We start from the raw sequence: 53,199 nt of genomic DNA, 5'->3' as shown, positions 1-53,199 counted from the left end.
ACTACAATGGATGCTCAGGTTGCGAACGTGGTCCGTGCGGGAGGCACATTCACAACCTGCAGCGTTCGCAACCCACAGCGCCATGTCTGCACACGCGAGGGTCACAATTTGGCGTTTCTGCGCATGCGCAAAGCGCCGAAACCAGGAAGTAACCTGTTCTGGTATTTCCGGGTTTGGCATGGTGTACAACCTGAAAATGCGCAACCTGAAGCGTTTGTAACCTGAGGTATGACTTGACTGTATAGCAAATATAATGTTGCTGAACTAGGCCTTACATGAGAATAAGAAAAACAAAAACTGCAAACAGGATGTGGGTTGACTGAACCAATGAAGATCCCCCTAATTGCACTAGATATCTTTCAGCAAGATATGAATGCAAAACAAGAAATATTATATAACGATATTATACATTACTCAAAATTTCTGGTCTTCTGTTTTCATATAGCTTAGTGCGTTTTCAGGGCTTCTGACATGCTAGAACAGAGGTGAGGAATGTCTGGTCTGTAGCCTGATGTGGCCCCCCAGGGCTTTGAAACTGGCCCTCAGGAGTTTTTCCAGGCTACTACCCTCCTCCTGCATCATGCCAGTCACCAGTCCTGCCTTGCAAGGTCTTTTTGCCTGGCTGGAATGTGTCTCTGAACTTCGATAATGCCTCTTATTTTCCTGGTGGGAGAAGTGTGTGGTCCCATCAGAACTATGCACTTAAAGCAGTATCACAGCACTTCAAATAGTCATGGCTGCCCCTCAAGCACTGGTCTTCAGCTGATGGATTGGCACCCACAAGAACATCACAGTCTTATCCAAGTTGGTTTGCAACACGACCGGAGCACTACCACCATGTGAATATAGGGTAAAAGGTTAAGAATTGGGTCCCCAAGTGCATGTTTGGGTAGGATTGCCATATATCTGGGAAATCCCAGAGGAGCCCTGAATTTGGTTCCTTTTGGGGGTGGTTTTTTAAAAAAATAAAACTGTAGCTAATGTCTGGGTTGGGGTGCTGTGTTGGTGGCACAATTGGCGGTGGTGCGGGGGTTAGTCTGAACAACTTTTTGGGGTGAGCCTCCTAAGAAAAGCTCAACAAATTTGTGGTGGGATCTGGATTTTTACCATTTGAAATATGGGAAATCTATGTATGGGATGATCAGGGCAAAAACGTTACCATCATTGCCTTGTGTGGCAACCAATCGAGATCACATGACACCTCCCATTTCCCACAGTGTATTTCTCACCGGTACCCAGGCAGTGGCGCTGTTGCATCACAGATAGATTGTAGCTGGAACAAAATTTTAAAAATTCCTTCCAGCAGCACCTTGTTGTTGTTTAGTCATTTAGTCGTGTCCGACTCTTCGTGATCCCATGGACCAGAGCACGCGATTTCTGGTGTCATGCTGTGCTGACCCGGCCCACAGAGGATCTCTGCGGGAATGATCTGTCCCATGCCCAGTAAGCCTTGCCGACCCCTGTTGTAGGTGCTTCCATTCAGACTGTCACTATTTTGGGGTGGGATTCAATCACATAATGGCAAATGGAAGAAAAATATGGTATGTATTCGGCCACAGAATTAGCGTGTTAGGATATTTCCGTTCCACCTTAAGAGAGAGCAGGCTTGTGAGTCACAGAGTCTGCGCATGTCCTGTTTCTCAGGATGTTTAAGTTTGCTATTGCTTTCGTTTTTCTCTCTCTGCGCCAGAACACGCTAGCAGTCGGTCATGTTTTTCTTTGTTCTGACCAACGCTGAATAAACATTCTAAATGATACTCTCCTGAGTGCAACTTTTGCTGTGTGAACTCTGCTGAAAGAGTGTGCACCAGCCCAGGAATGTGGCAGGAATGTTTCTGAGGCTTGGTGCCGCTAATTTGTAGATACTGCGTGACTACAGAGATCAACAGATCGTCCGGAGACGACGTGAAGGCAGTGATGGCCTTTGTCTCCCTGGCAGTATCCCAACAACAGGTTTCGGGCCCAGATTCACGGCACTTACAGGAGAGTAAGAATGAAAATGCAACAGACTGCTGCTGAAGTATGTGAAAAGCGAGAACGGAGGCTTTTCTGTTGAGCTGCGCGGCAAGGCTTAATTGGTCTGGGAGCAGCGCCAGAGAATTCGTGATTAATGGGAGCCAAGATAAGGAGTCTTTGAAGTAAAGAAAGAGACTCGGGCTCACGTAAAGACCTGGAATGGAGTTTTTCCAAGTGTCTGAAGCTGCTGAATGCCCTAAGTTAAATGGGGGAAATTATCAGACCTGGGCAAAATGGTGTGAGAGCTTGCTGCGTCAGTACGGGGTGTGGCAAACCGTGTCTCAAGCCCCCCCAGTTCCTCTGACAGAGAAATGGGAGGCCCAGAATTCGAGGGCCATTGACATAATCGTCTTGTCCGTCTCTCTGGAGGAAATAAAAACGCTTGCTGGCAACGTGACGGCACGAAAGATGTGGAATGCTTTGAAAGCTGCCCATCTGCCAATCATCCCAGCCCAGAGTTTGACTGCATCGGAAGTCCTGGCTGTTTCCCAGAATGCGAATGAATGCAGGGATGCTGAGGGCACCGATTGCAAGCTGCAGGGGGAGCAGACTGTGATGTCAGCCCAGGCAGCATTCCAGCCTCCAGGGGGAGCCAAGGAGTCGGCAGCTGAGAGCTCTGTTTCTCGTGGGAGCCAAGGTCATCGTCTTTGCAGAGGCCGGAAGGCCAGAGGTAAACAAAGACAGATGCCTGCAGATGGCCCGAAGCAGAGGGAGGGTGAAGAGCCCACGCCAGTGGAAAACAAAGCGTTGTTAGCTGGCACAGCTTCACCAAAGGCTAAAGGCAAGCCTCATGGCCAGGAGCAGGGGGGCAAGCTGCAAAAGCCCACGCTGGTGGAAAACAAGGTTTTGCTTGCTGCAAAGACTACTCCAAGGGCTAAAGCCAAGTTTGTTGTGGACTCAGGGTGCACGCGCCATTTAACAAAGGATAGGCACCTGTTTATCTCCTTTACACCTCAAGAAGGAGAGATCCACCTGGCTGATGGAAGGACGTTGCAAATTGCAGGAGAAGGGACTGTTAAACTTGCAAGTTTGCATACAACCATAAGTAATGTGCTTTTTGTACCTGGAGCCAAGGACAATCTACTGAGCGTCCCACAGCTGACTGGGCGTGGTTTTGAGATTTCCTTCAAGAGGAGCGTCTGTGTCATCAGGAAAGGCAAAGAGGACTTTTTGCATGCAAAGTTTATGGATGGTTTATTCTGTATAACTTATGATGACAATGCTGTTGTGTCTAATGCTGATTCTTGTTGTGTTGCCCAAACTAACAAGGTTCTTCATGCAGGTTGTATTCATGAAGCACATCGAAGATTTTGTCACATGTCTTGGCAAGCGCTAGCCAAGATGCCAGGGTTCGTTGAAGGTTTGAGCATCAAACCTTGTAAGTACCACATGAAATGTATATCTTGTGCAGAGAACAAGGTGAAGGTTGCTCCAAAAGGCAAGGAGTCTAGCAGGCAGGCTTCCAAACCCTACCAGCTAGTGCATGCAGACCTGGTAGGGCCACTTGCGCCCTCTTTGGGAGGAGCAAGGTACTTCATGGTTCTAATTGATTCCTTTTCTAGGTACATTCATGTGTTTATGCTTGAGCAGAAATCGCAAGCATTCCCTAAGTTCAAGGCATTCTGTGCTTGGTTGCAGAATGTTCGTGGTGAAAGTATCGGTTGTCTTTTTACCGATCGGGGCGGGGAGTTCACTTCTCAGCAGTTTGAAGCTTTTCTGACTGAGAAGGGAATCCAGCATGATTTGTCAACGCCTAGATCGCCATGGATGAATGGACTTGCGGAGCGAGCAAATCAGACCTTGCTTCAAGGCCTAAAAACCTTGTTGCATGATGCCAACCTCCCTGAGAAGTTTTGGGGGGAAGCTCTGTCGACGGTAGTTTATACCGTTAATTGCAGACTGTCATCACCCATAGGTTGCACTCCGTACGAGAAGATGTTTGGTAAGAAACCGAACATCAAGCACATGAGAATCTTTGGTTCTGACATGTGGGTACACTCCCCACAAAACAACAAGCTTGGGAAGCGTGGGGCACATGGTTTGTTCATGGGGTACGAGAAAGGTGCATACAGGGTGTGGATGACTAACTCTAAGTCCATTAAGTTCACCAAGAGTGTTGAGTACAATCCTAAGTGGGGGGAAAATGTGGGAATTTTCCAGAGTTACCCAGAGGAGGATGAAGGTGATGGGAAAAAGACAGATGATGTTGAGAAAGCTGAGGATGAGGATGATGATGATGATGATGATCAGAGTTCGGATTCCAGTTCAGTTGGTGGCGCTGCTGCTGCTGTCAGTGACAGTGATGACACAGCAGACTACAAGAGTGCAAAGGCCTCAGTCAGACCATCTGATGTGTCTGACAATGAACTGGAAGAACCACTGTTCACCATTGGTCACTTTTCTCCTAAGAAGGAGGAGATGAGTCCAGAAGACTTACGTCTGGTTCGCAGATCTGAGAGGGCCACCAAAGGCAGACCTCCAAAGAGGTTTGCTGATGAGTTTGCTAAGACGGCAACTGCTGTTCTTAGTAGCTCAGAGAAGGTGTGGGAACCTTCAAGCTTCAAAGAGGTTCAGGAGTTAACCTCTAAAGATGCTGAGCCTTGGCTTAATGCCATGAAGGCTGAAGTTGATTCCTTGAACAGGAACCAAACTTGGGAATTGGTACCGGTAGTCCCAGGAATGAGACTGGTTGGCAGCAAATGGGTCTTCAAGGCCAAGACAGACCAGAATGGCAAGGTTGTCAGACACAAAGCCAGATTGGTTGCCAGAGGTTTTTCACAGGTACCAGGACAGGATTACCACGAGACCTACTCACCCACCGTCAAATATGAGAGCATTCGGCTAATGCTCAAGATAGCTGCAGAGGGGAAACTGCATGTTTCTCACCATGATATTAATACAGCTTTTTTGTACGGGATTTTGGGGGAGGAGCTGTATATGCTTCCACCTGATGGAATGCAGATACAGAAGGGAATGGTCTGTAAACTGCGGAAATCCTTATATGGTCTCAAGCAGAGTGCCAGGTGTTGGAACACAAAACTCACTGAGACATTGCTTTCTCTAGGTTTTCACCAGGGCAAAGCTGATCCATGTGTGTTTGTCAAGGAGGAGGGGCAAAACAAACTGTATTGTTTATGTTTTGTTGATGATCTTCTGATGTTTTGGAAGAATCAGGCTTTTTACCAAAGCACCCTAGCTCAGCTGAAGGAGCACTTTGACATGAAGGATCTTGGTGAGGTATCCAACTATCTTTCTCTGCAGGTGGAGAGGGACCAAGCAGGTAATTTTCTGGTACACCAAACACAGAAAATTGCTGATGTATTAACCAGGTTGAATTTGGTTGATGCAAACCCAGCAGACACACCGATGGTGACAGGTTACCAGGTAGATAGTACTGCTGAAGCGTTTTCTGACACTACGCTGTACAGATGCATTCTAGGCAAGTTGAATTTCATTGCTAGATGCTCAAGACCTGACATTGCTGTAAGCACTAACCTGCTTAGCAGACATGCTAACAATCCTACTGTTCAGGATTGGAAAGCTCTGAAGCGCATAGCCCGCTATCTGAAAGGGACTATGCACTACAGGCTGAGGTTCACCAGTCAGAAGACTGGAGGTCTTGAAATCTTTGCAGATGCAAGTTTTGGAAGTGACACCACGGATGGTACAAGCACTTCTGGAGTGTGCTACATGTACAACCACTGTCTGTTTGACTGGTTGTGCAAAAAGCAGACAACAGTGAGCCTAAGTTCCTGTGAAGCAGAACTCAATGCTCTGTCATTTTCACTCATGGATTGTGAATGGTTGATGCAACTGTTTAAGGACATTGGGGTTTCTGTGAAATGTCCTATACAGGTATATCAAGACAATAGATCCTGTTTGGCTTTGCTGAACTCAGAGAGTTGCAAGCAAAGAACCAAGTACTTGCAGATTAAGCTACATCGTGCAAGAGAGTGTATTCAGAAAGGACTGATTCAGGTGTCCTACATGCCAGGAAATGAAATTCCTGCTGATCTGTTGTCTAAGGTTGTTAACAGAGAACAACTTAAGGTTTACGTACAGAAGTTGCAATTGGGTGAACCACAGGTACTACAGGTTACACGGAAAGGGGGAGGATGTTAGGATATTTCCGTTCCACCTTAAGAGAGAGCAGGCTTGTGAGTCACAGAGTCTGCGCATGTCCTGTTTCTCAGGATGTTTAAGTTTGCTATTGCTTTCGTTTTTCTCTCTCTGCGCCAGAACACGCTAGCAGTCGGTCATGTTTTTCTTTGTTCTGACCAACGCTGAATAAACATTCTAAATGATACTCTCCTGAGTGCAACTTTTGCTGTGTGAACTCTGCTGAAAGAGTGTGCACCAGCCCAGGAATGTGGCAGGAATGTTTCTGAGGCTTGGTGCCGCTAATTTGTAGATACTGCGTGACTACAGAGATCAACAGATCGTCCGGAGACGACGTGAAGGCAGTGATGGCCTTTGTCTCCCTGGCAGTATCCCAACATAGCGTTGATGGGGAGGTCTTGTGCAACAAAGTGGTTCTCCAAAAGACTCTCTTTGCTAAGAAATAAGGATGAGTCACGGATCAGAGATGAGTGGAAGTGTTTTGAAGAGTATCTCAGAGGGTATTATAGTCACTTTAACCTACAAGTAGGAATGAACATGTGAGCAGCAGATAACATTAAATAGAGGAGGATTTGAGATGAAAATGGGTAGAATAATAGATTATGCAGCAGACAAAAGGCTACCCAGAATGCCACGGAGAGATGGATTGGAAAGTCTGAGGATAAGAGATAATGATGAATATTGTTTGGTGTTTCTTTAACTTGCAAAAATGCATTATTATTATTATTATTATTATTGACAACAACAACAACAACAGACTCTCTTTGCAGAGAACAGCAGCTGACAACATAATATCTGCCACTGGCTTTAAACATGTGAGGTGTGGCTCATTTTTTTATCTCATGCACCTCGTCTCTGGTCTTTGCACAGCGGTTGCACATCCTGCTTAATCTTTACATGCTCTGCAATGTAAATGTTAGCACACTGGTGACTTTAAAACACACACAGAGGCCACACATCCAATTCAACTGGAGCACAAAAATGATTTGAGTTTGCAGATGCTGGTGGGGCTGACTCAGCATCTGGAACCAGTTTTCGAAGCCAGAGTTCATAATCTGGAAGGAACTGGATCTTTCACACCCCAAATGGCATTGTCTGCTCTGCACGACAGGCAGAAGCTCAACAGGTGCAGCTTCCCCAACACATGGAAAATATGCATAGCAGTGTTGAGAGGAAAGTGCTGCTGCTTGAGGCATCAGGGCACTGCCAGAAGAGTCTTTGCTTTCCACTGTGACAGTGAAGGGGGTCAAGATTCAGAAGGCATGACTTTCATGTAAGATTAAGCCTTAGACCCTCTGTTCATCAAAGGCACACATGCACACACACATGCACACACGCATTCCTGCATTTCTTGACTTCAAAAAGCACGTTCAGCTCCAGTCACTCAGGGAACAGACAAAGGAGAGCAGCAACGAGAGCACAGCCATTTTATTGGTACGCCATAATCAGCCATGGCTCCAAGCCTATAGGGGGCAGCAGAGGGATCTTTGCAAACATTTGAGTACATCCTATCTTGACACCGGTGGATGAGGAGGGGGCTCTCTTGAGTTGCAGGTGGTCTCATCTAGCAAAAAGAGACAGAAACATTTGTACTGAACAGCAGATCCCTACTCCTGCCCGTTTTAGCAACTTGCTAATTTTTTCTTAACAGCCTCTGCCACATCCCCACCCACACATTATTAAGGGAACATTGTGACAGCTTGAAAGATTAAAACACCAGCCTAGAATGAGCATGTCACCTGACCCGGTAGAGGCAGCTTCCAGTATCCTTGTCCATAAAGAACAGTGCATGTGTGTAGGGATCTTTTAAAAAATGTAATACAGTGCTGGATTTACGTATAAGCTAAACAAGCTATAGCTTAGGACCCCACTCTCTTGGGGACCCCCTAAAAAATTAAAGGAAAAAAAAACTGGATGTACATTTCCAAAATATAAGATAAACAAACAAATAAAATAAAACCTACATACAGCAACAGTCTTTTGTGTTGTGTAGGCTCCTGTGATGTATGTAATGGGCCCCGCCTGCTAGCCTGCTTCCTAAAATGTCACTCATTTCTATATATAGGGTGCCTACATTCTGCTATTTATAATTATTAGTAGTTTGCATCATATATTTACACCTATTATTATTTCATGTTATAGCAAGTTTCTAGCGACTTGATTATGAGTCTTTGTAAACTGTGTTTCTAAAGGAACTTTTGTTATTGCCAAATGCCAGTGTGTTTGCATTATTAAGTTTGTTATGAATAAAAAAATCATTTTAAGTTAGAGCTTCATAATTATTTCACTGTTAACATACTTCTTAATTGTATTTCACTATTAAAATGGTTGTTCTTAATTGTATTTCAGTTTAACAATTACTTTGATAAACTTTGTTATGTGCAAATGGCTTTAGATACCTATTAGGTCCACAAATTACCATATAGCATATATTCAACAACAACAACAACAAACAGCGACAATTTGTTGTTGATGAAGGACAGCTGCACATATAAAGGACCCCATTACCTTCAGGAGCTTAGGGCCTCATCAAACCTAAATCAGACCCAGTATTATTAAAATAATCCACACATTTATTCATTCATTCATTCACACAAAAACACCCCTCTCAAAGGACACTCTGGCACTTACTCCAAGCATTTGCTCTTCTCCGTTGTGTCTCCGATCACAATCTCATCCACTTGGAACACCCATCGCCCCGGAAACTGCACGTTGGTGGTTTGTGTGATATTGAGAACACTGGGGGTGCGTGATGCTGGGATGTTGTAAAAGTTTTTCTTGTCTCCACTGTCAAATCCAGCCTAGGGAGTGGAGAAAGGATAAAAGCAACGTACTGTACTGTCCAACCCCACAGAATAGGAAACATTCTCCTCAGTCGCGATCCCTTTCTGTATATTCATGTATGTGTGGAAATGTTTGGTTGACTTTAACTCCTAGTAAATTCACAAAAATGTATAAAACATGCTCAAATGTTTGCTGGAAATGTAAGGAAAAGAAAGCACCTTTTATCATATGTGGTGGAATTGTAAGGTAGCAAAAGGATTTTGGGAAACGATATATAATGAGTTGGATTTTTTTTTTAAAAAAATAACCTTTGTTAAAAAAGCCTGAAGCCTTCCTTTTAGGAATTCTAGGTGCTGAAATCCCACAGGAGCAGAAAAGGCTATTTATGTATGCGGCCATGGTTGTGCGGATGTTACTGGCCCAGAGATGGAACGGAGATAAAGTTCCTACCATGGAAGAATAGTAGATGAAGTTAATGGACTATGCTGAAATGGCTAAAATGCGGAAAGAGTCAGAAATCAGGAAGACAAAAATTTCAATAAGAAATTGGGAAAATTTATAACTTATCTTAAAGACCATTGTAAACAGTTAAAGTCGTTAGTAGGATTGGAATATCACTTGTAGTTTAAGGCTGAATGCTGCACATAATGGAGAGGTAAAAGATTTGGCTTATCATAAAAGATATGGGAGGAAAGGATTAATAATAGGACCCACCAAGGGGAGGATGGAAGTCCAGGAGATTCCTTGGAATCTTGTTTTTATGTTTGATATATTTTTGTAAAATTTTAAGTTGAAAAACCAAATGTATATACATTTTATAACCCCTGCCGCTGCCTTTTTCCCGCCTCACGGCTCAGACGTACTACCCGTATGCATAAGAATGTAAGGCCAGTGGCTCATCAAGTCCAGCAAAATGTTATCACACTGGCCAACCAGATGTCTATGGGAAGCCAGCAAGCAGGTCCTCAGCGCACAGCACCTGCAGTTCCCACAAACTGGTCTTTGGAAGCATGAAGTGGAGGTAGAAAATAGCCATCAGGCTTAGGAGAGTTGCTGATGGCTTTGCTCTCCATCAGAGGCCAACTTGTGAAGGAGATTTGGAGGGGGGCGATGACGCATGCATGTGATGTCAGGATGTTGGGAGGAGCTAGGAGGTGGAGCTGAATGTGGCGGCAGTGTGGCCTCACTGGCCAGTGGCTCCTCCTCTCTGGTGCTCAGCCTCCTCCTCCTCTTCCGACTGCTGCCAGTGGCTGGGGGCTGCTTCCCCCTGCCTTCTCCTCCTCCTCTGCAGCAGCAGGAGGAGAAGAGTCCCAACCAAAGAGGAGTGGCAGATTAAATTAATGGATTATGCTGAAATGACAAAATTTACTGGAAGAAACCACGGAGAAACAACTTTTAATAAAGAATGGGGAAGATTCATGGACTATCTGAAAAACCTTTGTAAACAACAAAGCTCATTAGCAGGATTAATCTAAAACAAGCTGTTAAATAATAATAATATATAATAATAATTTATTATTTATACCCCGCCCATCTGGCTGGGTTTCCCCAGCTACTCTGGACGGCTTGCAACAGAATATTAAAATACAATGACCTATTAAATATTAAAAGCTTCCCTTAATAGGGCTGCCTTCAGATAGCTTTAAAAAGTCTGATGGGAGGGCGTTTCACAGGGCGGGTGCCACAACCAAGAAGGCCCTCTGCCTGGTTCCCTGTATCTTGGCTTCTCATAGCAAGGGAACTGTCAGAAAGCCCTTGGCACTGGACCTCAGTGTCCGGTCAGAACAATGGGGGTGGATGTATTTGTTAAGGAAAACACAGGGAGTAAGTAATCAATAGAATTAATTGGGCGGTGCATGCTACCAGCATGAGTTTGACTAAACTGTGGGAGGCAGTAGAAGACTCTGGCGTGCTCTGGTCCATGCGGTCATGAAGAGTCGGACACGACTAAACAACAACAACAATTGGGAGGTGCAGTAATGAAAATTAAAGCATAAGAAACCACAGAAGGAGTGGGGAGGGAAGTCATACTATGTGTTTTTATTGGAAAACTTATTTAATTTGTATGATTGTTAACAATTTCAAAAATTGAAAAATAAAATTTATTTTAAAAAAGGAGGAGGAGGAGGAGAAGACGGAGACACGACTGGCCTCCCTCAGCCCCTGATTTTTTTAAAAAAAATTATTGAGGGGTCCTCAAAAGAATGAGGATTAGACACTCTTTGAAAGCCATCAAAGTTGGTGGCCATCATTGCCTCAAACAGGGAGGGATAGAGAACCTGGAATGTCATGTTGAGCAGCTTGGGAGAAGGGCAGGACATATCTGTAAATAACAACCACCCAGGCTCCAGATCAGGGCAAATATCTGTATGACGGCGGGATAACTGCAGCAGAACCTTCAAGAGTGGGTTTTTAGGTTTGTTTGTTGTTGCACTGGCAACTGAAAGCTGATTTAGCAATAGCCAGATGTGATTGTGTGGTTGCTGTGAAATAGCCCTAAAGCACGTTATAGCCACAGGCATATGGAACTAGCTGCAGAATTCGGTTACCGAGAATTCCAGCTTTCATTTAGAAAACATAGAAACACCACAAGCAAACCCTCAACTTCCCTTATTGTTGGATGCCTGCTTCCTGAAATTGTTCAAGCAAAGCTCTGCACATTTCAAAAGCTAGAAGCATTAATGAATCAGATTTCCAGCGATCAGAGGTCAGAAATGCCATGCCCTGTATAGTTCCTTGTTCCTCCCTCGAGTTGCAGAAGCAGAATAAATGAAAAAGCAAAACCTTCAGAATAAATTCATGGATAAGAGGAGCATGCAATTTCCCTCATTCTGCGTAATTAAATTTGGGTTGTGGAATCCAAGTTCATTGCCACCGCATTGGGGTGCAAAATAGTTATTGGACTTAGCACAGGAAAAGTAAAGCCCTGGCAGTAGAGACCCCTCCCTTGCCAAAAAACCCATCACAATGAAAATCCAGGACCCGCCCCCCAGATATCAGCAATTAGTGCTGGGCCAATTTTTGCCATAACTGCTGATATAACTGGAACAAAAATACATTAACATCTTCAATTTCTTTCCAATTAGTGAGTTAATGGGCTGACATTCAGATAGTATTTTAAGACAGCCTTCCTTAACCTGGTGCCCTCCAGCTGCTTTTGGATTGCAACTCCCATCAGCCCCAGGCCACATGGCCAGTGATCAGGGATGATGGGAGCTGTAGTCTAGTGGTACGTGGAGGACACCAAGTTGGCGGAAAGCTGCTGTAGGTTATGCATTGCACTTTACAGTACAATTTCGACATTCATGAAATCACTCGGGATGGAAATATTGATCTGTTGGACTGTTCACGTGGCAGTTTAACTCTGTACATGGATAGCCTGCTGTTTCTGATTTCAGCAAGGCAGCTTATACCCATCACCCTCAGGTGGTTTCTCCCATCTGATCACTCACAAAGCCAGGCCTGCTTAAGAGCAGAATCAGCTCAGATGCATACAAAGCATATCTGGATATCATGGTGAAGCATCCTTTACAGGGAGTTGGGTCCCTTCCAACTCTACAATTCTATGATTTTAAAGTTACATGCTAAGGGCTTAGCCACACCTCCGTTTACTCTACTGCTGAATTGGAACAAATGGCAGGTTTTCCATGGATTGCTGTTTGTTCAGATTTAGTGCTAAATACAGGGTTTTCTTGGGGGTGGGGGGAGGTTTGGGGCAAAGGCACAACCACTTAGACGCATGCCTAGAAAATGTGAGATGAGCAGAAAACAGCTCAGACCCATGCTTCCTAGGCATGGGAGAAGCAGGAATGCGGACGAGCTCTTAATCTGTCCATTAAGAAAAAGAAGAAGAAAAATCTGACCCCCTCCATTCATACTTAAGGGTTGTAGCCAAGTCAAAGTCACTTCCCTGTATACTTGTTCCCCAGGCAAAATATTTTGCAGCAGCGAGAAATTGTTGCACAAGAGAACACAGAAGCAAGTTGCTGGTAATTTTGCTGAGCAACAAGTTCTCACTAACGCAACTGTTGCACTGCACTTCTCCCTTGTGTTGCAGAGTCCTCCATTGCACAGAATGAAAACTCGCCCACCTGCTTGTGCAGACAGAGAACATTGGATACAGCCCATAATGATTATCCCAAACACCTTTTGTTTTGTTTTAATCTCAATTTAAAACACATATTTTGATACTTTTGGTTTTGCCCAAAAGCTCTGGAGAAGCATGAAACCCAAAGGATGTTCCGAACCACATGCTGGTCTGGGAGGTCAGAGACCAGGTCAGTTTCATATCGGAATCTGCAAAGGTCAGATTCCCTCAGTGTTCCTATTCAGATCAAATACCTGTGCAGGGGTTCCCCCAAGGCCTGTCCTGGGATGCCCACCGCTTGCTATCCCGGTTGTCCACTGGATATCAGCATAATTCAAAACGATGAAAGCTATTTCGTTATTGGTGGTCAAGACAGCCTGGAAAGTGTTGGTCTGCAGCAAAAAGGAAAGAGACATGGGACTGTGGACAGTACAAAGAGATGCAGCTCTGTCTCTGGGGAACACAAAGTAGGAGGGCGCCATGGGGGAGTCCTGCTCTTCATCGAGAATGATAGGGAAACCATGTAGATTAGGGACAGAGGAACCTGCGGTTTTCCAGATGTTGCCACCCCATTGACCACACTGGCTGTGGATGATGGTGGCTGGAGCCCAACAACAGGTTTCCCATAAGTTCCTCTTGTTACCACATTTTCACATTGCATATTAAGGGTTAGGGCGGGGGGGGGGGACCTCAGACCCAGGGACTGAACGTTACAAACCTCTGACTTTTGTGTGGATGTGTCATGGACTGGCTGGATGCAGAGGAATGGTAGGAGGCACCAGATGGGTGGTAGGACAATGCTGAGTGGTCAGGGAGAGTAGAGGCATTTTTGGCAAGTGTTGCTTGTAAGGTTTCATCTGCTGAAAGTCCCTTTTCTGCACCACCCAGGGCCCTATCATCTCCTGCAGCTGGCTACCCTAGGTCAGGGAGAGGCCTACCTTTTTTGAAGCACTTCCAAAGTAGGCGACACGGTCCCAGGTAGCAACCAAGGCCCAGACAGCCGTGAAAGACATCTCTGGGAAGTACTGGTTGATATCTGCGGTGCAGCGGCTAAGCACTGCAGAGTCCTGAGTCTGTCTCCAGAGGACATCCCCGCCTCTAGTATTGTCAACATCCCCCCAATAGGGGGCGACAAAGGGCGACCCCAAATCCAGAGGGAAAGGGTCGGGTGTGTACTGTGAGACATTCACACCAAAGGAGACCACCCCGTTGTTGTTGACCTGAAGAAAGGAGAGAGATACAGGTGTGAATGACAGCAGGTAGGTAGACTGAGAGATATAGGGTTGGCGTCATAGGAGCCAACTCCTAGAATCTGAGGTCCCTTCAGCCCCCCCTATTAAGATATTTGAGGGGCTTGGGCTCCCCCAAAGTTGATGGACATTGCCATTCAAATGGTGTGTGTGTGTATGTGACATCATGTGATTTATCATGCAGGATGGGGCTTACTCCCCCCCCCCAATATTTTATTCAAGTTGGCACCCCTGGTTGGTTGACTGAACACCTGCCAACACTGACCTCAGAAATGAGGAGAGTCAGTAGGGGGCAACAGTGATGGTGAGGAGGTAGAACCTTGCTGAAGGTTCCTTGAAACCTGGAACCAGCAATGGATGGATGCATAGATGGACAACTAGATTAGATAGCAAGACTGAAGATGGGCCAGTACAAGGCAGCCTGCTAGATCTGAATGACAGGTGGGCATAGATCTGCACCACCCACTCTTCTGGTCAAGAAACATGTAGACTGGGTCTTTGGCCAGGCATTACGTACGTAGAGTGAGCTGTACTTTTTGCCATAGAAGCTGAAGGGCACTGCAGTGATGATCTTTGTAGATGTCCCATCATCTGACTTGGGGTTCTTTGTGTCACCCTGTGCAGTCCCATAAGGGTACATCAATGATTCTAGAGGAGAAGGGAGCATCTTGTTAGAGCCCAAGCCAGCAACTCATTTTACAGAAGGCCCCCAGGGGAGGAGGGAGGGCTATGTGTTTGGCCAACCTCTCCTCCCTCTATCTGGGTCTGAGGCTGCATAAAGCGCACAAACGTCACCCAAAGGATCTTGGGAACTATGGTTTGTTAAGGGTGCTGGGAACTAGCCCTGCAAGGGGGTGAACTGCTATTCCCAGGATTCTTTGGGGGAAACCATGTGCTTTAACATACGGCATGTATACAGTCTGAATGTGTCCTTTATAAGAAAATGCTTAGGATCTCCCCCAGGGTCAGGAAGCCAGCAAAATTCTTCTTCAAACCTCCCCATTGAACATGGGAATTGGGGATGGAATCAGTGGGGGTGGAGGTGCCTGGAATCCTCCACCACACATTCTTGCAATGTTTGGTGGAGTAATGCCTGGATGTTTTATAAGTGCCCTGCCATTCATTTGTTCAAGGCAATTCCTCAGCCCACATTCAGGCTCATGAGTCAAGTGGATCTTACCACTGGAGGCATCGGCTGGAGAGGTCAGGGTTGACCCTAAAGAGAAGCAAGAGAGAAACCATCAGATCTGTTTCATGTTTACAGGCATACACAGGGAGAGACAAGAGTTTTTAATGCAGATTCCAGAAGTGTTCTATTGACTTTCAAATCGAGATTTGATCTAGGGGGTCTTAGTTGACCACAAACGTAACATGAGTCAACAGGGTGATGCGGCAGTGAGAGAGAGAGAGAGAGAGAGAGAGAGAGAGAGAGAGAGAGAGAGAGAGAGAGAGAGAGAGAGACCCAATGCTATCTAGATTGTACTGTGCGTCTGCTGGTGCATTTCCACCACCCTGACCTTTTTGCCCCACTGTTCTTCCTCTTCCTCTCTCTGCTGGTAAACAGTAGCAATAAGATTGATGCCCCCCACTACTGAATATGCTATCTCATCCAAGGCTTGCCAGAAGACAACACAACCATCTAGCCACACATATACCCTGTAACAAATCAGTGAAGCCCAAGCTACCATGGCTGGCAAGAGAACATTTTCAGTGTACTTCGCAGCTGTGGGACATATGATTCAGATACCTAAAACATTGTCTCACCCCTTATATACCCAAACTGGCCTCTGTACTTTGCAGGAGAGGGCCTTTGCAAATATTATCTCATCAGGAAGCCCATTCCATAATAGTTAGGAACTGGTCTTTAGTGCAGTTTCACCTACCTATTGGAACTCCCACCAGACAGATGCTGTTGTTAATTGTCTTTTCAACCCTTTCCCAGCAAGATTTTTCAATGGCTATTTCTACCCTGTCTTAATTTTGTGATAAGAATGTATCTGTAAATTCTTACCATGGTTTTAAAATAGTGTTTATATATATATATATATTTATTATTGATGAAGTTTTTGTGGTTAAACCTTTTGGGGATGTTGTATCGGAAGGGATAGCTCAGTCCGTACAGCATGAGACTGTTAATCTCGGGATTGTAAATCTTAGCCCCACATTGGGCAAAAAGAGTCCTGTGTTGCAGGGAGCTGGTGACCCTCGCAGTCCCTTCCAATGGTTCAATTCTATGATTCTATAAAATGAAATGATAAGAAGAGCCCCATCCTTCACAGTGTTTGAAGAAGACCTACCTTTATCAAATGATTTGATCTGAGACACAAAACTATATGGGCTCATCAGCAGGATCACGCCAGAGTGCCAAAAGTCCAGCACCTTGGCTCAATCCTGCTGATGAGCACAACATGCCTTTGCATCTGGCACTGGTGCTCTGGGCTCGTAGAGAAAGTCAGCAGTCAGGAAGGCTGACAGACATTGAGAAGGCCCAGCCCCTTGCCCAGAGATTTTAAGGAGGCTAAAGACACCTTGGCCCCCTGCGGGTGGGGCAAGTAAAGATGCAGATAGGAAAGAACAACCAGGAGACATGAAATGTGTTCCCAATAGTTCCATGAAAATCAGGTTTTGTATTCAAGTCCTTTTAAGTCTGGCGCCAATTGCAGGGCCAACCGGGATTGGTTCTACACTCAGCAGCTTCTGATCAGAGCTCTGGAGTGGAGATGATCCCTGCCATAAAAGCATGGTTTGAATTTAGTGCCAGCTTCTAGACCCACTGGGTCATCAAGCCCCACTGGGATCAACTGCTCCACCACACTGCAAAGGAAGAAATGTCTCACTGGACATTTTGGTGACCTTAGGTGTCTGCCATGCATTCCACCTGTCAAAGTAGCCCACCAGGAGTGGGGGAGCTAAGGAATTGGCCCATCGGGCTGAAAAAGTCCCCCACAACTTGGTTTCTGTACTCCTGATTTTGTACAATACCCCCCCGCCCCCAGCCACTTCCACAATTGCTGCATTTCCTTTTTGTAAAATTGTTCTTCTCAAAATAAATTGATAATTATAAGTCATCTTGTCTATTTTTAACTGAAAAGTACGGCAGAAACGTTGAACGAAACAACAAACTTTTAAAACTCCTCCATGCATTGTGAAGGTAGCTGTAGTAGACTGCTGCTACAAGGTCAAGTCAACCCAAAACTGAACCTACTTTTACAATAAGATGAGGCTTGATCTGCCATTAATGGAGAAAACAGCCCAAAGCAAAGAGCTGGCTTCTGAGTCTCCTACTTACCCACTGCCAGCAGAAGGAAAACAGATAGAGTTTCCATCCTGGCTGCTCCTTTGCCCTGGAACTGCAGCGTCTTAAGCGTATTTCAGGTGCCTTCTATGCCTCCTCCAGCCAAGAAAGGATGTGTGGGGTGGATCTACACCTGATATTTATCTTGACCCTGCCTTCCACACCTAGCTTGACAAAAAGAGAACAAACAGTTCTCATAAGGAAAGGGGACCTTAATCAAATAGCAGGCCGTTTCAACAGTCTAATCCCATTGAATTTCTTTGCACAACTTGTTTTTTGGTGAGAAATGGGCCAACACCACAAAAGGCACAATAGTCTCCTGGGTGGAGTCGGAGTGGGGGTGGGGGACGTCCACAATTGTGTGCATAGGCAAACAAACCTAGCACCAAGAATGTTCTAGGTGCTGCTCAGGTAGCAAATTGATGCAGAGCATTTGGAGCATCCGGTTTACTTTTGACAGGCAGAATAATGATGGGTGGTGAGGTAGTGTTTGGAACAGGGATGCCACACAGACTTACATCCCACCCCAGCTAAGTTTGGAGGCTTAACATACAGGTTATTTGAATGTGTTTTCCCAATTCTCTGACTTCCTCTACACTAATCTGCCCTAAACCACAGGTTTAGCGGGTGGCGCTGTGGTCAAAACCACTGAGCCTCTTGGGCTTGCTAAACACAAGGTCAGCGGTTCAAATCCCCACAATGGGGTGAGCTCCTCCTGCTCCGTCCCAGCTCCTGCCAACCTAGCAGTTCGAAAGCACACCAGTGCAAGTAGATGAATAGGTTCAGCTGCGGTGGGAAGGTAAACAGTGTTTCTGTGTGTTCTGATTTCTGTCACCGTTCCATTGTGCCAGAAGCAGTTTAGTCATGCTGGCCTCATGACCCAGAAAGTTGTCTGTGGACAAATGCCGGCTCCCTCGGGCTGAAGCGAGATGAGCGCCACAGCCCCAGAGTTGCCTTTGACTGGACTTAATTGTCCAGGGGTCCTTTACCATTTTTTACCTAAACCATAGTGAAACCATACTCTCCAACATTTCTCCAATGAAGATAGCGATATCTTAGAGAGTAAATCCTATTGAACTCAGTGGGACTTAGTTCTGAGTAAAAATGCTTAGGTTTGCTGTGTAAGCAGGCTGCCTAGTCTTTACACAGTTACCTGGCAGTAAACTCCATTGAATACAGTTGGGCTTCCTTCTGAGTAGACAGTGTAAGGCTCCATTTACAATAAAGGAATCAACACTCCATGTGTTTTCTAAAAGATTGCTGGCAACTGAAAAACTGCAATTAGAGAATTTAAAGTGGATTGGTGACGTTTTCCTTCAAAATGATTGGAAGGGCTTTCTGCACCAGCTTCACTAATTTCCTTCATTCATTGCAAGTATTTTATTTTCAGTAGAAACAGGAATCCACTTTTGCACCTCCACATACCACTTTTAATTGTTCTCCAAAATGTGAAGGGGAGGAAAAAGGAAAAAATGAGACATTCCGGGATGAAATCAGAAACCAGGACGGCTTCTATAATTCTGGGACTGTCCCTGGAAAATAGGGACACTTGGAAGGGTATTGTTGAAACGTGAAAAACACGTTACCTCATTTACGTGCCCGAACATCTCCCAAACACTGGAGCAAAAGCAGATGACAATATCACTTCTGCTTGGAAAAAAGTCATGGACCTTTGTTCTTCTGCTACTGTAGACCCCACCGCCACTGTAGCACTGCAATGGAGTCAACATCCAAATGCAAATTGACCCTAAATTTACTACCCCCAACCCCCCCCATGAAAATTTGCAAAACAGCTGGCAGGTTTGGTAATGCAAAGAGTTTTATCTTTATTTATCATCAGCCTAGATCTTTACATTTGAGGATCCTGTCTAGTCGTTTCTATCATCTGGATCTGCTTGCCAGGAAAGCAAATTTGCCTGCTTTCTTTTCAAAAGAAAGAAAAATGAAGCTTGTTTGATCATGTCATCGCATGTGTTGACACATTCTTAGTCATCAGTGAAGTTTTTGTCCTCATGTCTCACCTGACACCTGGACTTCAATCCCCAGCTTGTTCTTTGGTTAGCCCTTAATGCAAATCCAATTGAACACCATGAAAATCAGTGGACCTTATCTCAGCTGAGCCTCAAAACCTTTATGCTAATATTAACCAACATTTCCCTAATTCTTGCAGGGTGATAGATGTGCCTTTATCCCCAAATGCCATGATGTCTCCTTGCCCGAGACATAGGAGGTTTTGCATGCAGACAGTTCAGTAAATGACATCACCAGGTTGGGCTGAGGAAACCCTACAGAGCTGCTACCAGTTGTGATGGAAAAGTTTGTTTTTGCTGGGCAGGTTGGTTCACCAAGTGTTTTCTTTTTCTTTTTCCCTGCCAGCAAATGGTTAATGAACGGCAGCTTATGATTGGCCTGGGTTCCAGGAGGGGGAGTTGAAAAGGAGAAGATTTTGAGAGACAGTTTTGTAGGTTGAGAGAATAGGTTGGGAAATAGAGAGAGTTGGTTCTGGGTAGAAACATCCACTCTGAGGAATGTATCACAAGCTAGAGAAAGGAGTCTCTGAGCTTAGTGTGAAGGACAGTGTGTGGTGTCTTGTTAGAGTAATTAAAGGTAAAGGTAAAGGAACCTCTGACCATTAGGTCCAGTCCTGACCAACTCTGGGGTTGCAGCACTCATCTTGCTTTACTGCTCTGGTTTGCCAGAACTGGCTTAGTCATGCTGGCCACATGACCCAGAAGCTGTACGCCAGCTCCCTCAACCAATAAAACAAGATGAGCGCTGCAACCCCAGAGTCAGTTACAACTGGACCTAATGGTCAGGGGTCCCTTTACCCTTTACCTTTATAACAAGTGAAGGGGAAGGAATTTGTTTTAGTTTGCATTCAAATGTGCATCTACCAAATTTGCATTTTTATATACCTATGGCACTATTCCAGCAAGTCTCTCCTCTCTCCTGGCTGCTTCAAGTCCATTTTTTTCATGTCCTGAGGGACTTCGGGCCTACAGGAACGTTAATTGCAAGCAACAAGCTTTTGCAGGCACTCTGTTCAGAAACAGACAAAATAAAAGTGAGAAGTAGCACAAATCAGAAGATTCCTGCAGAAAGGCCAGCTGCCTTTGGACTGCAGAACCAAAGGGAGACACACTCTGCCCTCTGTAAGTGACCAGGGCAGCAGGGGCCACTGGAGACCCAGCAATACAGCTGCAAATAAAACATTTTAAATGTGTTTGTAAAGTGCATTATACAAATGTAACACTAGATGGTGATGGCGAGCTATTGCAAATTCAATATACAGTGGTACCTCGGGTTAAGTACTTAATTCGTTCTGGAGGTCCGTTCTTAACCTGAAACTGTTCTTAACCTGAAGCACCAATTTAGCTAATGGGGCCTCCCACTGCCACCGCACGATTTCTGTTCTCATCCTGAAGCAAAGTTCTTAACCCGAGGTACTATTTCTGGGTTAGTGGAGTCTGTAACCTGAAGCATGTGTAACCTGAAGTGTATGTAACCTGAAGTGTATGTAACCTGAGGTACCACTGTAGTTTTCAAAACTTTTTTTAAAAGAACATTTTCACAACGTTTTTTATATGTGACTAGATTCCACCTGGGAGTCAGTGATAGGAGTCAACTCCAAGGCACTCAGTCCTCTTTGCCCCAAATTGACTGTGCCAACCCCCCCAGCCTTTTCCTCTTCTGCATGGGAGTGCAGGTAAGACTCCCGATCAGCCACCTGCCTCCCTCTCTCTTGGGGTGCCCCCACTCTTCTCCAAGTGGCCTTCGCCTGGATCTGAAACCCTGCAAACCCACCAAGGAAGGGACTTGGCTGCCACCACCTGCTGGCATCTGGGTGGGAAGAGGAGGGGCAATGTGGGGGCTGGGCCTGCCATCATCCGAGCCCCCTGGATCAGCCCCTCAGCGCTGAACCCAGCCCAGGAAGCATCACCTCCTGTGCCCAGATGCTACTGCTTGGGCCCCAGAATCACTAGACGATGGAGGAAAGTGATGCAGCCTCCGCTGGGCCAGGGGCCCTCTGGATTCGTTCTCTCCATCTGTACTTCCAGTACATTTTGGCTGGGGTGGCGGGATTGCAGCCCCCCCCCCAATATATAACTCAAATTGATGCTACTGGAGTCAATAGACCTCGGCTCCTAGGGAGAACATGCCAAAGGAGAGACTCAGATGTCCTGATCCATAGTTGGCTGGAGTCATGAGAAACCATACAGAAGAAAGGTGGGATATAAATTTAAGATGTCACTTTTAAAAGGATCAGCTGCAGGGACCTTCTCTCTCTCTCTCTCTCTCTCTCTCTCTCTCTCTCTCTCTCTCTCTCTCTCTCTCTTCCTCCCAGTTCTGCTCTCGCTACCAGAAAACAAAACTTGATGGAAGAAGAGAAAGTGCCCGCTAGTCCAGGGATGGGAACTCCTGACCCCTCTATCTAGTCATTTTGATATCTGTCCAGACCCCTCCCTTCCCCAGACATGCTCTGTCCATCCTTGAGTTCTTTGGCCTTCATGGAATGTATCCTTTAATTATGATAAAGCCTCTCACTTGCCCTGGCAGAGGATAGAGTGAAGTTAAGTGTGTGATGGGAAAGAGAAAGCTCTGGCTTGTTCCTGGCTGGAACGTAGCCCACTCCTCAAAGGGAAAAAAAGTCCCATTCATTGCTTCACCCACTTTGCCTCTAGCCACACCTCTGGGACCACTGGCAAGTGCCCCCCCTCAGTTTTTCATTTGGATCATGGGATGAAAAAGTCCCTCCCCCCAAAGCTCTAGTCTCTGCCCACAGCCAGAAGGCAAGCAAGACCTCCAGTATCAGAAGATGAGCCTAGTGGCCATAAGGGGATATAAAAGACTCCTTATAACGTCACCACTTTGTCAAGTTTATCTCTCCATCTTTCCCACCTGCTTCCTTTTCCTCCTGAGATTTCTGTGTTAACTTGCAAGCCTTTGTTCTGTCGGGTTGTTATGCTTGCCTCTTGCAGCAAAACCAACAGAGAGTCCTACAGCATTTGCAGGATGTGGGCAGGGGAAAGAGAGTTGGTTTGGTTCACATTTTTATGCAAACCTACCTAATCTGCAAGCCTGGAAACAATACGCGAACTTAAACACAGCTATCTTTCGAGATATGAACAGGGAAACATTTTTTGGGGGGATGCAGTTCTCCAAACAAAGAAAGCATATGCAAATGAGTATTTTGACTGGTGACCCCTATCCCTGCCAAGCCAGGCATGGGATTCCAGGGGTCTTGGCCCTCAACCATGGACTGTGGTCCTTTAGAGAAATGAAGATGTGGTGGAGGCTGTTGTACCTTTAAGAAATAGGATTTATTCATGTAGTTACACCTGAGTTTAGATGGAGGGGAGTCCAGATTTTACAGCATGGTTTCGTTCCCCACAGCACTGGAGTCCAAGGCATCTCTACCAGACAGTCTTCAGCCAGCCTGCCCAAAATGGATCTCAGTCGTTGCTCTCAACTCTTTTTCTTCCCAGCACACCTTCCGAATGACCTTTTTTTTCCTGCCACCTCACGCCCAGTTACCCTGACAATCTTCTAAACCCCCTATCTCTGTTCACACCTCAGGGCAAGGGGGAGGGGCGAGGACAGTTCTTTTGTATTGCCAATGGCCCTCAGTGGCCCTTTATTGTTTCTTAATGGGTTTAGCTTGGCCAGGTCATTTTTAATTTTTTTTTGCATAGGCTAGCCCATGAATTCCTGCTTTCATTTCTCCCTTCACATCCCAAATAATCAAAATCCTACCATTTATTAATTTCTAGGGTTTAGGGCACCCCTGCAAACTTATAACAGTATATTAGGGGAAAGTGCACATAAAAATGCCTATATCCCTATTATATTAGGGAAACTTAGGCCAGTTTGCAAAAAAGAAATAAAAGGGGGGGGGCGGAATTTGTTTTTTTTTTTAAAAAAAACAAATTTGTCAACAAATACTGACAAATTTCAGTGAGGACTTAGGCTGAAAAATAAGAAAAACAAAAACCAACCTATTCCTCTATCCCTAGTAGCACCTTAAAGACCGACAAAGTTATAATGGTGTAAGCTTTCAACGACTGCAGAGGATTTAATCAGATGCATGAAGCACGATCCTGAGTTGCAAAACAAGCGCACATATACAGAGTGTGCATGGGATGGTCAGAAGGAGATAAACTGCTGAAAAGTACAGATAGTGGTTTTTTACAGGAGCCTTCCTAAAAAGAAACGAAAAAGAGAAACTGTTACCGTGAAATTGGAAGGAAGGGTGAGAGACCTCCACCCCTCCCCGAGCCTTGCCTCTCCACACTATGAGGCAAAGGCAAAGAGCCTCTGCTGCACATTACCAAATGTAGCAATTCACTGATAAATGTGTCTATGTACTGGCTCAATGCGAAAACTTTAGAAATTCATAAGAAATCTGAAGGTATCTGAAGAAGTGTGCATGCAAACGAAAGCTTATACCCAGAACAAACTTAGTTGGTCTCCAAGGTGCTACTGGACAATTTATTTTTATTTTTATAAGAAATCACATTGTTGTGTCAATCATCTCAGTTCCAATGGCATTTAGGACCCAGGGAAGTGAGGTATAAGGGGAGGGGTGAGTGATCCCACCATGATCCTGAGATGTACAGTCACTTTGGCAGGGCCTTCCTAAGGAGTCATGTCCGGTGATATCCTGCCCCAAGAGTGTCAGACAGACAACCATCTCAATCACAGTGCCTACCCACTCAGGGACCAGGGAACTGTAATTGATTTCCTTTGTACAGTGGTACCTTGGAAGTTGAACGCAATCTGTTCCGGAAGTCCATTCAACTTCCAAAACATTTGGAAACCTATGCTCCTGCAGCCAATTGGAAGCTGCTTCGGACGTTCGGGTTCCAAATAACGTCCGCAAACCAGAACAGTCACTTCTGGGTTTGTGACGTTCGGGAGCCAAAATGTTCGACTCATAAGGCATTCAAGGTACAACTGTACTGTGATGGAGTACATGTGAAAGACTATATTTGAGTGACAGGGGCATGCCTGGAGCTCAGGTTCTACCTTAGACCACAGCTGTTCTGTGACATATCTATGATGTCTTGATGATGCTTTGGGAAACGTATTATGGAGCTCCTTCCCAGGGGAAACCTGGCAGTCCTCCTCTTTAACTGCACTCAGGAGATCTGCCAAGACATTTTTGTATTTGTCCAGGCTCCTGGAAGATACTTTAATGAAGGTTTTGCACTATGAACTGCTCTTTGCAGTACGGCACAGCAAGGACGGGGGAACATCCTCAGCCTGCGGGCTGTGTTTTCTCATGGGCAACCTTCTGGGTGTGTGTTGGCAATGGATGCAACTTTAAATGCAGAAGACCAGCCACGCAAGAGTTGGAGGCGTCAATATGCACAGCCATCCATGTAGGTAAGAGGCACTATTACAACGGACACGTTCCAGCCAAGCAAAAGAAATGGAGGCAGATAAAGCACAGTCAGTGAGGGAAGTGACTTGGGGAGAGTCTATAGAGCCAGAATGAGAGGCCTAGAAGGCTGCATCGGTACCCAAAGCCTGAGGCTTCTCACCCTTGCATTGGCCAGTGTGGCGGTGTGGTTAGAGTGTTGGCTTAGAACCTGGGAGTCCAGGGTTCAAATCCCCACTCAGCCATGAAGCTCCCTGGGTGACACTGGGCCAGTCTCTGCCTCTCAGCCTAAACTACCTCACAGGGTTGCTGCGGGGATCAAATGAAGAGGGGGAGAACTATGTACACCATATTGAGCTCCTTGGAGAAAAAGCTGAGATGGAAATGCAAGAAATAAACGAACTGGAATGTGCTGACCAGGATACAAGTTTAACACATCCAAAAACACACTACTTGCTTTTATGTAGTTTAATTATTGTTATGTGCCTTGGGGAGAGTCAGGCTGGGATACAAATTTAAATAATCATGCAACAATTAATCTTGATTTGAACTAACCATCCAGAACTTTGGCTTCAGGTCCCTGGTCTCTTCCTAAGAAATGGCAAAGGTTCCCGATAACGCAGTAGTCCTCTGAACTGGATAGAGCACGTTCCCCAAACCACACCACACTTCTGAAGGTGTTGCACAATGCCAAAAACTGAATCAGCCCTTTTGCATGAGAGACATGGTCCCCTAAGACTGCTCCAGCCCCTTTACAGGGACTTGCATAAACTCTGATGTTGCAAGAGGCCAACGGAATCTGAAACATTTACTTGAATGCCCTACGGTTCACCCTGCTGTTAAGCACCATATGAAAACATGCAAATTCAAATTCTGTATTGCTTTCGTCTGCAACCCCCGGTCCTGCACTGTCCTGCACTGCAGATGCTAATGAGAAGATCAGCCTCCAATTTTGAAAAATTAAGGATGATAAACAGAACATTTAGTTGCACAGCAGAGCTCTGAAGCAACAGTGGAAGAGGACTGATGGCAACCTCAGTATTTGAGTCTGTCTCCCTCCTCCTCAAATCTCCAGCAAATGAAACACTGCTAGGTCAATCTGCACAGGCAAAGACAAAGTAGGGACCACAATCAAAGCAGGTACCAGAAAATGGTTTAGTAACATAGGAAGATGCCTTATACTCAGTCAGGCCATTAGTCCATATGGCTCAGTATTGATCACACTGACAGGGAGCAGCTCGTGTCAGGCGGGGTGTCTCTTTCCACCCTATGTGGTGATATCATGAACAGAACCTGGGACTTTCTGCATGCTAAGCATGTGCCGTGCCGTGGAGAAGCACAACCACAATCCATTGCAACACACTCCTGAAACGGACACCACAGTTCCCCAAAATTGAACCACAGGTTGAAATGAACCACAGCTGCCTAAAGTTGCTTCATCTCCATAATGTACAGTTCCCTAAAACCATGCCAGTCCTTTTCAAGCAATGGATTGAGCAACCCCCGATGTTGCAAAGAACTGAAATCAGAGGTGTTTTCCAATGCACACTGTGTCCTAGGGACTTGTGCCTATGCAAATCCTACCTCGCAAACTGCAGTAAAATGGCACAACTCTTTTATTGACATGTGCACAAATCTGGGGTGGGGGGTGGGGCATGAATATATTGTCCTCCAGATCTTGTGGGTGACAAGGCCTGTCGTCCCTTGCAGTTGGCCATGCTGGCTGGGGCCAGGGAGCGTTGTAGTTCAACAGATACCAAGGGGAGCTAGAAATTCCCCATTGGAACTTCCAAGTGGAGCCCATTGCTGCACAGTGCAGCTGATGCCCTGCTTTCATCAGGAATCAATGCTGCCACAGCTTGACTTCAAGCCAGGACTGCAAAGGCAGAATTCGGAGTGCAGCTGGAGTCCGCACCTGATGCTTCCTTTGAAGTCGACTCACCTGATGTCAAGGCTTCAGGGGACCCTGTCCCTCTCACGGTGGGATGCCAAGAAGCAGAAGAGTTCTTACCATGTAGTTTATTCAATATTCACAGAGAGAGAGAGATGAAGGAATGCTGTCTCTCTTAGATAATGGCGTTGCTCCAAGTAAAGTCCTACCCCCTCCATCCCTCCTATTCTACATCACCCCTGCACTGGCTGATATGTGCTTTCTGCCTCTGAGTTTTCTGTTCTGTTACTCTCAAGTCACACATTGTTCTGGGAGGGGGGGGGGCGTCAGGAATGCTTTCAAGAAACACTGAGTCTGTTAGCTGTCTCTCCCCTGGTCTCCTTCTTCCTGCTGCTCTCCCAATATTTCCCAGCTCCTCCCCTCTGCAGCCTCTGAACTGTGCCCTTCTGCAGACCACTGTTCTAAATCTATACTGTCCTCCTCTTCTTGGGAAGGTGCAGGAAGGGGGGGGCGGTTCCCACCATTCCTCCTAAGTCCATCCCTTGACACCTGACACTATATGCATGGCATTGACAAATGGGTGACCCCATGCATAGCTAACAGAGAGTGAGCAGAAGCGAAGCTAACTGCTCCGGCACCTGGAGTGGTGCACATGCTGTGCACCTGGGGGTGGGACTAGCCATCTGTGGGGGAGGGGCTAATGACACTCGGGGCAGGCCACACCTACTTCACCCCCTTCCTCTGCCGGTGAGGGTGGGCCAGTCTCCCATCAACTTGAGAGCAGGGTGGGAAAGTTCATTCCTGCAGTGTTGAATACCCTGTGTGCCAGTGTGGTGTAGTGGTTAAGAGCAGTGGACTCGTAATCTGGTGAACCGGGTTCGATTCCCCGCTCCTTCATATGCTGCTGCTGGGTAACCTTGGGCTAGTCACACTTCTCTGAAGTCTCTCAGCCTCACTCACCTCACAGAGTGTTTGTTGTGGGGGAGGAAGGGAAAAGGAGAATGTTAGCTGCTTTGAGACTCCTTAGGGTAGTGATAAAGTGGGATATCAAGTCCAAACTACTACTACTACTACTACTACTACTACTCTTCTTCTTCTTCTTCTTCTTCTTCTTCTTCTTCTTCTTCTTCTTCTTCTTCTTCTTCTTCTTCTTCTTCTTCTTCTTCTTCTTCTTCTTCTTCTTCTTCTTCTTCCCTGTCCAGCTGCTGTTGTGCAGAGGCATCAAGGCCAATAAGTGCTGCTTCAGGGGTGGGGCATTGCGGAGGAAGGAGTCTCTAGTGACATCAGGCAGGAAGAAGGAGAGGTCAGGCGGAAGAGAGCACCCTGCCTCCCATATCTAAAGCATCCACCGCCACCTGCCTCAACCCACCTCCAGAGAAGACACAGCTGACCTCTTGTGGTTTCTCCTTTTTTCCTAACTTCTCCTTCCTGTCTTATGAGAGTCCCAGATCACTCTGGGTACCCAGCCTGACCTACAGTGCTCTAGGGCTGTCTCAGTCTGAGTTGGCCAACACCCAGATCACCCCAAATCTGCCTGATTTGGTTTGGGCCTTGGGCAATTCCAGCGCACAGTTCTAACGTTTTGTCAGACGTATGGTCCCCCAGCCCATCAAATGTACTGTGGAGAGCAGGAGGTTCAGTCCTGCTGGGTGCTGCTTTGCGAGTGCATTCCTATCTGCCTTTGATGGAATGTGGCACTCAGGATGAAAAAGAGTTCTGTACCCCTATATCAAGGTCATGCCCCCCGAAAAAGGATAACCATAACCCCCCTTTTCCGCGCCTGACCCCCCACACATTTGTACTCAACACCCATGGTGGGGAAAGGGAAACACTACAATTCCTGAGAAACTCCTGCTCCTTCTATTTGCCAAGGGGAAGACAAAAGCTTTCCTATTAAGCAGCTGGGGAAATCCCCCACCAAGGACCACTTAAAGATTTGTACTCTAATCTCAACAACTGCTTTGTTGCACAAGAATTCCCCTTTGTTATTTTTCACCTCCAAAGTTCCTGCTTGCCCTTCATAAGAGCCCCTCTTCCATTTCCCACCCTCCCAGTCAAATCCCCACATTCCTATGTTCGAGAGATCTCGGTTGAGGTCCACTCCACACCTCTTGAGCAATAGCTCCTTTCTACGGACTCTGGATCAAACCTGAAGGAGGCTGGTAAAAAAATGTTTTTTTTCTTGGTTTCCATTAAGCTCCTCTCCCTCTCCCTCTTCTGTCTTTATTATTTCCACACTGTTTTTTGGGGTTTTTTTTACACCATCTGCACGATCCATTTAAAGCATGCCCAGTGTACTTTTAAAGGACTTATTTTCCCCAGATAATCTTAGGAATTGTAGTTTGCCAAGTGTGCTTGATATTGTAGCTTTGCGTTGCTTCTGAATGCTCAACATGTCTTTTATTGCCTATATTGGCAATATGACATGCATTCAGGTACTTGAAATTCTAACCTGGTGCCTTGTTGCTCATTTGCTGTCCAGGAAATCTGAATTTTGCCCCAAAATTTTGCATAGATGAGATCACATGTTAAGTGTACAATACAGTGGTACCTCGGGTTACATACGCTTCAGGTTACATAGGTTTCAGGTTACAGACTCCGCTAACCCAGAAATAGTACCTCGGGTTAAGAACTTTGCTTCAGGATGAGAACAGAAATCGTACTCTGGTGGTGCAGCAGCAGCAGGAGGCCCCATTAGCTAAAGTGGTGCTTCAGGTTAAGAACAGTTTCAGGTTAAGAATGGACCTCCAGAACGAATTAAGTTCTTAACCCGAGGTACCACTGTATAGGACAGGACACAGCCCATGGCCAGAGATTATGTGAGTTATAGTTGCAAACATCTGGAGTTGGAGAAAGCCAGTGAAAGGTAACGTCAGGATTGTTTAGCCACCAGTGGGCACTTCAGTGACTCCCATGCATGCATAGTGTGAAGGTGCAAAACAATGGCTAGTGCCTTATGACAGACTTGCTATGGGTGCTGTAGGAGGGTTGGATCCAGATTAAGAGGAAGGGTAATCATTTAGAGGTAGAGCAGCTGATTTCCATGACAAAGGACCCAGGTTCAGACTCCAGCAGCTTCAGGTAGGCCTGTCTTGGTGTAAGGCAGCTTCCTGGTTCACCAAAAGTTGAACTCAGTTCCCACTGTAATTGATATGGTAAGTGAGTCATGACATAAGCCCCATATGTTGCAACGGGAACAAAGCTCAATGAACTTAGTGTGGATCTAGCCTGGAGCATTTACTAGTGTTGCTGTGATCTCTCTTCTTTCAGGTGGCATTGTTTAGCTTCCTGTTTTGCAGATGGAAGTGTGCAGGTTGACCACACACACACACACACACAGGGTTGGCCCTTACAAGAGAGAGATGCAGGTGGTGCTGAGGTCTAAACCACTGAGCTCTTGGGCTTGCCGATCAGAAGGTCGAAGGTTTGAATCTCCATGACGGGCTGAGCTCCCGTTGCTCTGTCCCAGTTCCTGCCAACCTAGCAGTTCAAAAGCACACCAGTGCAAGTAGATAAATAGGTGCAAGTGCAGGAAGGTAAACGATGTTTCCATGTGCTCTGGTTTCCATCACAGTGTTCCGTTGCACCAGAAATGTTTTAGTCATGCTGGCTACATAACCCAGAAAGCTGTCTGTGGACAAACACCGGCCCCCTTGACCTGAAAGCGAGATGAGCGCCACAACACCATAGTCACCTTTGACTGGACTTAACTGTCCAGGGGTCTTTTATCTTTCTTTTTTCTTTTTTTACCTTACAAGAGAGTTACTGTTTTATAAATGCATAAATTAGATCTCTAAGATGTATAACAGCCTGCAAATCAGAAGGCTTCTGATAACATCTGAATAGTGATCTGCAGGTATTTACCTTGGGCTAAACATACACAAGATCAGTTTCGGCCCCTGAAGATGTGTTTTGTGAGAGGTTGGCCGCCATGGTGAATGGTTTAGAATCTGCAACCACAGAAGACCTTGTTGTTGTTGTCATCAAATATATACACTATGATATGCAGTGGTCAGTCCTGAGTGCTCACTGGAAGGATAGATTGTGAAGCTGAGGCTCCAATACTTTGGCCACCTCATGAGAAGAGAAGACTCCCTGGAAAAGACCCTGATGCTGGGAAAGATGGAGGGCACAAGGAGAAGGGGACGACAGAGGACGAGATGGTTGGACAGTGTTCTTGAAGCTACGAACATGAGTTTGACCAAACTGCGGGAGACAGTGGAAGACAGAAGTGCCTGGTGTGCTCTGGTCGATGGGGTCACGAAGAGTCGGACACGACTAAACGACTAAACAACAACAACAACATGCAGTGGTACCTCTGGTTAAGAACTTAATTTGTTCCGGAGGTCCGTTCTTAACCTGAAACTGTTCTTAAACTGAGATACCACTTTAGCTAATGGGGCCTCCTGCTGCCACCGCGTTGCCGCTGTGCGATTTCTGTTCTCATCCTGAAGTAAAGTTCTTAACCCGAGGTACTATTTCTGGGTTAGCAGTGTCTGTAACCTGAAGCGTATGTAAGTCGAGGTACCACTGTATTGTATTGGGATAAGCTTTCCAAGAGGTTGGCTGTTTAAATTAAAACTGAGCAGCTTATCTCTTGACAGGCCGCTGGCTCCTGGTACCCTTCTTCTGGAGAAGAAGTGACTTCTTGAAGCTGGAATCACGCAGGGCCTGCATGTGTTAAGGTCAGACGGATGAGGTGGATGGAGGAGCAGGGAGGCAGTTCTTCAAGAACTTACAGTCAGGTGGAATCTGGAGGACTTCAGTCTTTCAAAACTCTCAAGCTGTTTTTGAGAGTTGCATAAATCAATCAGAGGAGCCAGAAATACAGATTTATATAGTTGTAGCTCACCGTCTCTCGCTTGGCTCCTTTGGGAGGGAGAGTGGGGGAGAAAATCAAACAAAACAAACAAATAACTGCAGCTGCCTTCCTGGCACAGACAGAGCTTTCAGACCAGTTCTGTGGAATTTCACTTTTTGAGCCCTTCTCTCTATATAAAGGGGAACAGCAGCAGAGAAAGAGCTTTCCTCTCTCCTACAGCAAGCCAAGTTAGAATTGCTGAAAAGTGGAAGGTAAGAGGCTGCTTTGGATTCAGAGTGTTTTTATTGTGATCATTTTCTTCCATTTCTCCCCTGTTATTTCTCTAAGGAGCTCAGGTACCTTATTCTTCTCCACCGTCCCATTTTACCCTCACTACAATCCCGTGAGGTGGGTTTGGCAGAGTGAGTCTTTCTAGGGGTGGATGAATCTGTCAATTCTGGTTTCTCTTAGTTTTCTGGTCTTCTGTTCTCCACATTTCTGCATCAGTGTGCAATTTTAGTTTATTTTTTGTAAGTTCCCATGAAAATTCGGCAGCATTTCAGTGCAATTTTTTGCATGCAGTTTCCCCATATATAATACATTTTTGCATGTTATTTTCACTACTATATGCAATTCCCCTAACATATGCATTTTTTTTATTACACTTTGTTGGGTTGGAGAACTTCAATGCAAAATTCAGAGGTACAAATTTCAACAGGGAGCTGTGATTTGATTATTTAGGGGAAGTGCAAATTAGGCAGGTTCACATCAAAAATAGGGCTGTACACTGGATTTGGCAGAAGTCTGAAGTCTGACGCTTGAACTGAATCAGGCCAATTTGATGAGATCTGTACTTTGGTCACATCAAACAGCCCCCTTGGCTGAGCCTCCCAGAGTGATTTGAGGTTGTCAAGGGTCAAGGCATTGGGCAGGAAGAAGGAAGTTTGGCTGTGCATGCCTGTTCAGTCAAAATGAGCAGTCTTGCCCCAGTGAGCAACTTCGCCACTGAATTCTGCACCAGCTGTTTTGACTAATAAATTTGCATCTGCCTTTAGTATGTCAACATAATAGAGCCTCTGCATGCTGTAAGGGGTCATTATGTACATAGAATTCCCCATTTTTTAGTTTGATTCTGTCTAGTATCTCTCTCTTTTGGAGTAGGAGTGGGTTAAGTCTCCAAGTAGATCTCTGTTTTGTTTCTAGTTGGTAGTGCAGGGTAGCATCTAGCGTACTGGGACCAGAGATTACTATTGGTCCCATTGAAACCTGCTTAATATTTGCAATAAAATCCAATGAACTTATTAAATAACCAGTTCTATTATATGAGCTATTACGGTTTGAAAAGAAAGAAAAAGAATCCTCTAGTGGATTTAGCAAGGTTCAAAAGACATTCTAAATTACCTGGATTGTATACAGAGGAGCGCCTTAATTTCCCCCTCCAATCTAGTTTCCAATCTAGTGGCCAGTTCAAGTCTCCATCTGATAACAATTTGCCTTCCTAAAAATCTTTTAAGGTATTTAACTGGCCTGAGCACACCCAGCTTCAGGAGGACAAATGGCTGGTAGTTTAATTCTTTAATTCTTTATCGACTAACCCCGAACTTACAGTAGCTCCTGAGGTGCACTAAGCGCACATACACACACACACGTGCATAATGAACCACAAACACTTCTGGTACCTAAGTAGCTGTCAAACCTCCCTGGGCTTATGCTCTGGTGTTGGAGCAACAATTGGCCACTCCTACACTTAGACTTAAGTACCCTTGCCTGACCACCACCCAGTTTTTAATAGAACCTCAAGCTACACCAACCACAGCCAACTGCAAAAGACATACAGTCAGAATTAAAAGAACAGGGTGCTTACTGTATAAGCACATTATGAACCTAGGGGTTTGTTTTCAGTACCTGAACTGAGCTGAGCTCACAGTCCTTTCTGGCGGAAGTCCCCTCCTGGCTATCTTTCTTCATTTCAGCAGCCCATTTAGGGATGGGTGGGAAATTATTTTGTTATTGCAGTTAAGCAATCAGAAGAGAGGAGCCCCTTGCTCTTACACTGCATATCTGGCAGAGATCTACCTTTTTTGGTCCACTGCTGCTCTATGGGCCTTTGGAGTTCTTGCAAGAAACAAAGTCCTTTTCCATCACTGCACCTCCATGCTGGGAAAAGCTGTTGCTGTTGATTTTTGTTATAGGTGCAGTGCCTACTTCAGCTCAAAGGTTATGTTTCTTCAAAAATCTCCATCATTGCTACCATAGCTTTCTGAATCGAGAAAACCCCGGTCCTGAAATCATGTTTAATATTTATTCCAAAATTCCTTGTTTTGCAGGCATGGCGATGCTGAGGCTCCTCACCCTTCTGGCTGGTTTGATGCTCCTGAGCGGTGAGTAACCTGGGATCAGATCCCTTTTCCTCTTCAGGTTACACATGCAGTTATCAGTATGCATTGTTAGGCAGCACAGCAATGAGGAACCTGATCTCGCTCCATATATTTACTAGACTACAACTCCCATCATCTCTCACCATTTGCCATGCTGGCTGAGGCTGATGGGAATAGGAGTCCAGTAACGTCTAGAGGGGTCACAGGTTGCCTAGACCTAATAGCCAAATTACATCCCACATTAAATACAGTATTACACATTAACTCAGAAAAAAGCAAGCTATGGCCTTCACTGCAATTAGTAAAAACAGATGCACCACAATGAGAATCAAAATATTTTGTAGAAAGAAGCAGTTTTATCAAGATGCCTCCCTCCCCACATCACCCTTATCTCTGCTGAATGCATTTGTTTAATCACTACCAGAATTCCGCAAATATTGTGAAATCTATTCTTCCACTGAAAACCTTTGAACAGTTTCCCGGCACTGAGTAATCTGCTGTAGCCACTGGATGTACCTGAATCTGGCCACAACTTAAGCACATACAGCAGTGGCCTGTTTTATTTACTTCACTTCCCATATACACTCCACGGTGATTTAACAATAATAAACAGCAACACTTTCAAGTCCAGTACAGAGACTGATTGCAATGGGGTGGAGGGAGAGACTGCACTGGAAAAACTTGCTGGAACAAGAAGCTCTTCAATAGGCCCCAAAGAGATAATAGAGATGGTGTCTGTCTGATAGGTAACAGGAGTGAGTTCAAGGGGGTTGGTGCCAACACAGCAAATGCCCACTTCCTATATTATGTGGTGCAGAGCTTCTGGTGAGATCTTCTCTGCAGGAGGTTCCCTCTCGCAGACCACAATGATGGGCTGAGGGGGAGACAATACATCAGGCTACAATGCTTAGCCCACTAACAGCCCCTGGGTGGCATCCAATTCACTCATTCCGTTAGCGCAAGGTTTACCCTTGTGCATTGGAACACCTCCTCTCTCCTTGCTCTGAACCTGTGCCTTCCCCAAATCTGCTCAGGAGGGTTCAGGGAGCCCCTAACAAATTTAGGTGAGGTTGGTGGGGGGAGAGGGAGAACCTTCCATTGTACCCAGCAGCAGTGCATGCACAGTCGTGTGTGAGGAGAACCAAAGCTCACAGGGTTAATAGCTCATGGAGTGATGTCCTGTCCATGGGGGTGTGCACATATGGGGTTTTGACGCTTTGTTATGTGAGCTGAGATTACTTTTGTTTTTGCTATAAGGGGAGAGACAGCATGTCCGCTCGCTCTCCCAGACTGCTGATTTATTTTCTCTGCTATAAATAAAGCTTCTTAGATTAGAAAGAAGCTGTGTACAGAGTGTTTTTCTGCACGCCTGAGATTCCTCCACACAAAGCACACACCGCTGATCGCAACACTCTGCTATACGTCCGGAGCAGAGCTGAGGTGCAGCTGAAGCGTGCCGGACTTTCAATTCCACATCATGCACTTTTTTAGAGGAAAAAAATAACGAGGACAGAATCTAGTCAGTCAATGCCCCCCCCTTTTTTGCAAAAGGGGTGACCGACATTAGTACAAAAGCAATTAAGATGTATATGCATTCCTCACTTCAGCTGCTGGGTGTTTTCTCTCTCTGTCTTTTCTATAGCTTAGGAAACTGCACATAGAGCACCCATATTGCTCCTGCTTCTTTCTCATGTGCTGATGATGCACATACAGAACATTCATATCCAGACTGGGGATGCATTTATTTCTGAATCTGCACCCTATTTTTAAAAAGACAAGCAGAAACAACAATGCAATTTATAGCCTGCCTTTCACCAGCGGGTCCCAGGGCAGGTTGCAAGAATCTAAAATTCAACATTAAAACACTTAAAACAAACCAGGAACAGGCGAGTGCAACCAAAGGAAGCCGAGATGTTTTTCCACATGCATTGGCTGAAAGAATGAGTTCTCACAAATAGCAGGGTTTCCCCACCCCCTGCCCACATCAGTTGATGGGGAGGTAAGAAAGAATCACTTTTCCAGTCCCATGCTGGGCATTTTCCAAAGCACTGAGCATAGGGTTGGCAATGCCGCTTTCACTGCACTCCCCATGCGCATGGGCGCTTCAGAACCCTGTGCAAGGGATTTGGACAGATGGGCAGGACAACTCGCCTGCCAATTGTGATGTCATAATGACATCATATGATTGGCATGTGGGTTTTCTCCTAATCCAAAGACTAGACTGAAAGAAAACCAAGCAGAACCAGGGAGGTTTTGCTGCAAAGCAGAATGTGGTGCGTGGAGCAGATTGTAGGTCAAATGTTTTGCGCTTAAACCAAAGGTGGGGAGCCCGTGTCTTTTCAAATGCTGTTGGGCTCAAATTCCCATCCAAACCCAGCCAGCATGTCTAATCGTCAGGGGCGATGGGAACTACAGTCCAACAGCATCCTTGATATATATTAAGTTTTCTTTTCATCTGATTTCTTTTTTGCTTTGATATTTCATTGCTATTTTTTTAATAATAATCTTTATTAAGTTTTCCATTTTAACAATCCAATTAGATCACATTAAATATTCCAGATTATACAAATACATATCATAAAGTCCAAATATTTTGCCAAATTACAATTTTTTTGTTGGGGCTTCCCATGCTTCAAGTTCAGTGGGGTCCAGTCATCTTATCTTTTTACTGCCTTGAGTTTCCAATAGTCCTTTGTTTAAATCCTCCTGTTGTTATCCTTCTTTTTTCATGGCCTCTGAGTTATTTCCACAGGCGAGTTGAAGTGAACAATAATATACTTCTGTGTGAACTTTGTATGACTCTCCTTTTTTTTTTTTTTGCAGCTATTAAGTCTGTTATTTGCAGTATGTCCTCACACGCTGATGTTTACGCCAATATTTCATTGCTATCATTTTCCAAAATCTCTTTGTGAATTTTATGTCCTAACCTCTTCAGGTCACACCAGCGCAAGGTACTATGGGAAACAATTTGTCACGGCCTTCATGCAAAATTTTGAGACGAGCCGAGCCTCCGAATCAAACTTTCAGCTGCTCCTCACTGGCCACCACAACCTGACTGAAGTAACTGTGTCAGTGAGTCGATCGGCCTTCCGGAAAAGTTATTCAGTTGCAGAAGGTGAAATGGTGCCTGTTCAGATCCCAGTGACTGCAGAGATGAAAGGCAGCACCACATTCGATCAGTCTGTTCTGATTCAGGCTGACAAGGACATTTCTGCTGTCTTACTGTACCGGAAGTTGTATTCTGTGGCAACCACAGCTCTGTATCCATCCCATGAACTTGGCACAACCTATTATGTCGTAACCCCGTCAAGTACCAAACCACCCATCTACTTAAAAGAATTCGCAGTCATCGCTTCACAGTCTCCTGCCACAGTTCGTATTTACCTAAAAGGGAATGTAATCTTTGGTGGGACATCATATGCCGCAGGGACAAGAATCACAGTTTATCTCCGGGCATTCCAGGTTGCCCAGCTGCAAAGCTCAAATGATTTGTCGGGCACCAGGATCGAGTCGTCAACACCCGTGGCCGTCTTGAGTGGGCATGTCTGTGTGGTGCAAAACTACCAGTGTGACCATGTTGTTGAGCAGCTGCTGCCGGTCTCCAGCTGGGGCAGCACCTTTGTCGTCCCCCCGGTGTTTTTCCAGACCAATCCTGACATTGTGTATGTGGTGGCTTCCCAGGACACTCATGTTGACTATCAGCTGGGAGCACAGAAAGGCTCTCAAGATATGGTGGCTGGCGAAGTTAGGCAGTTTGAGATCCAGTTCCCTAATGCCTTTTACATCTCTGCTAATGCTGGGATCCAGGTCCTCTTCTTCTTCACTGGCCTCAAGTCGGGAAACACAGGCTACGACCCATTCCTCATCAACATCCCAGCCATAACAGCTTATGGCCTATCCTACCACGTTGATGGGATAAAGAATTTTGAGAACTATGTCGTTATCATAGCAAAAAGCTCTGAAACCCAGAGGATTACCCGAGATGAGACCGCTATCACAGGCGTTCAATGGAGAATGATTCCCAGCTCACCTTATTCATGGGCTGTATACAACTTGGGCCCCAGGCATCAGTCCATCTCTGTAGCGCATCCTCAAACTCCTTTTGGCGTCTTGGTCTTTGGTGGCCGAAACTATGAAGGCTATGGCTTTGCTCCACCACCTTTTGTCTTATCAGGTAATTTAAGTTTCATGTTGGGTTTACATCCTATGTAGATGTATTGGGGTTGGTGGGGAACCAGCTTGTAAGGATAATTTCTCCAGGAGATCCTTAATCTGTATTTGCCACCTATCCAGTATAAGTTCCTTTTACAGAGATCTCCAGTGCTATGGCCAATCATCTCTCTGCACAACGCAGCCAATCATAAAGCATCACTATAGACAGGTTCCTCCCACATCTATCTCCATGCAGGGGTGAATGTGTATATTTGCGTCTCCTCCAGAAAAGCTCATCATAATCTGGCAGTTTTGCTACCCCCCCCCACTTTTTTCTTCTTGATTGCCTAACTGTAACATTGCAAATTTGTTTGTATATTTAGAATAGTTTTTCTAAAATTTTACTTTTTAGGAAAAACTCGTCACATAGCGAATGTAGCATAAGGTAATTTAAAACATCACACTTAAAAAAACACCCCTAAATACATTAGAATTAGAAACAATGATCTGTCATAAAATCACAATTATCAACAGAATAAAAGCAGTAGCAGCTGCAAGCCAATAACCTGCTTAAAATCACTCCATAAAAGTGATATGTACCTCTAGGGCCCACTGAAAAAATCCCTGAAAAAACTGCAGGGATCTCACTTGGAAGCAAATTCCACTGATGTGTGGCCACCACCAAGAAGACCCTGCCACATATGCCTAGTAATTTTATTTCTGTCACAGGTGGGCACACAAATGAGTCCTCTGACACAGATGTATCAAAGCATACGTGACTCTCCAAAGTTCTTGGGATGGGAGTGTTTACAATAAGATTGCTTTTCAGTGATTTTATTTATTTGATGCATTTCTATTCCACTTAATTCTTGGTATTTCAAAGCAGTATACATAATGGCAACCATACATAAAATGAAGCCATAAAAGGATAGCAAATTATCAGAAGGGCCTGTGGGTAGCCATGTTGGCCTGACGTCCCATTTGATGGTCCTATCACTTAATTCCAAGTCAGCTGACAATAAAACAACTCATTCCCTCTTTAAGTGCATTTATCTCAGGATGCGGGTGCCTCTGCGGTCTAAGTCACTGAGCCTCTTGGGCTTGCCGATCAGAAGGTTGGCGGTTCAAATCCCCACAATGGGATGAGCTCCTGTTGCTCTGTCCCAGCTCCTGCCAACCTAGCAGTTTGAAAGCATGCCAAAAAAGTGCAAGTAGATACAGGTAAATGGCGTTTCCATGCGCTCTGGTTTTCATCATGGTGTCTCGTTGCACCAGATGCAGTTCAGTCATGCTGGCCACATGACCCGGACAAATGCCGGGTCCCTTGGCCTGAAAGCTAGATGAGCGCTGGAACTCCATAGTCACCTTTGACTGGACTTAACCATCCAGGGGTCGCTTACCTTTTCCCTTTACTTATCTCAGTTAGCAAAGATATCTTGATAGACCTATAGACCTGAGAAATGACTTGAATGGGTTTTAATCCTTGTTTCAATCAGATTCTGAACTTGCTCCAATATCCTGCCCTGAGAACAGCCACTATGAGTCCTGCGGAAATGCCTGCCCAGCCACCTGTTCTGACCGAACCGCTCCCGAAACGTGTGATGACACCTGTGTGCCGATCTGCCAATGTGACGAGGGCTACATCGTCAGTGATGAAATGTGCATCCCAGTGGAGAATTGCAACTGTACCTATAACGACAAGATCTATGGTCCTGGGGAGGAGTTTTGGACTGATGAAAGCTGCCGTAGTCGCTGCAAATGTAACCCCAGATTAGGGAGGGCTGTGTGCCTGCAGGATTCCTGTAAGGCCAGAGAGAGATGTGCCCTAGTTAATGGGAACTGGGGGTGTCATACCATCAGCTATTCCACCTGCATAGGAACTGGAGACCCTCACTACACCACTTTTGATGGAAAGAGATTTGACTTCATGGGAACCTGCATTTATCAAATGGCTGGAGTCTGCTCCAAGGACCCCACTCTCACCCCGTTTTTGGTCACGGTGGAGAACAACAACCGAGGCAGCAAGGCGGTGTCCTTCACCAAAGTGGTGACATTAGAGGTCTATGGCATGACCATCAGCCTGAGCCAAGAGCATCCACGCAAGATTAAGGTATATATGCTAGGCGACAAGAGAAGATTGGGGGAACTGTTGATTACATACTTTGCTGTGAGAGGACCAGCTGGTACAAGGGTAGGGAGTCATTCATTCATCACCAATCATTCTCCTCCCTCCACCCTTGCAGACTTGTTTCCCTGGCAACAGTTTAGGGATGGGAGCTGAAGAATTACTCTGTGCTGAGTGGCTGCTATGTTATATCTCATACAAATGCAATGCTGGATGTCACTCAGCTCCTATCTAAAAGTGTCTCTACAGCCATCTACATAGGACCAAGAGGGGAGGAGGATGAGTGAGCAAGGACCAAGACGATGAGCGAGCCTAGGACCAAGAGGGGAGGAGGATGAGTGAGCAGGACTTTGCAGCTGCAATGCAGCTGAGTGGCCGAAATGACAATGCTGTTTGGGCTGTAGGCAGGATAGCTACCACCCCTGGCATCTGGTGCAGAGCCTGACCCGAGGGGAGCACAGTAGAGGATTTAGGAAGAGATGGCCAAGTCCGCCTAAAAACCAGTGGAACATAGAGGTGCTGCCTTCATGCAATAGATTTGTTTTAACTGTCCATAGGAGAACTGTGTTTTTCCTTGTGCCCATAATTTTAGCCCTCTCATCTGGCAACTAATCTCTTTCACCAGCTTTGAAACCCTGTATAACATACAGTAATTCTACATTTGTATATCAGTTAATCACCATCCTTTTCTGATTTAACTGAAAATCCCTGCATGGTCACTTCCATGTTTTCCAGGTGAATGGAGTCTTTGTGGACCTGCCTTTCTCCTACGAAAATAAACTGAAGGTCTACATCAGCGGAGTCCATGGCTTCATCAAAACAGACTTTGATATGAGAGTCAGCTTTGACTGGTACAGTTATGCCAGGGTCATTATTCCCAGCACTTATGCCAATGCTGTGTGTGGACTGTGTGGCAATGCCAACCAGGACCCCAGCGATGACTTTGCTATGAAGGATGGAGCTCAGACAACAGACGAAATCCAGTTTGCAGACAGCTGGAAGTTGAAGGAGGTCCCAGGATGCTCTGCAGGATGCAGTGACTGCCCAGTATGCAGTGAGGCAGAGAAACAGACCTACAAGGGGGACCAGTTCTGTGGGATCCTCAAGAGAAGGGATGGGCCGTTCAGGCAGTGCCATGAGACCATTGACCCAACACCTTACTTTGATGATTGTGTTTTCGACACCTGCCAATACAAGGGTCATCACGACACTCTCTGCAGTGCCATCAGTGCCTATGTGACAGCTTGCCAAGCTCTGGGCATCGAGGTCGAGAAATGGAGATCAGACTCTTTCTGCAGTAAGTATTACTTCCTGAATCTCAGTTTCATTTTTGCTCCAGAAATGAGTGTGGGCATCCTCTGTGCAGATATTCTGCACAGACAGAATGCATGGATTTCAGGGCATTTCAAGGGACTCAGACGACACCAGAAATTGGGCAAGCAGAATCATCCTGTTGCTCCTTCTACGTGGGGAGCTTTCTTCAAGTGGCTACTGTGAGAGCGGGGTAAAATTAATGGCTTGTCTAGCTCCCTAAGCTCTTGGAAAAGGGCCGTAGCTCCACAGTAGAGCTTGTCCTTTGTATAGAGAAGATCCCAGGTTCAATTCCCAGCATCTCCAGGTACCACTGGGGGAGAACTGTGCTTGAAATCCTAGAATATTTTTGCCAGTCCGGGTAGACACTGCAGAGCTAGATGGATCAGTGGACTGGCTCATAGGAATGTAAGAAGAGCATGATGGAGCCGGCCAATGGCCCATCCAGTCCAGCTTCCTGTTTTTGCAGTCATGCACCTATGGGACACTCTAAAGTAGGACTTGAATGCAATAGCATCTCCCTACTTGTGATTCCCAGCAATGTACACTGTCTCTGTGTCAGGGACTGGGCAGAGGAGAAATGGTGGAGACTACCCCCACCCCAATCTCCCAGAACCCAGCAAGCCTTAAAAGTAGGAGAGCAAAGAGCTCAAAGACAGAGGACATGTAGCAGCACCCATAGAAGTGACAAATGAGGAAGTGGGAGAGGTGGGGGGAGGGGGGAGATTCACTCAGGACAACAGCATTATCCAAGCGGCTGGGCTTTATAGCAGCTCTGTGTAATAGTGAAATAAAAAAGGATGGTAAGATACCTTTCCTTTCCTTTATACCTTCCTGAGCAGCCTGCTGGGAACCGCTGACAGTATCCCCACACTCTGACAGTAGAGGTACAATAGAGCCACAGTGCTTAGTAGCCATGGCTTGGCAGATACGAGGCAGTTTGTATTACAGTCATACCTCGGGTTGAAGTAGCTTCAGGTTCAGCATTTCCAGGTTGCACTCTGCGGTGACCCGGAAGTAACAGAGTGTGTTACTTCTGGGTTTTGCCGCTCGCGCATGCGCAGACGCTCAAAATGATGTCACGTGCATACACGGATTGCGTTCGCTTCAGGATGCGAACAGGGCTCTGGAACGGATCCTGTTCGCATCCAGAGGTACCACTGTATATTACAATGGTCAGGGGGAAAGAAAATAACACACCTCTCTACTCATTCTCTCCTTCCAGGCTTTTCCTGTCCACGCAATTCCCACTATGAACTCTGTGGAAATGCCTGCTCTAATACATGTGGGAGCGTCTCCTCCCCAATAATGTGTGATGCTGCATGTACCGAAGGGTGTGCCTGTGATCCTGGATTCGTGCTCAGTGGGGATCAGTGCGTGCATCTTGCAGAGTGTGGGTGTGTGCACCAGGGCAGATACTACAAAAAGGGAGAGGAGTTTTATCCCAGTAGCTCCTGCCAGGAGAAGTGCCGCTGCCTGGACAATGGAGCCACCAAGTGCCAGCAGTTCTCCTGTGGAGCGCATGAGGAGTGCAGGGTGGAGAATGGCATCCAAGGCTGTCATCCTGCGGGATATGGTACAGCTATAGCACTTGGTGACCCCCTTTATATTTCCTTTGATGGACAAAGCTTTCGCTTCCATGGCTCCTGCACTTACACTTTTGTCAAAGTCTGCAGCACAGACCCTCGGCTACAGAATTTCTCCATTTTGGTGGAGAACGAGAAGCTTGGAAATGGACACCTTGCTCAGATAAGGAAGGTTGTGGTCTCTGTTCATCAGCACACTATCGTCCTCGAAAGGGGAAGGAAATGGATAGCTATGGTATGTATGGGCCACTCATATCAGATTATTATTACTATTTGAAATAAAAGGGATGCGGATGGTGCTGAGGTCTAAACCACTGAGCCTCTTGGCTTGCTGATTGGAAGATTGGCGGTTTGAATCCCTGCAATAGGGTGAGCTCCCATTGCACTGTCCCAGCTCCTGCCAACCTAGCAGTTCGAATGCACGCCAGTGCAAGTAGATAAATAGGCAGGAAGGTAAATGGCGTTTCTGTGTGCTCTGGTTTCCGTAATGGTGTCCCGTTGTGCCAGAAGTGGTTTAGTCATGCTGGCCACATGACCCGGAAAGCAGTCTGTGGACAAACTCTGGCTCCCTAGGCCTGAAAACGAAATGAGTGCCACACCCCATTGTCGCCTTTGGCTGCACTCAGCCGTCCAGGGGTCATTTACCTTTTACCTATTATTTCAAATGAATAACATGTCCTTCTTATGCAAAGAGAGTCCAGGGCAGATTGCAGTCATAAAATTACAGGAAAACCATTTGGTATAATAATTAAATTGCTTTTAAATAATGGTGACATTTCTTTAGATCACTGGAATGCAAAACAGCATGTGCAAAAGGATATGTGTGTGTCTTTTGTATATGTGTGTGCTTGAGAATTTGCGTGTGCTCAGAGCTGACCCCATGAATTTGCTTCTTTCTTCTTGGCTCATGCAGGTGGATGAAGAATTCTGCACTTTGCCAGTGAATAGAGATGAGGGGAAACTCTGGATCACTCAGGAGGGGATCAATATAATTCTCCAGGCGTCCTTTGGCCTCACAGTTCTTTATGATACCTCTTCCTATGTCCGTGTGACTGTCCCCAGCACCTACCAGGGACACATGTGTGGTCTGGGTGGCAATTTCAATGGTGACGAGAGGGATGATTTCATGCTGCCTAGTGGGGAGTCTGCACAAACGGTGGATGAGTTTGGGGCCTCCTGGCAGGTCCCTCTGGATGGTGCCATCTGCTCTAATGGCTGTGGTGAGGAATGCCCCACTTTTGATACAGTCCAGACAGCACCATATGAGAACAAAGACTCCTGTGGAATGATCACGTCTGAGACAGGACCATTCAAAGACTGCTCCTCATTAGTAAGCCCCTCGGATTATCTTGAGCAATGCCTGTATGACTTGACTGCGGCCAAAGGGGAGCAGGAGTATCTCTGCCGGAGCCTTCAAGCCTATGCAGCTGCGTGCCAGTCTGCTGGAGTCAAGATTGGAGCCTGGAGAACAAAGTCCTTCTGTCGTAAGTTGGATGAAAAGGTTTCTACATCTCTGCCTTTTCAGTAGTGAGTCTCTCCAATACCTATAGTAGTATGAGCCGTTGATTGAGCTATGTTGGTTTCAGTGCTATGAGTTTACTTGTCTTCTGCATTGTTTCCTCAAGCCTTTCTCTCCCACTTATCTTTCCATCCATGGAGAGGACACAAAATAGATGAGTATATTAAAACTCGATGTGAGGAATATTAAGTTCTCAAGATGTTGCTGGACTACACCTCCCACCATCCCCATGTATTGGCCATCCTTTCTGTGTCTGATGGGCATTGTAGTGGAGCAACATCTGGAGAAGGTTCCCCATCCCTGATAAGAAGCAACAAAGGAGAAAGGAAAAGTGAGAGACAGAGCTTTGAGGTTTGGAAGTCTAGAGACATCTTGCAGGGATTGCGTACCTCACTGGGTATCTGATGAGGGCAGTGGATTTCCAGCTTTTTACAAAGACTTTGCTGTCTCTGACTTCACCTATTCTTGACGTGCATATTTGTAAAGAAACCCAACTATTATTTAAAAGCCATAAATATTTGGTGACCTCTCCTCCAAAGGAAACCTGCTGTTCCTGGAACTTCTCATAACTTGGGGAAGTGGTGTGTGCATGTATAACAACACAATACAGAGAATAGAAAATAGCTGAAAAGAAAACCTGCTTCTTAAGAAGACTCTTTCCTATTTTATGTAATGAAGAATGTCTGGTAAACATGGCTTTGATTTGTCTTCTCAGCCCTCACCTGCCCAGCCAACAGCCACTATGAAACTTGCGCTGGATCTTGCGATTTCACCTGCGCCAGCTTGTCCACTGTTGTGCAATGCTCAAAGAACTGCTTTGAAGGCTGCCAGTGCAATGACGGCTATGTGTCTGATGGGGATGCATGTGTGCCTATGAACAAATGCGGCTGTGTGCATAATGGTCTGTACATTAAGGTAAGGCCAGCTTTGCTGGAGGAGCATCATGAATGTTGAAAGAAAACTGGTGTGCCTATGGTACAAACATTTGCTGGAATTAGATCACTGTCTCTTCCTATTCCTACATGTAGATCTTGGAAGGACAGCAGGCTAATTTTCACAAATAAATAAAATAAACAACAACAAAAAAGCAGTGTATTTGAACGTTCAGTCTCTTTTCCAGATCTCACAGATATGTCCCTTGTTCTGGGATTTCCCTACAGGTTGGAGAGGACATGTTCTCAAGCAACTGCACGGAAAAAATAACTTGCAATGCCACAGGTCAACTTCTTTATGAGAAAACCAGATGCCAGGCTGAAGAGATATGCATGCTTAGAAATGGTGTGCGCAGCTGTGAAAGCAAGGAATACCAGTGCAAACTCACTCCAGGAGCCCAACTCTCTACCTTCGATGGTGCTTTGCGCAAGTACCTCTGCAGTGGGGTTTATGACATTGCCACCGTTTGTGATGAAAGTGTCCCCTACTGGTTCAGGGTGTCAGTGAGCATCGGAAAGGACAGCGACGATGTCTTGGTAGTTGGTAGAGCGGTCCATGTTTTCTTCCAGAATGCATCCATCACTCTTAAAAGGGACCATAGGACATGGGTAAGAGAACGTCAGGAGGAACAGTGTGTTAAGCTCTGAGAGCCATTAGTAAAGTATTGGGCTCGATTGCTGTCCCCTCCCGTTCCTGCACAGCCAGGAAGAGGAATAAACCTTGATTCAGTTGTATGTCCTGCTGTGCCTGGTCTCTCATTATGTACTAATTGGGGATCAATATATTTTTGCTTAAGAAAAAGATTCTTGGCAATTGCAAAACATGCCAATTTCAAACAATGGATGATGAAGCTGGCTTGTTTAATGAATCTCAGTTCCTGGTAGTGAAAATTGCAGGTGAATTTATTCCTTCTCCTGAATGAATGCGGGGAGAAGAGGGTAACACTTCAACATGAGGCTTAAAAGATCTGAGCACAGTTTAGCATTACATGGGAACTGGTCCAGTGTGGGAGGAATCTCCTGATAGTTTATGCCAGGGCTGTAGATTCAGAACCGCTGAGAAACCCTCGTTTTTTAAAGAAGCATTTCTTCTTTATTGTAATCAAGTGTTGTGCTTGCTTCTTCATCCAATGCATGGACTGATGGGGCACCAGCAGATTCTGTGCCTCAGAGTTGCCCTATGATTCTGTGGAAGGATCTCTGCATTGTTGACATTAGCTTTTTGCTCTGCAGCAGTGCTAAAGCGAATCAATGGGGAGAATTCATAGTCATATAAGACTTTTGTTTTCAGAACTTTTCATCTCATCTCTCCAAGACCAACTTCTGTGGGAATTCAAAGGCAGCATCCATTGGCAGTTTCTCTTCATTGTATTCATTTAATATTACCTGAGCTAGAGCATGCAACTTCCGTTTATTCATAACAGGCTCCCCTGTTTTTTGACTTCCAGTTGCAAAGTTTGACAGCCTCTGGGGTGTTCCATCTGATAGCATGTGGGGTTGGCGTGGATTTTGGCTCTCAGGCTGCTGCTGGCTTCTTGGCATTTACTCGGCGCCAGATCTCATGCCCCATTCTTTATGTGTTCCAGGTAAATGGACGCCTGGTAAGGCTGCCATACAGGATTTCCCAAGCCATATCTGTGAGCGAAACTCAGGACGGGATCCTAATTAACCAGGCCTCTCAGGTGCAGGTTCACCTTCGCTCTGATGGGGAGGTGACGGTGGGAGTCAAGAAGAGCCTCGCAGGAAAGCTGTGTGCCCCATGCGGAAACTTCAATGGGGACAGCTCTGATGACTTGAAGCTGCCCAATGGGATGGCCGAGACAAACATTGCTGAGCTCCTACATGCCTGGGAGGCCAAAGACTTCTAATATTAGTAAGATCGCTGTGACATTATTATTATTATTATTATTATTATTATTATTATTATTATTATTTAATTAGGAACGTGGGTGGCGCTGTGGGTAAAACCTCAGTGCCTAGGACTTGCTGATCGCAAGGTCGGCGGTTCGAATCCCCTCGGGGTGAGCTCCCGTCGTTCGGTCCCTGCTCCTGCCCACCTAGCAGTTTGAAAGCACCCCTAAGTGCAAGTAGATAAATAGGTACCACTTTATAGCGGGAAGGTAAACGGTGTTTCCGTGTGCGGCGCTGGTGCTGGCTCTCCAGATGCCACTTAGTCACGATGGCCACGTGACCCGGAAGTGTCTCCAGACAGCGCTGGCTCCTGGCCTCTTAAGCGAGATGAGTGCGCAACCCTAGAGTCGGACATGACTGGCCCGTACGGGCAGGGGTACCTTTACCTTTTATATTTTAATTGATATGCTACTTAATGCCAAGATGGCGTCAAAGAGATTTGCCAAACTTAGGCTGGATCTGCACTGACCTGTTTAATGTTACAGTGGTACCTCGGGTTACATACGCTTCAGGTTACATACGCTTCAGGTTACATACACTTCAGGTTACAGACTCCGCTCACCCAGAAATAGCACCTCGGGTTAAGAACTTTGCTTCAGGATGAGAACAGAAATCGTGCTCCGGTGGCGCAGCAGCAGCAGGAGGCCCCATTAGCTAAAGTGGTGCTTCAGGTTAAGAACAGTTTCAGGTTAAGAACGGACCTCCGGAACGAATTAAGTACTTAACCCGAGGTACCATTGTATTAGAATGATTATAGATATATTGTTCTAAAATATCACAGGATATACTTGTAAATTAAAGCATTTTTAACCCCTTTTTTTGGTCAAAACACTGTCTCCCTACTGCTGGTTGCTCTGCAGTGCCTTCCGGTGTCGCATTTTAATAGCACATTATGAACATTAAAAGTAGGACATCATATGTCCAAAAACATCATTGAAACCCTTCCTTAACGTGAAAAACCACAAGTGTAGATCTGCCCACAAGAACCTACATTGTACTGCATCATTAAAATAAAGAATAATTAAAAATACACTGTAATTAAAACCTAAAAGAAAAAAATTCCATTAAATATAAATGTTCATGATTAGCACATCTACAATCTTTAGATAAATGTGCTAATCATGGACATTTATAATTAACGGGATTTTTCTTTCTTTTTGGTTTTAATTATGGTGTATTTTTAATTATTCTTTGTTTTAATGATGTATGATTAGCATATGGATACCCTCTAAGTGTGCAGGAAAAAACAGGACATCCCGTTTTTTGTGGGTGATCGCAAAAGCCATTTTGGGTGCTGTGATCTCCCACGCTTTCATGTTGTGCTCTCATGCAGCATCCCAAAATGCACTCTGAAAAAGCGCTTTTTCCAGGGTGAAGTTGTGGCAAGGGTCAAGTGACTCACCTGGGAGTGCGTCCCGGAAGATGTGTGTCCCGGTTTTTGAAATGAAAAAAATGAACAGTATGCATATGCAGCGAGGCAAACACATTAAAACAACGCAGCAATTAAAGCAGGAGGACCAGGCGAAGAGATCAAGGGAATGCCTGTGTAAACAGGTGTCTTTTGAAAAGCTGGCAGAGTGCCAGGACAATTGGGTCTGTCATATTTAAGCAGGGAGTTCATTCCACAATGCCAATGCAGCCAGTGAAACCCACCTCCTAGTCATCACAAGCTGATAATTACTGGGCTAGACAGGTTCCATTTGTTGATCTTAATTCCCTTACTGGGCAACAGAGGGGAAGGACTGAGCCACGCTTACCTTTTGCCTTGTGCTTTCCAGGTACAGCTCTGTGCTTTAAAGCTCCAAGTCTGAGTGTGCTCTCTCTCTCTCTCTCTCTCTCTCTCTCTCTCTCTCTCTCTCTCTCTCTCTCTCTCTCTCTCTTTCTCTCTCTTGCCCCAGAACCTTTCCTGCTTTCATCCATCCATCCATCATCTACTGGAGGAGGCTGTTTCATAGCCCAAGCCTAGTCATGTTTATTCAGATTGATTTCAGCTGGAGTTGCTTTCACATATGTATGTTTAGAGTGGCAGAGCTTGCACGTCACAATACGTCTGAATTTCTGGCTTGTTGTGGTTTAGATCAAAAAGAGGATGTGGGTGCCCATGGCCCAGTCACTCCTGCTTTGCTTTTCCACTGGTGAGAATGGGGTAAACCAGCCAGAAAATCTGGCCTTCCTATTAACGTTCAAATCAGGGATTGTGGTTTGTTGCTCCCACACTTAGTAAGAGAACGGCAAGTCATGGTTTGTGTTTGGCTAGTGGTTGTGGCTTACTGGAGAACAACAAACAATGACAGCTGAATTGGATGTTATAGGAAGTCAAAGTTTCCTGGTTTATTTATCCTGCTCAAGCCAGCAGAGGGTAAAGTTGGAGCAATTGGGCACCAGAACACCACTTGCTCACAATGTACTATGATGTGTAATGTCTCTCCCACATTGGTTTCTACAGCCACAATGTATCGGCCATAATGTATTCCCCCGGGAGTACTCATTGGCCAGCTGGGCCTGACCCCTAACGAATGTCCACAGGTTATTGGTTGGCAGCCCCATTGTAGCCCACCCAGCTGCCAGTTCACTAGCCTGGCCCATGGTCTGGTCCCAACACTGCCCACCTTCAAAGGTGTACAGACATGTCAGCATGAAGGCAACCTTTGCTTTTGGGCAGTATAAGCCAAAACAGTATAGGCAGTGTAGGATCAAGCTGCAAGCCTTTTAAAATCTCCTTTCTTTGTGAATTCCAGAACTGCTGCATCCTGGAATGATTCCATACTCATTTCCCACCCTCTTCTCTGACCTGGACCTATCTCCTGAGTCCAACACACAAAGCAGAGTGAAGGGACGCCATTTTGTTCAGCGTAATCACAGGAGCAGGGAAATTATTCTAAACCAGTAATCATCACATTCTTGCTCGCCTCACCTCCCTGGATGCTGCTGTATGGAAAAGAAGATTATTAATGCTCCTGCAAACCGAAGAAGCAAACCGAAGAAGAAATTATCAGAAGCCATAAAGTTCTCAAACTGTGAACTTACCAGCCATCCACTGGAATGGATAATGTTGTCCCAAGAACATCATTTCTGGAACATTATGGCATTTCAAGGGCAACAGCAAATATCTGAATGCAATAAAGGAGAAAAGTTAGCCTCCAAACAACAGAAATAAAATAGTCTGGAGCTATTAGTAGCAGTGCAGAAAACTGAAAAGACCTTTAATGTTTTGTGCTGTTTTTTTTTTAAAAAAATTGTTATTTGATTTTACAAATTCATTCACATCCAAAATAAAAAATAATGAAAATTACACAAGATTCTTCTGAATCTCGGGACTTCCCCCCTCCCCTCCATGGGTTCTTTGGTTAACTTTTTCAACTGCATACCATAAATCCTCCTAAATTTCAGGCCTCCATTGTATCCAAAGTCTATGTAACATTACAAGAGTTATTTAAGGCCTTCCAAAGAGTTCAGATATTTACAGTAGTCTGTCAAATATAATGTAAATTTCTCCCATTCTTTGTTGAAGTTTTGACCCTCCTGGTTTCTGATTTTCCCAGTCATTCTCGCCATCTATGCATAGTGCCAATCCACTCTGTAGGGACCTTGTCGTCTTTTCAACTTTTAATGTTTTGGGTCATCTTGGGGCCCCAAGGCCTTCAGCTGCATTGTTCTGATTTTCCACAAAAATAACCCATGGCAGCAAATTGCCTGCTAAATAATTACCACTGTTTGCAAATAGACTGTAATTCCATTTTAAAAAAATCATTGCTAACAACTTTATCATTTTTATTAACTGTATTTGCATACAAGAAACAACAGATAGTTTTAAAAGGTGTTTTAGTTTCAGAAGATGTATGGACCTCAAAAGAGGTATTCCCTTCCATCTGGGAGAAGCAGGCAGACCTCTGCTGAGGCGATGTCTGCCACCCATAGGTTTACTGGACTTAGATTTTAAAAAAATTAACATTTTAAACTTTTTTTTTTAATGGCATGATTAATTGGAGGCACATTCTTAATTCAACAAATGTGTTGTGAATACCTCCACATGTGGTGGGAGTGCCCCAAAATCCAACTCTTCCGGCCATCAATCATACAAGAAATATGCAAAATAACTAAACAAGTATTAGAAATCACCCCAGAACTGGCCCTACTAAACATCCCACTCACATCACAAAGAGTTCATAACCTACCTACACTCAGCACCCAGAAGCATCATAGCCAGACACTGGAGAGACCTGTCAGGAGTAAGCATGGATCGGACCAATGGTATCACATAGAAACAGCCTTATTAGAAAAACTAACCAACAAACTGAAACTGACACGGGGACAAATAGACAACAAGACAACAAGAAACCGCCAACAGCATACAAACCAATCTGGCTAAACTGATCCAAACACACAAACATGAAAACAAATTTCACTACAGCCAATCAAAGACAACCAACCACACTCTAGGCCTAGGCCACCCTCAACCTCTCTCATCATCAAAGAAATACAACAAGCGAATAGTAAAGAAAATCCACACAAGTGACGCTGACACAAAACCCCACACATACACTAAGTAGAATAAAAGCATTGCCACTCTACGCCACCCCACTCTCATTGCCCCCTCGACCTCTTCTCCCCTTTTCTTCCCAACGTAACACTAATAAAACTGAACTGTAGAAAATGCACCTTGGAAAAAAAGACAAATGCACATACTTTTGTAAACTGAGAAATCTTTAATAAAAATATATGAAAAACAAACAAATATGTTGTGAAGTGTTGTGTAGATCCCAAATGGTTGTTTCGAATGCCAGTCCTACTCAGTACATACCCACTGAAATTAATGGACACGACTAACTTAGATCCTTTAATTCCAGTGGGTCTACCCCAATTTCTAATAGCAAAACCAGACACCTTCATCAGTCCCAGCTGCAATAAAGAATATATCCCCTGTATTGGTCCAGTGTTTTGTCCAACTATGCTTTCCTTGCCTGTTGTGATCCTACTTAGGGTGACTCAACTCAGCCCTACTGAATGTGACTCTGCTTTTCTGGATGAGACCCCTGTCCTTCTAGCAAGTAAGGATGTTGATAAGAATTTCCTTTCCACTCTGTATTCATCACTTGCAACACTGCTACTGTGCATCTTCCACAAAAGCAGTGCTATTTTTCCTAGAAAAAGAGGTGCCAGAACTCACCAAGAACGCCTCCCTTGTTCTCTCTCTCTCTCTTTTTTATTTTTTTTACATAATTTTTATTAATTTTTCATTAATAACAATCCAATGGAGGCCACATGAATACAATGCCAAATCATGCCAAATCACAATACAACGAAAAGTGCCAATTAAACAGTTCCAAATTAAACATTTTTGGATGACTTCCTGTGTTCCGGCTATCAGGAGTTGATGTTATTTCTTGATCCTGTGCCAATTCTCTTAATTAGTCCAAGTTCCACAATTCTGATCTTACTCCTTTGTTCTAGCAGCCACTGATGTAATGACTATTGATCATATTTTTATAAATCCATATCCATTAACCTGCAGAGGAAATTTATATCCTGTAGCTGTGTGAAATATTTGTTTACCTTCTTCTTTGCTTCATGTTGCAACCAGTCAACTTTCTTCAACATTGCCCCTCCTTTGAGAACTCATTTATAAGTATGCCATAACTTCTCCATTTTGCTTTGAAACCG

The 53,199-nt window shown here is 45.3% G+C and overlaps 2 protein-coding genes across 3 annotated transcripts; one reads left to right on the top strand and one right to left on the bottom strand.

Moving 5' to 3' along the window:
• Positions 1-7,545: 7,545 nt before the first annotated feature.
• On the bottom strand, positions 7,546-49,473 carry LOC309375241 (sushi, nidogen and EGF-like domain-containing protein 1). 2 transcript variants are annotated; one of them, XM_081920843.1, is made up of 7 exons: positions 49,296-49,473; positions 15,437-15,472; positions 14,774-14,904; positions 13,945-14,226; positions 13,261-13,398; positions 8,767-8,936; positions 7,546-7,699 (listed from the first exon to the last, which is right to left on the bottom strand). In XM_081920843.1, the coding sequence occupies exons 1-7, from the start codon at positions 49,456-49,458 to the stop codon at positions 7,696-7,698; spliced, it is 924 nt and encodes a 307-aa protein (XP_081776969.1). In that variant the 5' UTR covers positions 49,459-49,473; the 3' UTR covers positions 7,546-7,695. The 2 variants fall into 2 exon arrangements, with proteins under 2 accessions (XP_081776969.1, XP_081776970.1); XM_081920844.1 differs by lacking the exon at positions 49,296-49,473 and adding an exon at positions 17,546-17,669.
• LOC309375099 (IgGFc-binding protein-like) lies at positions 31,812-50,762 on the top strand. Its single transcript, XM_081920493.1, has 11 exons — positions 31,812-31,896; positions 33,952-34,005; positions 36,938-38,176; positions 39,651-40,264; positions 41,015-41,576; positions 42,816-43,411; positions 44,090-44,660; positions 45,411-45,610; positions 45,856-46,236; positions 47,214-47,500; positions 50,277-50,762. Exons 2-10 carry the CDS (start codon positions 33,954-33,956, stop codon positions 47,493-47,495), a joined length of 4,497 nt encoding a protein of 1,498 aa, XP_081776619.1. The 5' UTR covers positions 31,812-31,896; positions 33,952-33,953; the 3' UTR covers positions 47,496-47,500; positions 50,277-50,762.
• The last annotated feature ends 2,437 nt before the right edge of the window (positions 50,763-53,199 follow it).

This window comes from Podarcis melisellensis (genome assembly GCF_964234715.1).
Source record: "Podarcis melisellensis genome assembly, chromosome: 8".
Lineage (NCBI taxonomy): Eukaryota > Metazoa > Chordata > Lepidosauria > Squamata > Lacertidae > Podarcis > Podarcis melisellensis.
Note: the sequence above shows the minus strand (reverse complement) of the source record. Positions and strands in the feature narration are given on the sequence as shown.

Coding starts and splice junctions, on each gene's coding strand:
- LOC309375099 (XM_081920493.1), top strand. CDS start 33,954: ATGGCGATGCTGAGGCTCCTCACCCTTCTGGCTGGTTTGATGCTCCTG. Junction 43,412..44,089: donor GAAGGAAATGGATAGCTATG/GTATGTATGGGC, acceptor TGGCTCATGCAG/GTGGATGAAGAATTCTGCAC. Junction 46,237..47,213: donor AAAGGGACCATAGGACATGG/GTAAGAGAACGT, acceptor TATGTGTTCCAG/GTAAATGGACGCCTGGTAAG.
- LOC309375241 (XM_081920843.1), bottom strand. CDS start 49,458: ATGGATGAAAGCAGGAAAGGTTCTGGGGCAAGAGAGAGAAAGAGAGAG. Junction 14,905..15,436: donor TCCAGCCGATGCCTCCAGTG/GTAAGATCCACT, acceptor CTTCTCCTCTAG/AATCATTGATGTACCCTTAT. Junction 14,227..14,773: donor AAAAGTACAGCTCACTCTAC/GTACGTAATGCC, acceptor TCCTTTCTTCAG/GTCAACAACAACGGGGTGGT.